Consider the following 70806-nt stretch of genomic DNA (forward strand, 5'->3'; position numbering starts at 1 on the left):
TCATATTTTTATTCTCTCAGTTAAACCCTAATGAAAGCTTATGATTGTTAAAATATTTTATTGTGTAATGTCTAAATTACTCCTGCTAAATTTTAACATCCTAAAAATTTTCTTTACGTATTTTGAGTTTTAAATGATAAAAATTCTTAGAAAATTAGAATGATGATATTCGATGACACATGCCTTTTGTTATCTTTTTTTTTTTAATTTCTTAGCAAAACTCAATTGTTTATTGTTGGAAAATGAAGATATTCATTATCATTCTTAGAAGTTTTTAGAAAATAGATATATTGTCTTTAGCAAGTAAGTACTAAAAAACTATTATTGTTAATAAATATTTATATGTTAAATAGCTACCCTAACTTTGTGGTTGATCAAAATTATTAAACGAATGAGATTAACTTTTTGCGACATAATTATCAAAATTCTTAAAATTAATGTCTCTTTTGATTAATGTAAATCTCTATATACTTTAAAAATTAAATGATTCATATCTTTGTTTTGCAATACAAATAAAATCTAGAATTGACCTTAATTACTAAAGTACTTTTTTTCCATGGCAAGTACCATACCTAACCACTTATCAATTTGTATAAAGCAACTCCCATGCCATTGTGGTCTAAACCATATTACCACCCTAACATATTTCCCTGCATCAAAATCTCACTCATTTTTATGTTAAATTAAAATAATATATTGCTACAAAACAAACTAGAGGAAAAACAAAGTTATGGTAACCAGTTGTTTTGTTTTTGAAAGGTAATATAAAGTTTTAAAGGGGTGTTTACATATGAGTGAGAGAGCATTTTGATATAGAAAATTTTAAAGATACTATGATTTTAATTTCATAAAACTTAGAAAATGATTCTGTAAAGAATATGATTGGTAACATATTAGTTTGTAAGCTTAATGTAGTAAAATTTGTAGTACTTATAGCACTACTATTTTGATATATGAAAGTTGAAAACTATTGGAGGGTGTAAAAAAGGTTGTTAATACTAGGTCCTTATCAAATTTAAACTAAGTTGCAATTTGCTTCTTTGAAGTTTGAGGTAATTTTGATTTTGTCACATTATGTTCCAATTTGGAATGGTACCCCTAATGTTACATATCGTTGGAATTTAAGTCATTTTGTTGTGATGATATATCCATTAAGTACTAACTAAGCTCACACTGATTTTTTTTTAATTTTTTTATTTCAATTAAAACTATGTTGTTTTGGACCTTATTATAGCCATGTCATAATTTATTTTGACTAAATTACTATTTGCACCCTTAAAGTTTGGAGTAATTTTGATTTTGCCTACTAAATTTTCAAATTTTGGATTTATAAAACTATGTCACTTTGAGTTGAAGTGACACTTAACACATATCTCATTACGACGCATCAACACTTGGACTTAAACGCAAACAATATGTAACATTAAGGGTAAGGATTTGAGTTTTGAAATTGAAAGAGGAAAAATCAAAATTATCCTAAACGTTAAGGGTTTATAAGGAAAGAATTGAAACTCCAAGGTGTTTTTGTAAATAGCCAAACCCTAAACCCAAGGGTGTTTTTGCAAATAACAAAAAAAAAAAAACCCTAAATTCTAAGGGGTACCGAAACCCTTAGCATTGGTAGCAGGTTCCATATTTTAGGATAAGGGGTCAATATAGGTAAGCAAAACCAAAAATCACCCAAAAAAAAAAAAAAAAACCACATCAGCCTTCCTATCCCTTCCCTATTTTAGGATTTTGCTATAGGAATAGGTAGGGAAGCACAGTAACAAAATTCTATAATAGGGGAGGGGTAGGGAGGCTGATGTGGGTTTTTTTTGGGGGTGATTTTTTGTTTTACTTACCTATATTGATCCCTTAAGTTAGAATAGGGACAATTATACATGCTCTTAAACACCTCATCCATATGGGATCTTCCACTTGGATCACACTTTTTTTTAGTCCTTCTGGGCTTGGTATTAATCTATCCAGAATCTTTTGATATTATCAATTACTTTAAGCGGTGAAGGTTATTAGGGTCGTGCTTAGATAAGATTCTCATGATTAGTCGTCCCATCTAATCTATTTTGCTAAAGAAATAAAACCCTCATTACCAAATGGTCATTATAGTTTGACTAATTACCTTATTATAATGTTGCTTTAACTAACATGCTCTTAAGACACGTAATCATGGTTTTAAAAACAGGATTGGACCGGCCAATTCAACTGAGAACCGAACACCAATCTTGTTCGATTATCATTAAAAACCGAAAATTGATAAAGAAAAGCAAGAAAAACAAAAAAATACTAGTTCAACTGAGAAAACTAGGAATCGTAATGGTTAAACTAGTTCTTGTATTTGAAGAAGAATAAGAAGAAAAACTAGAATAAAATGGTACAAACTTCTTAGATTTGCACTGAAATGAGATTGTAGAAAATCTCAGATTTGTGGGTGAAAATTAAATACAAGAGATACTTCCATTGGATGATATGTATGAGAAATATGTACTTTGAGATTTCACTAGAATAATTGTTGAGGAAGACAATCAAGAAAAAAAATAAAAATAAAAACAAGAGTAAGCGCGTGTGAGTGTGACTACAGACTATGAAAGTATGACTGGAAATGAATGAATTGTCCAGTCATTTTGACATTTAGGACTTTGGTTTTAGTTTTTTTTTTTTTAATAAATAGTTAAAAGTTGAAGTTAAAATATTAAACTAATATATATATATATATAAACTTAAATAGCAAATTATACTTTGTCAACAATTATTAATTAGAAAAAAAAGGAAGAAGAAAGAAAATCTTTCAATTTTTTATATTTTCTTAATATAATTTAGCGCGATAGTCACTCCACAGTACTACAAGTATAAGTGTTTGTAGAGTCCACAGTACTACAAGTATAAGTGCTTGTGAAGTGTGGGTGCAAAGGTCGGGATTTAAGTCTCTAGGAATGAGTTTCACACACATATACATTTATATTAGAATATAGTAGAATTTCTATCTTGTATAAAAAGAAATATAGATATATATATATAATTTATGGAAAAAAAATTCACATAAAATTTATTTAAACATTTTAAATTAAATTATTTATGATATCATCAGTTCGACCATTGATTCGACTTTGGTCGAACCATAAAATCAGTAACTAGTCTTTTTATCGATTCTTTAACCGTACCGGTTTTTAAAACCATGCACATAATTAAATTGATGTCATAGTTTGATGATGATAAAAAAAATTAAAAAAATCGTCATATGGTAAGCACCTTAAATTAAATTCTCATCAACTTTTTTTAAAAAAATTGTCGCAAAACCACGCTTATCTATAATAATAATTGTGGGGGGTGAACTCTGACTTAACTCTAGGGGCAAAGCCCAAGAGGTAATCCCGTGGAACGTGCCAGACCCAAGGTATGATTGCAGATGGAATATCAGACTAATCAAGAGATACCAATTAGATTCACAACCATAGAAATCCGGGATGGTAACCCTCCTGGGGATCATAAACGAGATAACCCCCTTAAACCTTCTTCCCAAGGTCATCAAGATACCTCGAATAACAACTCTTTTCCTCAGATATGAACATCCTCCTTCCACTTTTTTCCCGAAAAGACACGGTGAAGAAAATGCAGAACTCAATGAAACAGTCACCACCGCATTAATGAGACCCCTTACCTAATTTTAGCCATATTGAATGCTGAATGACTGGCCTAAATAGTGAGAACACCCCCCAAAAGCCTTCCTTCATGATCAAGAAATGGCAGAGTAGAATCTTGATGGGACAAGTATCCCAAAATCCAACTGGGAGCCAAACAAACAACTGGAGGATGAGAGAAAGTGGCTATAAAAGGAGGAGGAGGGCAATAGGGGAGGGGGTTTAGAAAAAAATGGGAGAGAAAGTTAAAGCTAGAACTGGAGAGAGCTAAGAGAGTTTTTCTTCCTAATTTTGTTCTTTGAATCTTCCTTATATACCTTGGGAACCTTGTTCCTCCGTATATAAAAGCTTGTTTAGGTCTATTTCTATCTTTTAATTTACTACCCGATCTTCCCTTCATGGATCTTTTTCCCATCTCTTAGAAATTAGTTGTATAGTTCAAGTCCATTCATCATTGTTCTCTTTTTGGGTGTTTTTGACCCCCACAATAATAATAATAATAATAATAAGTGTTTTATAAGTTCGTATCCCACTCTTATCTACCACAACAACAATAATGTATTTTATTAGTTTGTTTGCCATTACTGCTATTATGGATTTCTCCCCATCAAATTTTGTGGGCATAGGCATGACTTTGGCTATCTTTGACCTCGTTGGATGTTATAAACATTCCTATCAAATGTGCTAAAATAGGATTAGGTCCAAAATTTACCCAGTGGACCCAAGAAAAACCTTCACCAACTTATGTATCCATGAAGCAAAATAGAATTTAGCCACACTGATTGTGCAAATTTTTACAAGCCACTGTAACTTATGCAAAACAATTTTTTATTATTATTTTGCATTTCCCAAGGGTGAAGGAAAAAAGTGAATTGTGATTGTTGTGACTAAAGAGAATATAAAAAAAATTAAGAAAATTGATATTTTAATAAAATGAAGTATCATAATAGATAATCTAAGGTGGTTGTGTTAAGAAATAATTACGTAAAATAAAAAAAAATAAAAAGTAGGTTCTTATGCTAAAAATATATAAGAATTTTTGCACAAGGTTCATGTAAAAAAAACCTCACCAGATTTTCATACTAGATGATGTGAAAGCTAAATTATCAAGACAAAAAAAAAAAAAAAAAAAATCTTGGGAGCGTGCTGCCACATCATTTTCTATGAAAATTCGTACAGATCATTAGCATGTATAGTAGTCTTTGAAAGCACATCAGGATGTTAGATCAGATGATTTTGTTCTTTTTGTCTATTGGGATTGTACAGTTTCTCACATCATCCATGAAATACAATTTACAGCCACATAACAAAAGATACAAGTTGGAATACAGGACTGCTTGCAGTTATTCCATATCTATTTGTGTACAACAAGGAGAGACTTTTGGATTGAGAAACTTCACGCACAAAACCAGAACTGTACTGGCCTGCACAAACCCTTTCACGTGAACTCTAAAGTCAGGCAAATGGGACATGATTATCCTTGCTAAATGCCAACAACAAAGCTCATGCTTTGTATGAATATCAACCTGAAATCTTCTCAAACCCCACTGCCAATTTTAAAATTTGGAAAGGAGGTTGCTTCTCGGGCTTCCGCTGCTGATGATGATTCTTTCTTGTCTAACCCAAAAAAAGAGCAATTTTGAAATGCATCCAGACTGCTGGCTATTAGACGGTTCAAACCACTAAGGCTATCACTTAGAATCAAATCTTCACTATGGTATTTTGAAGACGGTATATCCAAATCTAGCGGTCCTAAAGACTCCGGCTGCAATATGGAAACCGTGAAATCAAGTCAACTATCCATTAAAGCCTACCGAATGTGTAATATAGCAGTTCATATTTCTATGATACACAAATTTATGTCAGTAGTTCTTTTTACATCATCTTGAAACAGGGTACAAAGAAATGCATTAGTTTTGCCAAAATGGCCTTGCTTCTCAGGTGTAATTACGGTGGCTTTCAGAATATGAAACAGCAAACTCTAAGGGGTTCTTGAGCTTAAAATAACAGGAGAGAGAGAGAGAGAGAGAGAGAGAGAGAGAGAGAAAACGCTCTAAAGGAAACGTACCCAATATATGTCTGCTAGTGTGTTAAAATCCTTTGCTGAATTTTCCAGGATATGTGGATTGCACTGAGATTCATCCATAGGGTCTCCTTGCACAGGGTTTTCAACAGGCTTCTCAACTTCAGCTAATTCCTGCAGGAAAATCTAAAGATATTACAGCTATTTAAATCTACAAGAGAATTTTCTTATTCCCAGGCAGTAAGCTAGCTTGATGATAGGAGGACCATGTAAACAATACCTCAACTAAACAGCCAGTAACCTCCAAGCTTGTTGGGGAAGTCTGTTTGCAGGAGCCTGGAGGAGCAACACTGGATAAATTTGGATCACCCTGCCGAAGAACAAGGGTTTTTTTAAATGAGAAGGCATCACAAGTTTCTTCAGCATCCCAGATGGAAGATGCATGGGATGGCATAGTTGGTTGATATCCCATCTTGTCCTGATGTTTAGATATGTGAGCAGCAATGGCAGCATCAAATGAATCACAACTGAATGGAATCTGCTGAAGGCATTGAGAGCTTTCGGCAACAGGTTGGTCAATGCAATTAGCATCAATATCATGAGAAACTCCTGAAAGTAGATCTCCGATGCTAATGTTTGTAAGGCTATCAGCCCACTCCCCAGCTGATATTGCAGTACTAGCACCTAATCTCAGGTCATCCTAAACAAAGTACAACAACCATCAAATTTTAGTCCCAAAATATTGGGGTCATCCTAAACATAATACAGACCAAATTACAAGATTAAAAAAAAGACCCCATATTCACAGATACTTGTCATAACAGCACTTTTAGACTTCAAAAATAGGTGCTGCCATTCAACTATCAACAAGACACTAATAGAATGACAGTAGAAAATCTTTATACAAGTAAGGCACCATCCAGTACCCATGGCAATTTTTTTACTCTTTCTAGTTACATAAGGATAAGCATTTCAGTGGTCACCATTCTCTGAAGTCTGAATGCGTCAAATTTCAAACACTAGTGTCTGAATCCAGTTAATAGCTGACACTATGTTATGCAAACTAGATAGAAGAGGGAGAGTAACTTAAGATGGTTTAGCCATTTTCAGAGGAGAACAATTAATGCACAAGTGAGAAAAAGAGAGTTGATTCATGTTGAGAAAAAGAAAAAAGGTAGAGGAAGAAAAAAATTAACATTAATAATAGTAAAAAAGAACATATCAATTAAGGAAGTAACAGAGATTATGACTTCTGATAAGATAGAATGACAAAAAATATTACTTGTGGCTGACCTTGACTAATTTGTTGAGGATCCATAACTAACCCCCAAAAAATTTGAGACTTAGGCTTGGTTTTTGTTGTTGGGGGACGCGAGGGGAGGGGGATTAGAATGTTGAACAAGTATGCCACTTTCATGGGGTTATATTCCACAAAGCAGTAGCAAAACAATAACAATGATTGTTGAGACTTGAGACTATATATTATCACATATAGAAAAGAAGTATCTTCTATCACTAGTCCTTTTTTAGTATATGCACATGAGGCCAATTCTTAAAATCTGTTATTGTGTCCCCTACAAGATTTATTTCTGTGCTTATCATTATCACTCATACTTTTGAAGATATTGAGAGACCTTTAGATCTTTTGAAGTCTCTGCTAGTTGGGACTTTGTTTGAGTGGTCTCATGTTTGGAATTTTATGCAATGTATTTCCATTTCAACTTTCCTACAATCTGTTAGTATTTCTTATTGATTTGTTTGTAATTGTTTCAAGTATAGTGTGTTCATCATCGTGAACACGACATACTTTTTTATTCAATAAAACTTCTATAACCTATAGAAAAAAAATTTAAAAAAAATAATAATAATAAAAATAAAAAGATTATTTCTAACCAGTGTTTTTCACACTCTCAAAATGTGAAGCAAGACTAAAATCATGAACGTGCATAAGAAAGGTGGACCATATTTCTAACTTTTAAGATAAGGCTGCATGAATAGAATACTTAGTATATTATATAGGGTCGCAAGGCCCTCAAGGGTGCACAGGTTGGAAAACTGCAATCACACCAGTGAGCTGACACACAACAGCGATTAATGGAAGAAATATAAGCATGGGAAAGGGGAAGGAAAATCACCAAATCTTCTAATTGTCTCGTGACAGTCCCATCACCAGCCTCCTTTCTGTTCCATGATATATTTCCTGCAGGATCAGCAGACTCTGCAAGGTTACTGTTTGGACCCATGCAATTGTAATTATTCATCTCACTGGGCACATCGATCGAGGGAGGAAGATCATTGTTCTCATTCACTGATGTTAGTTGATCCTCATAGAGATCCACAGACCGATCATTAGCCAATGCTGCAGAGATGGGTGCTGAACCTATGTTGTTTCCCTTTATATTGTCCTTATTCACATTTTTTTCACCCAGAAAGCTGCAGGATGCTGTAGGTGATTGCGACACTGCTGATGCAAGCTCAGCATTGGAAAACCAACCATACCTTCAAGGAGAATTTATGTCATTTATATTGCTCAATGATGTAATCTGAAAGAAATGCATTTAATTGGACAAGAAATAAGCAGGAACCTTAAACGGAAAACAGGAGGCCTTCCTAGAACTGCATATACATCTGCAGCACTAACAACTGAGTCCTGTGTCCACCTCTGATAACCCAGCAGGTTTTCCCTTTGAACACCATAAGGGAAAAGCATTAGCTCTCCAGCTGCAATACTTGAATTTCCCCATTTGCGATTTAGATGTTCCAATACTGATGATATCTTCTTCCGGGTACTAAGAGTGAGCTCCAGGTGAGGATTATGCTTATCCTAAAAGATGAACAAATGAAAAGCAATAAATTTACTTTTATGAATTGAAAATAATTCTGCCACTAAAACCTCATACTATACTCATAAGATTTTTTTTTTTTTTTTTTGAATGCTCACCATTTCCAAGGATCTCCGAGTGCCATCATCAATTGGAAACAATTGGAGCTTGAGCTTCATAGAAGTAAGTATATTGTTCTCAACAAAATTTTGCGAAAAGGTAGGCAAAGGAGGCAGAACATTGCCAACATGATCAGAATCCTTTTGGCCTGGAAATTAGATTGGAAACAAATTATGCTGTCAAAACCTTCACATGCCTAGAATTTAAATCCTTTCTAGCATAAAGAAAGAACAATTTGGCACCCACCTGGAGCACCTGGGTCATGTTCAACCTCTTTATCGGTAGCTGCCCGCTCCAAATGCTCCGCAGCATCTGCAACCAAAGAAACCCCAGCAATTGCAGCTTTTTCCCATTTCTTATACGCAGCTGATGAGGCAACACCTGCTAATCATCCAGTAGTGACAAGACAAGAAAATTTATTGTTATAGCACTTTTTGAATGTCAAAATATGGGAATCTGCATTTTATTATTTACTGGAATATGTAAGAATAATACAAAGCAAGCTTTACTATGGGGGTGGAGCATCTGTACTAATACAGGAATTTACAATTTATCAGTGCAACAGCTCCTTAACCAAACCCCATCCACATCTTATTTACATGACAGTAACAACATTGACATGACGTCACCTCTAGGCAGAAATTTCACAGTACCATTATCAGAGAATAACATGATAATAACTTGTATTGAACAAAGTACCAATGCATACAATCAGATTGCCTGAAGGATGTCATATTCTAATTGAAAAGATCATCAAGCAGATAACTATCAAAATTGTGCAATAAAGAGATTATGCATTCTACCTTTTAATTTTCTTTTCTACAAAAACATAGTAACAAATAATTATATTTCAAAAATTTGGTGCACACCCAGGGGGGAGGAGATTACCTGGTTTCCGTCGTTGCCTTGCAGGTTTCATGTTAGTAGAGTCTCCTTTGTTGTTACTACGGTTAACACCTACATTAACATTGCGCTTAAATGAAGTTTTTCCAGATCCTAATTTTTGAATGTTTTGACTATCAACAAGAACCAGTTTAATTGTGCGAGCATCCTGTCCTGATCCTCTACTCTGGTTTGATACAGTGCTTGAAGTAGCAGGAGGAGAGTTTTCCCCCTGGGAAGGTCTCTTCTTTACATTCTTCCTCCTATCTTTCAAGAGTTGATGTTCCTTCATGGGAAAGAAAATCAGTCAACCAGGCAATTCAGAAATTATAAACTTCATTTATAGCAAAGCAATCCAGGATGGAAAATAGACAGTCTTGACTAACCAAGGCTTCTATAAATATCTTAAATCTTCGAGGCTTCAAGTGAAGCTTTGAGGCTTTGCAGCTGTACTTCTCCAGTAAGGACCACCTATTACACAAATCTCAGTTTCAGAAAATAAGCAGATCTTGATCATGCCAGACAAAATTTTCAAGGAAAATAGAAAATAATATGTTTATTAAATAGAATACTGAATAAATAGCATTTTTACAAAACAAAACATTAAGAAAAGTAATCAAGCTCTAAGAGATAGAGAGAGACCAGATATATTCAACAACAAATTGAATTTGTAGGACCTAACATAATTGTGTCCCTAATATATATATTGGAGACCCCGAATAGTAAAAGGAAACCCCATTCACTTAATGCAATAAAAGCTATCCAATGCAAATAATAGATGTATCCAAAGAAAAACAATCCCTTTAGGGTTTAGCATTACCATCGAAGCATTGCTGCATTAGTATCTTTAGAGTTCTTGGCATCTAGACACAATGCTGGACCGAGCAGCTTGTTCATACGTCTTACAAGTCGGTAGTAATAATGTCTAACCTGAAAGTTACATATGTATTATGTCAACAAGGGAACACATTCAAGACTTACAGAGCAACACATGAGAATAATCAGAAGAAAAATGTAAGGGCAAATACCTGATCTTTGTTTTTACTTTGGACGCGGCGAGTGATCTTCTCAAAATTCTGAAGTGAATTCATATTGTATTTAGTGAATATCATAAAGTGAAAAATTCAAATGCCAAAATACAAATGGACAAAAACATGCCTTGCCGACTTGTCGTAGTGCAGTGAAGAAACTTTCCTCCTCTTGACGTGTCCAAGCAGCCCATTGCCGTGTGGGTCTTTTTGCTGCATTAGGCAGTAATATAACAATCAAATGTGGGGCTTTCTACATCCCAAGGTAGCACATTCTCTAATTCACCTATAATAAGTAAGTGAATGTATTTAAATAATAACATACCAGGCTTCTTTGGCTGGACATAATTTGCAGTGGATGAGGTTACATCAAGATCCCCATTCTGAACTGATATATTTTCTGGATGAAGGTGTGACTCAGAGGGCAAAGAGACCTGTAACTCTGTCTGCATGTTATAGACATTACAAGAAACTATATACTCATGTTCGTTGGATTCAAACAACTCCAAGCAGTGATCCGTTTTGATCTCCAACGTGGTCCAAAGTCCAAATGAAGCAACCTAGTAGTAGCAAAAAGACAACTGCTTAGCATCCAAAAAATATTCAATTTAAGAAGAAAGCAAGCTATCTTGAATTATTAGGAGCATCCATTGTAATCATACATATAAATGTTCACAAGCAATGGAGGACATGTACTCAAACCCAAAAGTGCCCCTCCTCTCCCATGCAATAAAATTGATGGGGGAAATATAAGCACTCCCATTATTAAGTGGGTGCATGAAATTTCATGAACCTTTAAAATTCATAGATGTAACTTATAGTCATTAAGCTTGTGATCTGACTTTTACCCAAAAGAAGAAAAAGAAAAATTGTAATCTGACCGGTCAGCTACCTGTAATCAATTACGTACTCCTAGTACACAGAAATTGAAGAAAAACTCAAGTGCACAGCAAAACTCAATTACCCATGGCATAACAAGTCAACAACAACTAAAAACATCTATTAATCACTCTGTGAGGAACAATACTTTCTGCAAGATAAATATAGTAAATGAAAATTGCCCCCAAATTTCCATCGGGAAGGTGCAGGCATTGTAATAGATCGACTTTCTAATCTTAAATTTCCATTCCTAAGAACCAGCGTAAACAATTAACTCATTCTACCAAGTCTAATGCAGATATTCCATTCCTAGGGTATCGTCCTATGTGATTAAAACAGCCATTACAAGCATTCAGATGAATCAGCTATAAGTACATTGATTCAATCTCCAAAACCATGAATCTAATTCACCACATAAACAATCACAACAATAACAATTTCAGGTTTAGTAATTATTCTTTCAAAAGAAACCTAATTGCTAAATTACCCAAATTTTAAGCAAAGAATACATAACATAATAGCATTGCTTTCAACCTAGAAAACCTAAAAAAAAAAAAAAAAACGAAATTCAATCAAGTAACTTAGAATTAAACTCCGTTTGGTAGCAGAGAAAATGTAGGAAGTTTAAAACACATTAGAATTCTGAACCTTCAACAATTCGTAATACCCGATCCAAACAACAAAATTTTCAGCTCGAACTGTGCATTGTACAACAACTTGATTAAGTTGAGTTTAATCGTTTTAATCAAACACAACACACAAAAAAATTCAAAAAAAATAACCTAGTTTCATTATTTCTACCACTATTTTCTCAGCAACCAAACAAAGGCTAGGGTTTCAAATTACACAGTTTGACTTCAAATACAAGCTTCCAAATTACGTGAAAATAAAATTTGAATCTGAGAAAAAAAAATCGAATTGAAAAAAATACCTGAGAGAAAATTTCGAAGAATACAGAAAACCCTAGAACCGTACGCTGAAAGCTTTGAGTATCGAACAAAAGCAATGGAAACCGGAGAGAATCTTCCGACAAACCTCTACAGTTAGAGAGAGGGAAAGAGAAAAGAGCGAATTTTACTTTGGAGAAAAGAAAAAGAAAAAAAGAAAAGCAATTAATTATTTTTCTTTTTTTTTAAAAAAAAAGGACTAGAGTTTTATTTATTTTTTAGTTAATTTTCTTCAAAGGATTAAAAAAGAAAAAAGTATATTACAAAAGGGTTTTTGTTTTTGATTTTTCAAACTTTGTTTTTGGTGGCTATGAAGGGCAAAGGGAAAGAGGGTAATACTAACACACAACGACCTATTCTTTTGCCCTTTTTATATTGTGACCTATTCTTTTTTTTAGTATTGTGACCTAATTGCTTTAAAAGTGGTAAGTGGTATATGAATCCTAGGTATTAAATTTTGTTATCTTTGGAGGTTTTGTGCATTTATTATACATGGTTTACTTGTAAATAAAGCATCTTGGACGTTTGTTGTAGAAACAACGGTAATTAACAATAAAAGCAATGATCGGGAAGACGACAATAATCTTTAATAAAATCGTGATCGTGGTAGTATAAAATAAAAATTGTAAACAATGATCGTGATCACCTGAAAAGAAGAAAGAAAGTTAAATATTTTATTATAAAATATCATGGAAGTAATACAAAAAAAAAAAAAATAATCTAGATGAGAACATACTAAGTGGTATGAATTTTAGATTTATATGAGAATTTTTCCATATTTTGTGATGAAAAAAAGTATTCCCCCCCCCCCTCCCTTTTTGCAAGCCTTAGAATAACACATGATTTAACGTAAATTAAATTTGTTACTAAATTGTTCGTGATAATTACAAATAAACTAATAAACACACATCTCCTATGTGAATTGATGTCGAAGTTCATTGATATCAAATTTAATGGTCTGTTTGGATTGAGAGAATGAGAGGGAAAGTAGAGTAGATTTAACACATAATTAGTCTATTTTTATCCAACTCTACTCTACTTCCCTTCACTCCCCCTCCTTCTACCCTCCGTCCAAACAGGCCCTAATAGTTGGTCAAGTGAAGGAGAGGAATCAAGACTTTGATTTGATTGGTAAGCAATTTATGACTTGTATTAAGATAAAAATTTGGAGTTAGGAATGTAAAGGGACACAATCCAAGGGGACATAAATTTTTCATGGGATTAAATTATAATTAATTATTTGTGACCGTAAATTAACCAAATTATTATTTTTTCCAGAAAACAATTTGTTTGTATGTTACTTTATTTTGCATAGGAGCCAAGTTTAAGGCAAAGTTCATGATTGGTTATTAATCAAGTTGAGTTCAAATATAAGAATGTATTGGGAAATAAGCTTATAAGACTCAATTTAAGTGTGGGTTTAATGCTCAAGAAACAAAGGATAAAAAATGCTCAAAAAAAGAAAAATTAAGTGTGGGTTGACAACAACTTATTTAACTTTTTATTTAAAAAAATAAGAAAAAAGTGAGGTTTTAAAAATACTATACATAAAAGCTAAAAACTAAACGAAAAAACTGATGTGAAACACACACTAAATATATAGAATATTATATATATATATATATATATATATATATATATATATACACATGTATATAATATAATTATATAAACATTAGATTGAAATTATTGTTTGTATATTAGGGGGTGGCAATGTAATAATTTTCCCAATTCTGTCTAATTTGCAAAAGCTAAAATGAAAAATTATCAAATCATTGTGAGAGCACAGCCTGTGCAACCTATTAATCAAGGTTTGTTTGGACTTTGAAGTAGAAGTGGAAGCCGAATCCCATAGGTTGCTCTAGTCAGGTACATCTATTAGTCTATTAATTAACCTTGTCAAATAGGAATAATTTCCACAAATGCATAATTAAGGAAGTGATCCCTACTACTAGATTAAACAAAAAATAAAGATTAAACAAAGAACAAAAATGCTCATATTGGACTACCACATCATGCTTAAAGATAGAAGCACATTTTCCCTTTTCAAAGCACTTCAATATAAAGTATATTAGTAGAAATTAAGCACTTCTTTTATTAGATACATGAGCCAGAGAAGGATAAAGCACTTCTTTTATTAGAAATTAACACCAAAGGCATTATTCTTTCAAAAAAGAGAGAGAAAAACAGAAAGAAAAAAAGAAAAGTAGAATAAAAAAGAAGGATAAAGCAATACCAATGGAATCCCTACATGCAAGTTGTAAGTGCACAATTGCACCTGGACCTAAAAACAATCACGGGCTCAGGCCCAATGAGCCTTAAACAATAAAATTTGTAGAGTGTGGGCTTGAAACCTAGGTTAGAAGTACTGGGAGCTCGATAACAGGCTTCTATAAACAAATACAGGTAAATAACGAACAATAATTGCAATGGGTCTCCTCGGACTTGAGCCGAGGACTACTTCTTTAGTATTTCTCTTTCTTCCTTAAAGATTACAATTTCTCAATTTCTTTTTCTTAGCTACCGTCCCCCTTTCTTTGGCCTTTACCCTCCTTTTATACTTCCTTCCTTCATACTTTTTGAACAATGACTAGAAGTTTCCACCTCACTGTTCAGGGGTCACCTCCCCATTAATGCGGCCAGGGAGGTAGGTGCAGAGCCTTTAATGCGGAGGTGGCAGTCTTTACTCTTGATATTTTCTTTAATACTGGTGCATCTAGAAGATTCAGGATGTCCCCTTTTATCCATTAGTCTTTCCAGAGTTGTGTCTTGACCTTTATAATAAAATCTTGAGTTCTCTTGGATCTGTCCGAGGTGAAACTCTCCCTCGGCTGTATCCTCGGACCCTCGGCGTATGAGCCAACTCATAGAGTTTAATCCTGGAACAGGTCGGCCCTCAATGTTACAGCCCAAAGGCCCATAGGCCCACTTGGGTCCTTTTACTCCCCACACAAGTTACAACTACAGAAAAGTCAAGCTCAGAAGAACAATTTCAACTATGTACAAATTAAAATTGAAAATGAAAAACCTCAATAAGAGAAGCCTGAATTTTGAAAACATTAATGGCTATTTTTTAAAAAAAACATAAAACTGTGTTTTTTATATATATTTATTTTTTTATGGAACTATACTTTTTGTTAAGTGGAAGAGTACACGGAATTAATTCGAGATTACAACAACAACAGCAACAACAACAACAACAACAACAACAACAACAATAATAATTAAGGTATCAATGCATTGAAATAAATAGTGGCCATCACAAGAAAGCTTCAACAATAAAAATCCAATAAATATTTTAAAGGTAGCTGTTGAAGTGCCCTTTTCAATTGTTATGGAGCAAATAGCACAGGAATATTTTAGTATACCTCTGTGTCTTTGAAGGGTATAGTACCGATTATTTTATTTTCAGTTGTTTAATCTCCACAAGTCCTTTATGAATATAAATAAAAGGCTAAAAGTAAAGTATAATTTAAAAAAATATATATATTTTATAGATATGATAGGATTTGACTCTATGACATTGTCTCATGATGATAGTTCTTTACCATCAATGTTCATATAATTTCAAAAGATTAAACACCTTATTATTTGAAAACTTCATAGCATAAATCCCAAAAGGAGAGTGAACCAAAGGGTGCTGCATCATACTCTAAACTAGCATAGGACAGGAACCCATCCATTTTTCCTTTTGATTGAAAGGATCATATATAAAAACCAAAGCAAAAAAGAAATCTTTAATTTTCATTTGGATGACAAAGGAGAAATGGATGCACAGCAGTATCCAGAAAGTCTAAGCAGTTGCAAATTCAGATATAACACTGATGGAATGAAAAATTGATCCTACAACTTCCAAAAAAACTCAGGAGGTAGAAAGAAACATACATTTGGAAAACATTATCAAAATTTAAAAAAGAAAAAATAAATTTAAGGAAACAGCAAGTTTTTGTGGAAGGAATGAAGCCCTTCCCTACTGCTTTCTTTTTACATGTAGACATCCTTGACAACTGCTGACAACCATTGGTAACTGCCCCTGTCCTTTTTCATCCCTGCAAGTATGGACAGTTACCCAACATCTTCCTCCAAAGTTCATTTTCTAAGTTGCTCCAATCCATGAAGTAACAATTATACTGAAAAAGAGTCGCTGCTTCATCCACCAGTTTACTTCAGGCTATCCATCATATATAAATTCCATGGTAAATCACCCGGTGGAAAGCAACCCACACAACTAGAAGCTCAACTGCCCCAGTCCTTTGTTGAAATAATCGAAATTCTGGGTGGATGGCAATAAGTTGCTGGTCGAACAACAGGCATAATTCTACCCAATTATGAATTGATAAATGTACTCAGATGCAGCATCTCACTACTAGATAACAATTTCAAGATGAAATTGTTCGGAGAAAATTTTCCTTTAGAAAGGATGGAGCCTTAATTCAGTGGCATTTGCTCACTTTCACATGCTTTTGAAAGGCATGAGACATCCCAATTAGCTCTCCCGTTATATAATACAGCCATATTTCCAGCAACTTCATTCAACACCGGTTGATTTTGAAAGCATTAATCTGTACATAGGGGCCCCACGATCTATAACATGTTGTTCCCAATCTGACCTAACTCCAAATGGGTTCTCCTCAAGCCACCCTCTATTAATTTCAGCATCTTGATCATGTGCAACAGAAAGTTTACCCTTGCTATATTTTAAAAATTGTTCTCTCATTCTCACAGCTACTGCTTCTATGTCAGATTGCAGAAAGACCTAATAAATACAAGAAAAAAGATGGTCAAATAATCTATCTAGCTTTTGGACTTACAAACTGATCATGACCTTTACTGATTGTCTGATCTTAAGCAAACCACAGCACAGTATGACAATGTGTCACTTAAGAGAAAAAAAAAAAGAAGATGAAATTCTAATATACCCCTGATTTCCCAAGGGAATGCTGATTAGAGTACCCCCCAAAAAATAAATTCAGCATTAGGATACATGGAAACACTGTTACCTTTCCATCAGATGTAAGAAGATCTGCTACTGCTTCAACTAATGCCCTTTGCAGCATTCTCCATCTATATTCTGGTTTGTTAAAATCAGGATTGGGACACTATATGGTAAAAAAAAAAAAAATTTAAATTACACATGCATTTGAATTTAGCAGTTGATGTTAAAGAAGGAACGAAATTACAAGAAAAAACAAGCCACTGTCATCAAATTTGCAACTCAATTGTACAGTACTGGCCTACTTTCAGTTTCATTTTCAAGGAGAAAGATTAAAGTGAATTGAGAACCTCATAAAAGACCCTCCCCTACCCCCTCTCCTTTGCAAAAAGCTCACAGGCACCTTTTCTCATAAGAAAAAATGGTATACCTTGGTGAGGTTCCACATCATATAATAAAAACGGCATACATTTTTTCCCAATAGTGAGAATCTACCCAATTGGCTTACGATAAGAAATCTGAAAATGAATATCTACCTCATTGGCTCATTCTGACACGAAAAATAAGAATTGGTTTTAAAAAATTCTTCTCAATTTCTGGCATGGGCAGAGAAATTGGGGAAAGGATTCAGGGGGAGATGGAATGTCAAAGGTGCAGTTCTCAGTCCCACCCAACTGTGATCTGAACTGGACAATAAGGAAAATGGCATCTGAACAATTCTAACCCCATGTTTCTACAAACTGCAGAAAGGGAAAGGGAGAGTCCTTTCCTTCCCTTCCAAAATCCTCATGCCAAAACAGTAAGGAAGAGAGCAAAAACTATATGCACCAGATAATTAGCTCCCAGACTATTACAAGTCAAAGTAACATTAGGGAGAAAGAAGTCAACATGTCCGGTCAAGATAAGTGAAAACCCATTATAAGCTACTACTACCACACCTAATAAATGGTGGTCATGGTGAGGAATAACAAAACAGGCAGTGGACACCATTTTATAGACCTGGAGATAGCAAAGGGCAATAGCAACTACATTAGAGGCAGCAGTTGTGGCAGGATTGCAGTGAAGTGTTGTTTTTATTAGCATGGTGGCATTATAGCTCATGATTTGATGGTGGTGGCAGTGTTGGTGGTGTTTGCTGTAGAAGTAGTTGTTTGGAAGAAGCAACAATGCTGTTAGCAGTGGCATACTCCTGATGTTCCTGGTGGTGGCAAAAGTTCCCAGAACAGCGGTTGTGAGATGGCAGTGGGGTGGCAAGGGTGTTTGGTTGTGGATTGATGATGCCTTGGAGGGGCCAAGGGGACTATAGTGGAGGCAGCAGTGATGATGACAGGAACTATGGTGCTGGTAGCAGGCTACATAAATATCGGTGCAGTATTGACAGCGGCAGGTTTTTTTCTTGGTTTTTGGGGGGGGGGGGGGGGGGTGTTCAGTGGCAAGGGTGGTGTGGTGACCCAGTGGGGGAGGTGCCATCTAATGGCCATTACCGCAGGATCTGTGGGGAGCAGGTTAGGGGCATTAGTGGAGGTGGAATTGGATTTTCTACTCTTTAGGTCCAAATTTCTCACTTTAATGAATTGCATAAGTCATAATGTAAAACATGTAATATCAAATCCAATACAAAATGTTAAAGATTATTCTTCAAGAAGTCAGCTTGACTAACTAACAGTTGATTTTTCTGAGAAATCATAGTCAATAACATCAGATCCATTATGCGTAAAAGGACATGATCTAAACAGCTCCATCATGCATAAAATCACTCTCTACACTTTAGTCTGTAATTCTAACCTGTATTGAAACAAGAACCAACTTTCCAGGGTAACTAGACACTATGGAACGAAATGTTGACGTTGCATTTGTCGCAATGAAGTACCTAACACAGAAAAACCAAGAAGACATAGATAAGATGATCGAATAAAAACTTGAAGCCCATAGATTTGACACAGACAATCATATATATTTTAAACCAGCTATGAAAAATTAAAATCAATAAAACCCCAAAATATGCTTGCTGCCAGATTTTCCATCTTCAACCTATAATATTTGGGACAAGAACAGTTATCAATGAAAAAAATCTTCCTATAACAACTCATAATCAATCAACTACATGATCTACTTTTCTAAATATAAAAGACACCAATGGTGTCATTCTCCCCATCGAACTTGAAACAAGAACTTATAACTTTGGAAGATACAGATAACGAAAGCATAAGTTTCACACAAAACACAAAAATGCTGGTAGGATCAATATGCAAAACTGAACCCAAAGGTTCAGTTAGACTGAAAAATTAATTTTTGTCACAGGTGCCATAAATGTAATGCAGCATTACAAGTCAACAACCCTTACCCATTCTTAATGGTAGATTGTTGAACGGAATCTAGACAACGCCTTACAAGCTGAAAAAAATTGTAAAAAATAATTATCAACTATGATGAGTCTATGATTAAAGCAACAAGGGGAAAATAAAAAAAAGCAAAAACCTTTTCATTAATCTCTAAACCAAGAAAATTCAAATCCTTCCTCTTTCTAGCCATCCCCAAAATAAAAAGTCCATTACCTGTCATTCATAATCCAAATGTCAGGAAAGAACCAGTAATTGCAGACTTTGCTGCTTTTAAAAAAAATAAAAAATTAAATGTTTAGGAGCTTCCGAAGAAGTACCACTTCCAATATCAACTACCAAAGGTTGCATTGGATCACAATAAGTAGCGTTCCAATTGATCTCAAACGGGTATGCCTGCACAAAGCAACTGCATATAAGAAATTTGAACAGTAATCTATTATTATATGATGGAGTGCTGAACTGGTAAGCCCTTTGCTCATTTGGTACAACTTATTTTTCAGCTTTTTGAAAATGAGGTTGTTTGGAAAAGCTGTACCTAGGCAAAAGTGAAGTTTAAAATAGTTGTGCTTTGAAAAAGTGCATTACCAAACGTGCACTCCCTTAAGTGAGAATAGATGAGTCAGATCTCTTAGCTATCTTGCTTTTGACTGGTTATTGCATATTCATAATCACGTATGGCCCTTGACATGAAAAGTAACGCCTTTATCCTCAGATATGAAGCAAGAATCCCAAGAAAGGCACATGGAGTATGAGAATAGGTCAAAGAGATTGAACCTTTAGGCATGGAGTTATTAAAATTTAACATGATCTTTATCTGCTAAAGCCAATTTGTGTGGGCACAAAACAATAAAGAGTTGTAAAATCCCTTTGGGGCTGTTTAGAAATACCAGGTAAAATGATTTAATCAATCCATTAAATTACATAGCCTAGGTATGCGTTCAATAACTTCCCACCAGCAAGGACTAATGTTCCAGATTTTACAATACAAGTATTAACATGACCTAACAATACTAACCAACAATAAATGTTGTTTGATGAAATTGTTTTTCACCACATCAAATGGCAATCATTCAATTACCTCCAAAATTGAGGGTAAGGTTGCCTAGTAATCACCTCTCCCATACTCTGTAGAAGTGAGAGCCTTGTGCAATGGATATGACATTTCTAAGAATTTGATGGCAAGTCCCATCAAATGGTAAATCCAACCACAAGGGATAAAAGTGACACATGCAGAAGTGACAAATTGTTGATTTTTTTTTTTCCATTCTATAATCCTGGTTCAACAAAATGCTCTTTTAAGTTTTTTCTTGCAGCAGCAGTACTGATAAAAAAAATTATGGAACATACCCTATCTAAGGCTGTCACTCCTGGAAGCTTTCTTCCTTTGAGAAATTCCCATACAACCGAAGCATTCTCAAGCATATTAATTTCAGAAATGGAACTTGATTCCTGCATTATCACTTTGCATGCCATATTCCCGACAACGGTTAAATCACAGTTGCTTTGACTTAGAAGATCAAGCATTTGAGCCAATTTAGATGCTCCATTTGTATGTTGACTTGAGTTACTGAATTTCACTGGACCAATCCACATAACCTTCTGTAATAATAAAGAGTAAAGATGTCAGGTAGGTCTGAACATAATGAAAGCAGCAACAACATCAAATTATTCCCAAGAACATAAATTCATCATCAAATAAAATAAGAATTTACTTAAGAATGAACTTTACTGTATATTATCCATTAAAAAAAAAAAGATTAAATATTTATGAATCCATTTTTTAAAATCAAACAGCAATAATAGGCTACACAATGGAAGGTAGCCTTCTCCTTCCCAAATACCTTCCCTACCACAGATGAACCCAAGACCTTCCCCTTTTAAATCATATCAAGCTTGTGAAATTTTTGATATCTTTCTCTCCAGGACTAAGTTCAGCATGCTATATATAGAAAGAGATTAAAGTATAACCATGTGTTCTAACAGTATCTTATATGCATTAAAATTTTAAAAATTCAAAAAAGCTATTTGCAGTGACAATGGATGTAATTCTCACAAATGAAAATTTGGATTCATTTGGTTCTATTCATATTTTACCTTGCATTCTGTAAGCAAGGAGTTTATCTCGTCCAATGACATAGGCCCAAGATCCACAGGTACCCAACCTAAAACAAAAGGAATTTTGGATAAATCATTGAAAAGTAAAAAATTATTTCCAATCTACCAATTATAGATATTCTTTCATTCTTTTGGCAGTTTGAAATTTCGCTTATTTGAAAACGCATGGTACTTGATGAATCTAGGAAAATAAAGATGGTAGTTATCTAGCATTCTATTAGTCATTGATACAAAATAGCACCAAGTGCTACACAGGCTGTGGTAACAAAATATTGGACTTTTAGCTTGGCATATAATAAATTCTAGATCCTCACTTGCTTCCTTCAGATCACTTCTTATATGATTGCTGGTGCACAACTTGCACTTAGACCCATTTATTATTAACAGGAGAGAGAGTTATCCTTTTGAAGGGTTACGGGACCACAAATATTTTGACCAAAACCAATTAGAAACTAGTCAAGAAGTAGAAAGAATCAGCACATATTTGGTAAACTTAAGATAGCCCTGATAGGTTATGACATTCATGAAACTTGAATGATTGCACCAATGAGAAAGGTGATGGATAATGAAATGAATCTCTAAAAAGAAGAGAGGGGATCTGGGAAGGAGAACTATGTATTATTAACAGGTCTCAGGTTATACAACAAATTTTAATTTCTTCAGTAACTACATATGCAAGAGGAAATCCATTAATTAATTAGTCAGCATTCATGAGAATTACATGACCCAACACGGCAAATGTTTATTAAGTGAGAGATATACATATAAGCTGTTGTTTAACCCACACCCTAACTTCAAATCAACCACCCTTTGCATTTTAAAAAAACTATCAAAGCAATACCAAATATAGCAGCCATTTTTATTTCCGATTGGTAAGATACACGTGAACACAATGGGGTTTGAACACACAACATCACCCTTCACCTTGCTCTTATAAGGGGAGAAGGTGCCATTTGAGCTAGAGGTTATTGGGAAAAAATATAGCTGCAAATGGATTGTTATCAATAATCAATGGGCTCATATTAAACTGGCCTCTCATACTCATTGGGTTAATAGATAAGAAGATTGTGAAATCTGCATAATCTAGTCAAATAGACGAAGCAGACAGGGACATCTAAACTACAATTTTCCTAATTGTTACAACTATGGGTATATAAATATATAGAAAACCAAGAAAAATCAACATTAAATGATATATATTTCCTATATGTTGATTTTGTGGAGTATACCACAAAGAACTTGCAAGTGAACAATGAAACCCCAAAGGGCTGGTCTAGTGGTTCTTTGGCCTCATGTGATCCATGAGGTCCTGGTTCAAGTTTCCTAACCAAACCTTAGAGCCAACCCAAGGATTCTTCCTAGTAATCACCCCAAGTGTGTGGAGCTGGGGATTGCACACATACCTGAGGGATTAGTCAAGTGCTCTAAAAGGCCTACACACCCACTTAGCAAAAAATAGCGAACAACAAAACTCTTCTCATGTACTATGTGCTCACAGCAAAAATCCTAAAAAGCAGTGAAAAATAATGGGAGTTAAGACAATAAAGAAACTAGATAGTTCAGGTATGTCAATCAACTCCTACCCTCTAAACCAAATAGATAAGTTCTGGTCTTAGACAACCCCCACCCCCTGGAACCTTTCTATTATTAAAAAGGCTATCTTTTTTAAATAGATAGCCTTTTAATAATTGACCGTGTGTGTGTGTTGTGGGAGGGAAGGGGGGGGGGGGGGGGGGTTGTTTCCTAACCATCACATTTCCTACAAAACTTTTAAGCAAAAGTGCTTCATTAAATTGACTTGTTATGAGGGTTACTCATTCATAAAAAGTCCAATCATTAAAAAGTAAATGCAGAGTTTAATGTTCCAGGCTGAATTAAAAGCAATCTCACCATCCAAAATGCTATGAGCAGGAAACAATTCCAATTTCCCAGGAAGACAATCATTCTTGCACCAAAAATCTTTTGGATAGAGGATTTGAATATCTCTATTGTGTGCAAACTGGACTATATCTAAAGCTTCTTTGAGTGCCCCATGTTCCACAAAATTCAAAGGAACAGACACTCCCAATGCATGCATTATTTGAAATGACATCTTTCCAACAAAGACCAACCCATCACATCTAGAAGCCAAAAAATGCAAGGCAGCTGCTTTGTCAAAGAAATTACCCCCTCCAATCTGCATTGCATACATACCAAGTCTAATACAAGAATTAATATAGAAAACATCCAAGGCTTCTAGAATTATACAGAAAACTTTCGGTATTAAGAAAAAAAAAATTAACTTGTAAGCAGCAGCAGTAGAGACATACAACTGCAACATAGGGATTTCTGCTGGTTTCCGCAACCTTCTTTAGTTGACATAAGCTCTCCTCAAAGTAAAAACCAGCTACACACGAATGACAAAAGCGAGTAACACCAACGGTTGATGCAAGAATTTTATGAGACCGGGAAAAGGAGTCATTAACAAAAATATCAACTCCTGATGATAATATTTGAGCAAACTTTGAACAATTGGCAACTTCCCCTTTAAATTCAGAAAGATTCTCAAGAAGAAAGATATCTGCTTTCTCAAGGCCTTCCATCTTTGGTGGTATGTTACAAGAAATGCAGCTTACTGAAGCAACTTTGCATTGAAGTATTGATGACAAGAGATCTGAAATGTAGAACTTCAAGCATTAATTCCAAAGCAACTCCTTAAATTAATGAAGGACGTAGAAATTTCAATTTTGTGTTAAGTCAGTTAACATCCATCATAAATGAACCAGAATTGAAGGGTCCTAAATGTAAAACTAAATCAGAGGCAGGAACTGATTTAGATATTACCTGCAACAGACTCTACAAGAAAAAGTTTCGGGTTACTTGTTATGCTCCAGTCACTTGCTAGAATTACTTTGGCCCCAGCTTCATATAAATATTTAATGGTGAAAAGGGCACTGGAGACTGGTCGGGACTGCTGGTCCAGTTCTTCCTGAAGCAATATGGTAGAATCAAATCTGACCATGACGACTTTTGAAGCAAGCCTCTCCTTGGGAAACTTTCTAAGAGTTTGTATGTGTGGAATAGCATCCAATTCTCCTCCATTAAAAAGATAAGCTGAAGGAAAAAACCCTGTTTTCACAGTAATGCCACTGCTGACCTACAACAATAATTTTCAAAGACCTCAAATGATGTAGTGGAAGCCAATACAACTACAATAACTGGAGGACACATTTCCTAATCTTCTTCCACTAAAAATTACCAATATGAAATTTTGTATATTTGAGTATAACACACACTATCAACTAGTGAACAGCAATCTCTTAGGGGGGGTTCTTTTTGTATGCTTCTGTTGTACTCTAGTTTCAAAAAAGGTAATTATTTTACAAAGGAAAAATGGGATATACCGCCAAACAAAAATCAGATGAACAAACTGCCCAGAAAATAAGAGATAAGCTTCTTTTCCATTCCAATGTTACATAGCATGGAAGTAATTATTCTCACAAATAGGCACTAGGCAACTAACTATATATAGTGAGAATAAGAATTAAACAGTTTACAATTGTTAACACCCATAGGACTAACTTTGAATAAGCACAAAAACGAAGTGGGACATTATTATAGTACCTTACATTTGAAAAGGCTTTCAACATGACCAACTACCTCACCTGTCAAAATTAAGCTCCACAGTCTCAACAAATTAACATGAAAAAAAAAAAAGACAAAAACACAAATGTTGAAGCTGTTTTTAAGTTGTATAACCTGGGAAAGACAATTGAAGACCATGGTAATGGTGTTTCTGAAGAGCACAGTTTCCTACATATGAACACGGTTTTTGATGAAACAACGTTGTGGGTCTATCTTTGTAGAAACTGAATTTGTTTAAGAAGAAAGTTGGTTGTACTAGATTAAGAAGCTGACCCATTAAACTAAAGCTGTAACTGTAAGTGGCATTGATTAAATAAAATAAGAAATACCACAGAAGAATAGCAAGAATCTCAAAGAATGCAACTGGGTATCCAAAACTTTAATTTTTATCTTCTTATTTCTTGTTCTTAAGCGCAGGGGATGACGTAGCGTTTGGGTTTCACCGAAAGATGTCGAAACGTTGCGTTTTGCTAAATAAGAACCAGTTTGTAAATTGACAAAACAATGTATATCGTTGTAAATGTAACATTTTTCTTTTCTTTTACCAAACCTAACATAATTGTATCGAGTTCCAAACCATTGTTTCAGTTTGTCCCACCTGAACTTGAAAAATAAGTAATAAAAAGTATCTTGTATTTCATATATATGTAACAAGCGTCTCATTGGCCATTATGACATAGGAATCATCCTCTGTGAACAGGGGGATAGACTTGTGAAAAATTGGCTAACACAAATTTGAGAAATTGTTTTAGTGGATTAGCATAGGCCATGGATCAAACATTTTTGTTTTTTTTTTTAATGAAAAAAAAAAATTTCCTCACGCTGTATTTTTTTTTTTTTTTTTTGGTAGAAAGGGAATTTCATTAAAAACTAAATAGCAAACAAAGGTTCAGGACAAAACCTATTAACATACAACCCATTGGCATCAGCCTCCAAAATACTAGCTAAGTCCACAGGCGGACTGGAAAACACAATAAAATCACTGTCAAGCAAAATGCTTATTCTAGCCAAAAAGTCAACGCACTTGTTTGCCTCCCTGTAGATATGCCTAAACCTCTTGTGTGGAATCCAGGTAGCCATATGCCTACAGTCATCCATGATAGAGGATACAATAGAATTAGAAGAGGTGGGTGAGTTAAAAGCATCCACAATGACTTTAGCATTTAACTCAATAAAAACAGAGTAAGCATGAATTTGTAGACACAGTTGCAATCCATCATAAAGAGCCCATAATTTCGCCATGAAACTATTTGTATTTCCAATCCTCCCTGCAAAACCTGTCACCCAATCACCATTTTCATCTCTGATTAGTCCCCCTCCACCAACTGGATCGGAGTTGCTTTGATGCTGAACCCTTAGTGTTCAAGGTGAGCCAACCAGCCCTCGGTTTCTCCCATCTGATGCTCTTCAGAATTGTCCTTTTGGTGACCAGGGCATTGTTCGCATAGAAAAAGAACTCCGAAGCACAATCCACAATGTCTTTGCCCAGATTGGGGTTTGGATTTTTTTATTTGAAAATGCATAGGTTCCTATCTTCCCAAAGCAGCCAAATATCAAATAAGAAAACATGACTCCAAGGCAAAGGACCTGATTGGTAATATAAATTAGATGTGGCATTGGTGATTAGCCAATCCTGAAGGCTCAAAGAAAAGAAGTTGGAATTATCTACCTGCCCTCCTAGTTGCTGCCACACATTTTTGCTTAAGGGGCAGTCACGCAGCACGTGTAATATGGATTCAACCTCAGCATGACATCGAGGGCAGTAGGCATCAACTTGCAGACCTCTAGCCACTAAGCACAGCTTGACCCCGATACTAGGGTGCACACACTTCCAGACAAAAAATTGGATTTTAGACAGTGTTTTCAACTTCTAAATCCACTTTCCTTTGAAAGAAGCATCCCTCAAAGAATCTGTGGCAAGCATGTATGCACCGTTAAGATCAAAATCACCCTTGGCTGAGTACTTCCAGGCCAACTTGTCCTCTAATTTGACAGAAAAAGGAATTGGAGTGGCCTTAATATCTCTGAAAATTTCCTCCAGAAAGGTCATTTGAATTGAAGACCAATCCCATCTGCCAATATAATCCACCGCATCTTTAATCTTTAGATTGGCAACCTCTCTAGACAAATGCCCCTAAATGATATTTCTTAAGGGACCAAAATTAGTCCAATTATTATGCCAAAATTCCAGATTACTTTCAAAGCCCGAAAGCCACTCAGATCCTTTTTTAAAGGTTTCTTCACCTCGCAACATTCCCTTCCAAATTCTAGAACTAGGAAGCTTACTAGCATTTCTTGAATTAAGTCTCTGAGGGTTGCAATATTTCATTCTAAGAACCTTAGCCCACAGGACCTTGTCTTCAACATGGAACCTCCAATTCAGCTTTGCTAAAAGTGCTCCTTCCCTTTGCTGTTTGAAGCCCCAATCCACCTTTCTTTAGGTCTTGTGACCTTCTTTTAGCTCACCCAATGCATTTTCCCCTTATCTTCAGTTGATTCTCACAAGAAATTCTTGTTTACTCTATCAATACCCTCCAACACCTTACCAAGCAGCAAGTTGCTTTGCATAATGTATGTCAGAATTGCTAAAGATGAGGCTTGAATCAGGACAACTTTTCCAGCTAGAGAAAGAAGGTTAGCCTTCCAACCCGCAAGCTTACACTTCACTCTATCCAAAACAAATCTGAAGTCCTGATTATTATTTCCTTGATATTTAATAGGAAAGCCTAAGTATTTCCCCAAGCACTTTGTTTGATGGAAGCCAAGGATATCATTGAAAGTCTCCCTATCATCATGCTTGGTATTCGGAGAAAAATAAACCCTGGACTTAGAATCACTCACCGTTTGCCCGGAACACCTACAAAAGGTGTCAAGAACCTCTTTGATGGCATTGCAGTTATCTGCATTCACCTTAGCGAAAAGCACAAGATCATCAGTAAAGAAAAGACGAGAGAAGAAAGGACCACACCTAGACGCCTTGATTGGACACCACACTTTAGCCTCGCACTTTTCTCGAATGAACTGACCTAAAAATTTCATACATAGGATAAAAATGTACGAGGACAGCGGATCTCCCTGCCTTATGCCTTTAGAAGGCCTGAAAGGTTCGAAGCTCTCTCCATTAAAAAGAAGCGATGTAGAAACAGATTATATGCAACTCATTATTATCTCAATAAGATTGTCGGGAAAATTGTATCTGATCAACATACCCCTTATGAAGCTTCATTTGAGTTTGTCGTAAGCCTTCTCTAAGTCAATTTTTAAAACCATATAGCCACTTTTTCCTTTAGCTCTCCCCATAGTATGAATAATCTCTTGCACAACAATCGCATTATCAACTCCCCTCCGACCTAGAACAAACACTGCTTGACATGGGGAAATAATGATCCAACAAGGACCTAATTCTTCCAACCAAAATCTTGGACACTATCTTATACACTGAGTTGCACAGGCTTATGGGGCGGTAACTGCCCATGGATTCAGGTCCTTGAGTCTTCAAAATGAGTACAATATTAGTACTATTTAGGTACTCTGGAATTTTTTTTCTCTCTCTAAAAACAGCATGCACCTCCTCACTCTTCGACCTTCCCACAACAAGCCAAAATCTTTGAAAGAATCTAGCATGCAGCCCGTCAAGGCTGGGGGCTTTAAAAGCTTTTAAAGACCAAAGAGCAGCTTTAATTTCCTCATTCGTCACCATGTGGCTAATGCTATTCTTCTCTTCACTTGAGAGCTTAGGCTGCCACTGCAAATTATAACTAAAGTCATGGGTTGCTGCCTCCTGAGATGTAGTATAGATTTTAATAAAACCTTCTCTGAAGTGATTTGCAACCCCTCTTTCCTTAGTCAACCATTCCCTCGCATCATTCTTAATTGCAGTGATAAAATTACACTTCCTGCGAGCCAAAGTTGAAACGTGATAAAAGCATGTGTTCCTATCTCCCAAGATCATCAAATTAATTCTAAATTTAAGTGCCCAAAGGTCCCTCTCTTGCTTTAACACAACATCCAGCTCCTTGATAAGATGGTTCTCCAATGCTACTAGAGAGGAAGATGGTTGGTTGGCCAAAGCCCTTTGCACCCCATCAAGCTGGGCCAAAACTCTTTTCTATTTTTGGAAGATATTACACAGAACTGGTTTTTATTCCATAAACTGGCCTGCTTGGAAAAAAACTTCAATTGCTTCCATAAGCTTCCTTGGGTGCTGCCATGCCTGGTTAACCACACTCGGAAAGGAGGGATCAGACAGTAAAAAAGATTGGAATCTAAATGGCCTTATGAGATGCAGCTGCCTTCTGGGATTGGTTTCCATCAACACGGGGCAATGATCCGAGTGACACTTGGTTAAGTGCGACACTTTAGCATCTGGATAGAGCAAACACTATCTTGGATTCATAAAAAATCTATCAATTCTCTCTTGGATAAGGCTATGAATTCCCCTTCTATTCGTCCACGTATATCTTGGCCCACTAAAACCTATATCCACCATGTTACATTTATCAAGGTAGTCCTTAAACATCAGAGATCTGTTTATGCTAACCGGCCTACCCCCAAACTTATCATCCCTTGCAAGGGGCTCATTACAATCACCCGCAATAATCCAAGGTTTACTATGGAGATCAACAACTTTAGACAGATTTTCCCACAACACTTGCCTCTCCACAATTCTAGGACTAGCATACACAACAGTAAAAATCCAAGAAAGGTTAGAAGGTAATACCTTGACTTCGACATGTATTTCTTGAGCCAAGAAAGTAATCCAAGAAAGGTTAGAAGGTAATACCTTGACTTAGAAGGTAATCCAAGAAAGTACCTCCACTCTATTTGAGTTCCACAATAGCCAAATGTCACCCGCGTATCCAATCGTGTCCACATGAATATCACCATCAAATGGGAGACGATTTGTAATCTCCTTTGCTCTGTCTCCCCCAACCCGCGTTTCCATTACAACCAAAATGGCAGGGTTATGATTCCTAGCCAACTCCCTAACATGACCCTGAAAATTGGGCTTCAAAGCACCCCTACAATTCTACACTATAATATTCATAGTTAAATGATGAAAAGCATTCATCCAAAGGAGGTAAAATCTCTACTTCCCTCCTCAAATTCCATCTTATCAATGCCATCATCTCCTTTGTCCTTCCCTTCCTTGAACACAGAGTCATTAGATATTCCAACACTCCCAAATTCCTCTCCCTCGCCATGGCATGGATGCTGAATACTAGCGTTGGCTTAGGCACTTGAATAATCTTTGTAAAATGTCGATTCCCCAATATGGAGGTGGACACGGGTTGAGCATCTAACATCCTTCACTCCAACAAGGCCTCCGTTGGATTTTCTTTGCACAACACTGGTGTCTACGACACTTGGGGGAGCACTCTCCCCGCACTCCTTCGTTCCTCCTCCGTGAGTGGCAGAAAGCCTAATCTTGCACTGACCTCCGTCAACGGGAAGGTGTTCCTCCACGCTAGAGCTAGCTTTCTGCCGAGCCATCCCGTCACGTGCGTTGGCTTCACCTTGGTCTCCACAGTACCCGCCTCCGGAAACTCCACAGTCTTGCCGAAGAGATTGATTGCCCATCTCAATTCTTCCGCTTGCTGAAAATTGGAAGGGATCAACGAAGCACTCACCATTGCCATTTTTACCCCGAGAATTCCAAATAGTCGTCGCGCTTGGAAAGTGTTTACCCACTCCCCTTGTATCTGTCTTAGACATCCACTTAGTTGCCCTACTCCTCGCTAAGTCTCTTTTGCCCTTAACTGAAGAGCTGGATCAGAACTCCAATTCCTTGTCCACCATTTTAAAACCAAGGCTTGGTTCTCAGCCCACCTTTAAAGGCCCAAAAGTCTCAGCTCTTGTACCACTAATGGTCCAATCCCTTGTATCACCATTCGGCTCTTACCTAAGCCCATGAATTGCTTGGCCCAATTCGTGAAATGAATGGTCCCCAAAGATAATGGAAATATTTGTTTTCTTCTGCCCAGGCTTTCTACGTGTCACAAGCATCCAAGGATTGTACCTGTCCTCTTCCATGTCAGCACACTTGTCCTTCGTCATTCCATTGACTGTGCTAGTACAAGATGAGTCATGCAAACCATGTGGCAACGCTCCTTGGTACGTACTCCTATCCTCTCCACAACTCATTGGACCACCCTCCATAGGTGGCTCTGGTTTTTTAATGGTGAGTGGACAAGAGTCCTTCCTATGCCCTATCCTCCTACAAGAGAAACATAGCTTGTGAAGTCCTTCATAGACCACAGGCTGTTCAAACCATCCTATGATAACAGTGTTGATAAGTGGCTTGGTCATATCTAACTGAATATAAAGTCTTGCATACCTTCCTCTGGCCTTCATGGTAGTATGGGAATCAATTCGAAGAACTTTCCCTATAGCTTCACCAATTGGCTTGAGTACTTCCGTCTCATACAACTCCATAGGTAGTTCATGCAACCTAACCCAGATTGCTATAGACGAAACAGTAGCACTAGCCGACTTGAAGAATGGCTCCCATGGCCTAATGGATAAAAAGTGCCCCCTAATGAACCACAACCCATTTTTAAGAACTACATCCATGTCTTCTTTCAACGAGAACCTGACTGAATAGAAATCTTTTCCAAGATCAACACAGTCCAAGGACCCAGGTGGCTTCCATAGTAGGTTAAGTTTGCTCTAAAGAAAACTAAGTCCTATCGCTCTGCCATAAAGCTTAATAATCAGCGCATTGGACCACGGTTTCCTGATTCAGGGTTTTGGTTTCTCTCGTGAACTTTACCGCTGCTAACCCTTCCTGGAGCTCTTCCACCTCATCATCTAAATCCGCCTCCATGTCCAAGAGGTCCGAGAAGTCAAATGCCTTAGCATAGGCTCCTAGAATCTCACCCACCAACTTGTCTTTGAATGTTTTCTTAGCAACCCCCTAAGGGCTTTGGCCTCCCTGTGAATGCCCACTCTCACTTAAGCCATCATTAAACTCAGCATGATGTCCTTCCTTGACCTTTTTCTTGCTTCTGAAGAGCTCAGCTTCCTCCTCTCTTGATAGCTCTCGGTTTTTAGTCATAGAGGCTCCAAAACTTAATCTCTCAAAATAACGATTACCCCCCACGCAGTATGTTTACTTTTGTAAGGACTTTTCTTATGGTGGATTTGTGGAAATAATAATAATAGTAATAATAATAATAATAGATGAAACTGAGAGAAACTCAAATTATAATTCCAAATTAGAGTTCCAATTTTACGCCATATGTCATTAATTATTTATTCTTAAAGAATTTTATTTCTTAATTTTAGAATCAAATGTGGGACCACATCATAAATATTCATCCAAGTGAGTTATTAAGTACAAAAACTAAAGAATTTAGAATAAATGATTCGTAAAAAAAAATAAGTGTTTTACAATAAAAAAAAAAGGACAATTTACATTTTATACCTAATAATATCCTTACAAATTTTTTTTAAGAGTTAACAAAATATAAAAATGACTATCAATAGTATTTAAATTATATATATAGGAATTATATTATGTATCTTATTGTATATTTTTAAGTGTATTTATATATATGCATAGATTACAAGCTAGTGTTAAATATAATAATAAGTGAAACTGAGAGAAACTCAAATTAGAATTCCAAATTAGAGTTTCAATTTAGCACCATGTGTCCTAAATTATTTATTCTTAAAGAGTTTTATTTCTTAATTTTAGAATTAATGTGAGATCACATCATAAATATTCATCCAAGTGAGTTATACCAAATAATATCCTCACAATTTTTTTAAAGAGTTAACAAAATATAAAAATGACTATCAATAGTGTTTAAATTATATATATAAGAATTATATTATGTATTTTATTGTATATTTTTAAATGTATCCATGCATAAGATTAGGATTCGGTGCAGGTGCAATTCACCATTTTCACTCACAATTTTTTTTTTTCACTTTTCACTTTTTTAACTTTCACTTTTTACTTCAAATTTTTTTCTTAACTTTTTTGAATCAATGGTTGAGATTGAAAGTTGCTTTTTACAACTATCAATCTCAACCATTCAAAGAAATTGCATCAGGTACAATACCCTAGATATTGCACCTAATCTCCATGCATATGCATGAGGTTACAAGCTAGTGTTAAATAGAAAGGGAAATTGGCTCAATTATCTCTCACGTTCAATAAATGTTAAGGAATAAGAATAGTCAAGCTCAAAATTTGTAATATTCATTGAAAACTCAAAAATGCTAGACAACAAAAGGATGAGAAAGCATAAATAATGCCTTTATTTTTTAATGATTTGTATAACTGGTAAAATCTTTGATAGTTGAATAAGAGATTTGTAGTTCAATTCTTGTCTACACCAAAAACTAATTGGTGTTTTAGTTTGATAATAAAGAAATATCATTAGAAACGGACACTATAGGATAAAATTCTCTAAAAAAAAACATAATGAAGAATTTAAGAGAGAGAGAGAGGACACTATTATGCAATCACGAATGCAAAACATTCTTAGTGATAGGGAGCTTTTTAACATGTTTCGTTTGACACCCTTCGCTCGTTAGACATGGCACTCGTTCAACTTGGTACTCGTCCGACATGGCTTCCTCATTCGACACATGCACCAGTTGAATGATTAAATTGTCACCTTGCCATATGAGTTGTCTGTCTTAGGTTGCTCATCTGTCACCTACATGGACGAACAAGTGAGGACATAGCTCCTTAAACAAACATTTTACATCTATACACGTGAAAACTACTACGCATCCCACTAGAAGGTCCTCTTACAATTCTGTACCCACCAAGTATGGGACGTTGAACCCAATGATCTTGGTGCCACTAGCCCACTCTCTCCATTATGTTGGTGCCTACATTCCAGAGTGAACGTAGTCACTCTCTAAGTTTCTTCACTCAACTCTTAAACCTTTCTTTCTCTCATTCTCACTTTCTTAAATACCCTAGCACTCAAATATTTTTATTATATATATGCATATATATGCATGCATGTATGTATGTATGTATGTATGTATGTGTGGGGGTGTCCAAGGACCGAGAGGAATAAAAAGGCAGGGTGTCATGCATCAAATCATTTATAAAAACACATCTGACATGAGGAGTTGGTCTACTCGGGAAGAGGATGGGGAGGAGATTTAGCATCTTATGAGCGCCCGACTGGGAGGAATGGAGCTGTAGGAGAGGATCCGTACGGTGGGAGAAAACTTCCTGAAAAGGTATACTTCCCACCCCGCATTGAATGCTCTGTAACAACCTTATCAGCTGTATTAATAAGGAAATGACCATTGAACAGTGTTTTCATAGCTAGCAAACCCCTTCTACCACCTTCAGCAGAACCCTGATGGGACAAGTATCTAGGGAAGAGCTATGGGACATACAAGTGAATGGCTAGGATGTCAAGAAGGATAATATATAAAAGGAATGAAGTTCTACATCGAGGGGAGAGGTTTTTTGGAGGGGGAAAAAAGGAGAGAGTAAGAATTAGAAAGGTAAATGGTGAATAACTTAATAAAAATCAGAGTAAGACATATAAAAGAACTCATCCTCGGAAGTGACCGAGGAGAACTTTTTTTCTTGACAACTACTTGTTTTGTTCTTCCTTATTTGAGAACCACTTCATTAGCTCTAGGCTTAACTTGCAACTATATCATAATTGCCTTCTCACCTCCACATAAAACAATTCTATTGTTTGGGTTTGGGTTGAAGAACAAGGTACTACTATTCTAAGTGGGCTTGGGCTTCCAAATTTAGTTTTTACCGTATGTATATATTAAAAAAATATTTTGTAAAAATTACTATTTATAAAAAATATATATTAATTATGATAAAAATTTTATAAATACAAGATATTACCTTCTTTCTTGAAACACTCCTAAAAATTTTAAAAATTATTTGATATCCTACGCAACTCTTACTTGATCCTACAATGATATATATTTTAGGGGTAAATTTTGAAATATTGGAAATTTCAATCATTGAAATGTTTTGAATTTCTTAGAATTGTATTTGAGTTGTATCAACTTTTTTTTTTTCAAAAAAAAAATTCAAACTTTCAATTCCAAATGCCAACAAGGAATGTTATATTATTGAACTTTTATTTTTCTCTTATTTGTAATGCAAGGAAGATTTTAAAAAAATGCTTAGGTTATGTATTTATTTATGTAAAAAAATTACAGGTGATTTCAATTTTCAAGTTGATTTGACCCACCAAAGAATGACCCATTGCCCATTGGCCAGGTACTAAAAGTGAAACCAAACGACATCGTCGGGTTAGATTTCGTGGTGTACTCCAAGTGAGACGGAGGAAAGGAGAGAGAGAGAGAGAGAGTGTTTTGCACAGACGAACTTTGCCTTGAGTGCTCTGCTTTCTCCGAAGGTCTACGCTTTGCGATCCGTGCAACCTTCGTCGGAACCGATCCCGGAGCTATCTCCTGCCGGAGATCGGAAAAGGGTCTCAGTTGAAATGGCTTTAGGCTTCGCAGTTGGCTTGTTTGGGGTCCTAATTCTCTTCCATGCCGCCTATTCAACCATCCAGTGTTAGCCCCCAACACACACTCATACATACATATATAGTTGTTTTATGCATCTGAAATTCACGAATTTGAGGTTTAGTTTTCTGGGTATTGAATGTTTTGCTTTGCTTTGCTGAAAGATTTGATTTTTGGTTGCAGATAGGGGTTTGTTGAAGATTATGGAGGAAGAGTTTTCAGGACCTCCAATGAATGTGAGTACAATAATTATTACAATTGTGCTTTTTCTTTCAATATTGAATTCTGGGTTTGATTTATTTTGGCGTGTTTGTGGTGTTTTGATATGAATCTGGGGGGGTTTTTTGGGAGTGCAGGTTGTGGCTGAGTTGCTTTTAGGGCTAGTGTTCTGTATCTGGGCAGCTCTGACTGTGCCGGGGAAGTTTCTTTCGATTCAACCCTATTCTGAAGAGAATAGGTATGGTTTCTCTCTGTGTGTTCTTCATTAAAATTTATGAGATTTTGTTTAATTTTAATGGATGGTTTTATTATTCATAGTTAGATTTAATCCTGAGACCACTGACATTAGAGTAGTTGAGGATTAGGCAATGTCTGTAGCATTAATCTTATGCCTTACAAAAGCTATGGTAAATGTTAGAATTGAAAAGGACCGCTTTTCATTCTATCTGGTAATATGGGTGTCTGATGTTGCCATATAAGGAGCTACTTACATGATTATTTTGTGATATTGACACTTTTATATAAGCTTGGAGCTGGATGCATCAGCAATCAGCAATCAGCATTCAATAGTCTTCTATGGCTGATCAGCTGTACTTCAAATTGCACCTCCTTCCGCTCTAAAGATAGGGTGGAGGCTGGAGAGTGAAGTCTTGGGTTCTAGACCCGCTGGTAACTGCCAATAAAAATAATAGCTATGTTGAATTGTCTTCTTAGAGGCAAAGTATCAGCGGCAGCCCCATGCTTCTTGCAAATTGATCCAATGAGATGCATGCTGTAGTCCAGCATTCATTTCCACATCAAACAATCATGGATGCCTCTCCTAGGGATATTAGATTACAACATATCCAAGACAAATCAACTTACTCTAATTCCTAATTGTTGAAATCTCTAACGAACTGAACGTTCCATCCGCACATAATTCCTTCATTTTGATGCTGAAGATAAGAGTTAATTGCGGCATCTCAATTTTGGGTACATGTACATCTCCTTCAAAGATTGATTTCCATTCCATTTATCATGCCAAAACATCACAGTTACCCTTCCCTGCCTCAAAGTGCAGATGATCCATGAATCTCTCCCATCCTGTCTACTTCTCCATAAGCCACAGCCATGGGTACTCCAGACCCCCTTCGTGGACCATTCTCCCCACTCCTATCCATATTTCAAAGCAGTAACCTGTCTCCACAAATACACGACTTCTTGCCCAATTCACCAAAGCTATTTCCCCAATAATACTTGATTGAAAGTGTCCAATTTCCTCAGCCCCAACCCACTATTCTGTTATTGGTAAATAAATTGTATTCCATTCTACAAGATGGATTTATCATCAACACCATAGATAAAACTCCCTCCATCCTGTTAGCCTTTTCTCATCTTCTCAATAATAGGATTCTATATTGCCAATGAGCCATAGCTCAACTGGTACCTCCTCCCCTAAGTTCTAGGTGGAGGGTGAGGTTGTGGATTCAAGACCCATTAGATGTATGTGTAACTTATCAATTTAAAAAATAATTAAAAATAATAGGATTCTAAACAGATCTTGCCTTAAAGGATGATCCCAGAGAAATACCTAGATAATTTATTGGAAGACTATCACCTTTACACTAAGAAGCACGGACACGGTATTGGTACAAGTACGGGTATGGGTGCACGAGCAATTTTTGAAAAAATTATAACATGACATTACCGGTATGAGACCAATATGACATGGGTACGGAACACCAAATGAAGTGTCTATGCTTTCTAGCTTTTACAGCACATAATTTCTGCCATGTCTTCTAATCATTCAACTTCCCCAATCGGAAGTATCTCACTCTTACCCAATTTCAGTTTCAAACCAAAAATCATGTGAAAGCACATACCTATGAGATAAAGATGTTCTATGTTTGCTTTACAAAACAATATGGTGTCATCTGCAAACAAGAGGTGGGAGATCAACAACCTATTAGCAAAATCCATATGAAAACAAGCCAGTAGCAAAATCGTTTCTCATTATAAATCTTGATGGGTAACCACCCTCCATAGTTCTCACTAGCATTCTACTTAGAATTTCCATTACATGAATGAAAAGCAAAGGTAAAAAGGGAACACCTTGCCTCAAATCTCTAGAACTACTAAAGAAACCTGATGGAGACCATTGACCAATACTGAGAAATGCATTGTGCTTATACATGTCTAAATCCAAGATCACTTTCCCCCCAAACCCAGTCTGCTTAACAAGTATAGTAAGTAATCCAGATCCTTGCATTAATTGAGTTAGTTCACAGTAAATCTTGTTCATTTTACACAGTAAATTTCCCAGTTGAAGTACCTACTTCTATGAATTTTTTTAGCTCTTTTCATCAACGAGACTGATGTAAACACTCATGCTATTTCTTGCATGGTTAAAGAGTTACTTTGTATCTTTTGTTTTGTAATGCTCTAAGGAAGCCTGCTGCTTCGAGCTCTCCTTTCTTTTAATAAAATATGTTGGTTGCAACTTGTTAAGATTGAATGTGTACATTCTTGAGGTGTGGTTCATGATTCAATTTGTTGTCCACATAGCCACTATAGGAGATTTTCAAATAAAGGTCCCTAGTGAGTGAAAAAAGAGTAATTTCCCATGGATTTTTTTGGGTTCCATGACACAGTTTCCAATTCATACTTAATAAAGTTGAAAAACTAAACCATGAAGTTTTTTTGGGTTCCATGACACAGTTTTTTGCATTGTCACCTTTTTCATACACCAACCACCCCAAATGTTCCCATATTTTGCCTCTATAACCCTCCTCCATAAAGCATCAGTCTCCATGGCATACCTCCACAACCATTTTCCTAGCAAGGCAGAATTAAAGTTCCCCAACTGTCTTATACCCAACCCCCCAACCTACAAAGGCCTACATACCTTGGCCCTATTAACTAAGTGTATTTTAGGTTCACCCCCAATCCCATTCCACATAAAATCTCTTTGTAATTTCTCCATACACTTTACCACCTTTCTCAGTAAAGGAAGAAGGGAAAGAAAGTATGTAGGTAAAGATGAGAGTGAGCTTTTAATGAGTATCACCTTACCCCCGTTGGATAAATACATTCTCTTCCAACCTGCTAATCTCCTCTCCATTCTCTCTAGGATAGGATTCCAAACAAATAAATCCTTAAATTTTGCACCTAATGGAAGGCCCAAATATCTCAAGGGCAAAGAAGACTACCCACACCCCAACAGACCCACTAAAGCCTCCAAATTGTGTACTCCACCAACAGGTACTAGCTCAAATTTCCCCAAATTAATATGAAGCCCTAACACCTCCTCAAATCTAGCAAGAATTGCCCTCAAATTAACAATCTGAGAAGGTTCAACATCACAAAAAATCAGAGTGTCATTTGCAAATAAAAGGCGAGACGCCATCATTGATGGACCAGCTGTACTACCCACAAAAAAGCTTGAGAATTGCCCGGCAGAGGCAGCCACATCCAACATGCAACTTCATGCCTCCATCACAATATCAAACAACAAAGGAGATAAAGGATCCTCTTGCCGAAGCCCCCTAGAACTTCCAAAGAAATCAGATGGGGTACCATTGATCAGAATGGAAAACTTTACAGTTGAAATGCAATACCTTATCCATTTTCTCCATTTCTCTGAGAAATCACAACGCTGAAGCATATACATTGAAAAATCCCAGCTCACATGATCATACGCTTTCTCCACATCCAATTTACACAACACACTTGGAACTCTTGACTTCAATCTACCATCAATACATTCAGAAGCAATCAAGAAGAAATCCAAAATTTGTCTGCCCTTCACAAAAGCATTTTGTGAATCCGAAATAAGCCCATGCGCCACCCTACAAAGCCGATTAGCCAACACCTTAGAAATAATCTTATAAATCCCACCAACTAAGCTAATAGGCCGAAAGTCCTTGACCTCCACCACGTCCACTTTCTTGGGAATAAGGGCAAGGAACGAAGCATTAAGACTCTTCTTAAACACCGCATGAGTATGGAAATTGTGGAATACAACCATAATTTCTGTTTTCAAAACACCCCAACAAGACTGGAAGAATGCCATTGAAAAGCCATCCTGACCAGGTGCCTTGTCACCATTAAAGTCATTCATCACCCCAAACACCTCTTCTTCCTCAAAAGGCCTATCTAGCCAACTTGCATCTTCCACCGAGATACAAGAAAAATTCACATCATCTAAGACAGGTCTATGAGCCACATCCTCCAAATAAAGCTGCCTATAAAACTGAGATATACAATCTGCTACAGCAACCGGGTCCGAAGACAACACCCCATCTACCATAAGCCTATCAATAGAATCAACCCTCCTGGGAGAGTTAGCTATGCGGTGAAAAAATTTAGTATTCCTGTCTCCTTCCCTAACACAAAGAACTCTAGATTTTTGCCTCCAACTTATTTCTTCCAACAGAGTAGCTTTTTCCAACTCATCATGAATTCTTCTCATTTCTACCCTTTCCTTCGCTTATAAACCCCGACTCTCCTCCATATTCTCTAGAGCACTTAAGTCCTTCCACAATTTTTTAATTCGAACTTCAACATGACCAAACACCTCCACATTCCATCTTTTCAAATCATTTTTTTAAGTGCTTTAATTTATTGGCTAGAATGAAACTCGGATCACCATGAACCTGATAGGAATCCCACCAAGACCGAACCCTATCCACAAATCCTTCATCCTTAAGCCACATATTCTCAAATCTAAACGGCATACTTTCTCTTTGAAAGGATCCACCTTCAAGGACAATTGGAAAATGATGCGAGCAGATATACTTTTGAGTCAGAAGTGTTTATGATGCCAATAGCTTTGTAGCTCAATAGGCACTTTCTAAGAGATATCTAGGGTTCAAATCTCCATTTTTCCCAACTATCAAATTATTATTATTGTTGTTGTTGTTGTTGTTGTTGTTGTAGTATTATTCTTATTATTTTTATTTTTAAAAGTGTTGAATGATGGCTAATGTGCCTCACCTTCTAATATTGACTTTAGGATTATTATCTAGATCATTGACGTCAAGATTTGTGTATTTTGGATGCAGGATAGTTTCTTTACCAGCCAATTCAGACTTCATGATTTTCAACCATCGGGGCAAAGTCTTTCCTTTGGAAATGGATGTGAAGCTGAAACATTGAGTTTCTATGAAGTAAAAGGATCTCCCTTCATGAGAATTATTTTCCAGTCTCTTTAGAACTTGGAAATAGAAAAATGGTGGCATGTAGCCTATCACTATGCTGTTCTGTGTTTTTGCTGTTTAGATGATGTTAGTGGATCATCATTTTTCAACTTATTACAAGAATTTCATGTCTCCATTGGCTACCTTGGTCTAGCAATTTAAACTTCGAAATTTTTAATGTATTTATTGATAATCTAAATGAGGTTTGTTAGCATTACCCATGACAGCTAGGCCGGCTTGTGGACAACGAATGAACGTTGGCAAATAGACAACTCAAATCTTACTTTTTCCACTTTTTCTTGGGAAGTTTTTGAGATGCACTCTGAAATGAAAAATGCTGGTGTTTACTGGTTTTTCTAGGTTTATGACTATGTCCATATTAGTTAACATGAGTGGACAAAAATAATCAATATTAGTTTTCCATACGGTCATACATAGTATTTGGTTGAGGACGAAACATCCATATTTTCCTGAAAAGATACCAATATACTCGTTTGCACATCCAACTAAGACTTGGCAACAAGCACAACAATCTTGTAAAGCTGCCTTTGGTTGTACCGTTGTACTGAGAAAACATCAAGGAATGGTAAAAGAGTTAGTTCAATCCTCCAATTTTCATTTAGACATAAGACACGAATATATGACATTTAAAGATCAAATAAGAGTCGCATGTTCGCCGTTCAACAAAAAATGGGAGGGAATTTGATGATTGAATTAGAGGGGATCCTTTCCCAAAGAGTTATCTTATTGGTGCTGCACGGAAATTTTAATCACTCTTGTTTCATCGTGTTACCAGCAATGGTCTTAGCCAGGCCCTGCTTGGTAATCAAGTAATTATTTATTTGAAGGTCTCTTAAAATTGCTGCTTTGCAAGGCCAAACTCAGTGGATGTCATGTTTCCCATTCTGTTGCTATATTTTCCTGGGGTCTGGCAGAGAGTTGTAATTGTAAAGCAGGTAATGACGTTGAAATTGCAGATTGTGATTTGTGATTCTGTTTTGGGAAGCAACTTGCTTATATGCCAAATAAATGAAGACAAAACTTAGGTACAATTCCGTGCAGTACCCTAGGTTCTCCATCACCTTTGTACCTTAAATTTTGTTGCCATTAATAATTTCCAATGAGGAAAAGAGTTGATAAGAGAATCACTAGTGTGAGTCTGGCCAATCTGCAATCCGAGGTAGTTTTATGAAAACAACAATGTATTGACAATTAGAGGCATTCAATGTTGCACATGGCTTTTTCCTGCATGTAGACACATATGTCTATTAGGCCTTTAGTACTAGCCAACATCCAACATAACTAATCATTAGTCCATTTCCTCTTCATACAGCAGCCAGCTTTCTATATTTGGCTTTGGACAGGCAGATAGCTAAATAGCAAAATTGTCAACTACTAACGGTAAAAAGACAAAGAGGCCACATTTCTTCTAACACTACCACTAGAAACCAAATAGGAGGAAGAAAAGGGAATTCAAAGACGTACTGAATTATCTCCAAAAAGCCATTTCCATCCCTCTTTCTCTCTCTCCTTTTATTTTCCTCCTCCTTTTCTTTTTCTGCAGCACTATTTTTGTTTAGTTTTGGTGAAATCTACACGTGCAGCATTCATTGAGAAGTGTTAAAATTAAAATCTCCCTGATTCTCTATTTCTAAAAAATAAAAAATTCCAAAGGGGATTTCCCATTACAGACAAATGGAACCAAGCATTTAGATTTGGTGAATGAACAACCATGCAATTGAGAAGCCTAAAGTACTTAGATCTTCTCTAAAATCAACTCGAGGAAAAACAACTCCCTTCTCAGCTCAGAAACTAGAGACTGCAATCCAGTCAATATAGCCGATAACATAATATATATATGAAGAGAGGGCAGTTTCCAGTCTTGCACTCGGCAAGAGAGTGCCGTGGTTGCATTAAAATTTCTTGCATATACACCACACATCAAGGTAGTCAAAGGCAAAAGGCAACCATAAGGCGCCAAGCCCTTGTATCGCCCGGGCGCCTAGGCGAGCGCCTGGCTCGCCTTTGACTACACTGCCACACATAATGCTACTAGATACATATACATAATGCCAGTCATAACCTGTATTTACCAATATGATTTTCTTTTAGAATGCAATTAATGTCATTTTTCCAATGAAGTTTATAAGACTGAAGTTGCAAGAAAACTTCTCAAATACTACTAAATAAATTTCCAAAATTTTCACATTGCATCACAAATTCCTAAAGCAAGGAGATCATTTAGCCAGAATGACAGCAAGAGAATAAATATAATAATAAAATGCAATAGGGGGAAAAACTCTATTCTAGACAAATAAGCATTTCACTTCAAAGAAATATGAAGATAGCAAGAAGCAGGACATACCTTGGACGCATGCTTCTTCGCCTAAGATGATGTTACAAGGACCAAATGGCATGCAACATCAGCAAGCAAGCCCACAAGGTATTATTTCATGACATATAATTTTAAGCATAACACTACAAACTAGAAATAATTGTGTTCAGAAAATTAAAATAGCTTTACTGATAAAAGACACATTAGTTGTTGCCAACTCATATGGCCCTTAGAGTGGCCACTTGCCCACCCTTAAAATTTAAAAGAAAAAAAAAAAAAAAAAAAAAAGAGTACAGCACAACCACATTACACGGGAATTATACAGGGGCTGTTAAGAAACCAACTGAAAGTACATAAATCCAAAAATTCTAGCATATCAGAGAAAGAATAACGACTTAAGACTGCATCCAATCATAGAGTGGAGAAAGAACATCTTCATATTTGGGGGCGAGCCTTCTATCCCTTCAAATATGCGATTATTACACTCTTTCCAAATAAATTACATAAGGCATATTAGAATAGCACCCCAAACATCCACCATACTCTGCCAATGGGGCAATGTAGTAGCATTACCACTACATTGCCCACTCTTAAATATTACCTCTCCTTTTCCTCTCTCAAACAAATTGAAATGAATGAAGTTTTTCTATTTGCTATTGTCTTGGGTCTAATTCCTATTACTGGAGCAATGAGCCTTGTAGCTCAACCGGCATCTCCTGGAGTTTTCAATGGAGACGTTTAGGGTTCAAATATTCCTCCCCCATTGTCACTACTGAATTATGGGGAAAAAAATCCTATTACTGGATTATTTGTAACTACATATACGTGGTGATCAGTCAGATCTTAAACTATCTGTTTTTTTTTTGTTTTTTTTTTTTTATTGACCCCTACTGCTTAGAGTGGAGATGAAATAAATGGGATTCTGCCTTTGGGTTCTTATTCTGGATACCCCTCCAAAAAAATAAATATAATTTAATTGCATTTGATGCTCCAAATTTTTTATAAATCAATCAATTTGACATTTGAAGTAGAAAACACATAGTTACAAATAAACAAGGAGCAGAATAATACTTATTAGTATCTATAGGTCCTAAGTGCACATGAGAAACCATCTTACTCAATTAACTCTTCACTGTACTTCCATCCTTGTCTTATATGCTAGCTAGTGCCACTCAAGCAGCAGCTTTGAGGCTCAGCTCAAAGGTCTATTTGTGTGATTAATAGTTGAAAAAGACTAAAGCTAAAATCTTTGTTAAAGTAAAGAAAAGAATAAGTTTGCTGCAAATCAATTATTTATCCAAAGAAAGTTTTTTTATAAAAGGGGCACTACACCTTAATTCTTTTTTTCCTTTTTTTTGGGGGGGGGGGGACCTTATGACAATAACATAACTAGTGATGCTACATACATTGTCTGTGAAATCTATTATATAGTTCCACATTATTGCACCAGAAGGCGAAGGAAGTTCACGACCCCAGGAGAAGAGAATTCAGTATATCAATTCAAACATTAGAACTCAGTGTATCAATACAAATATGAGATGGTGCAAGATGAAGAAAGAACATCATTTTCAAAGAATCATAAGCAGATGTCAGAGTAACAAAGAAACATACATTGACATGCCTCTAAAAAAATGTCAAGTGGACCATAAGAATCTCACAACTAGATTCTAACAATATCCATACCGGTACAAGAGCATGCCCTCAATTTTTGAGCACCCATAGCCCACTGCTAATGCCGACTTCTAAACTAACTAGTTTACAACTGATTGAGTTCCTGTGGGTATTCTGTAGATTGTCTAAGAATAAACTCAGCTCTCCTCTTCTTGTCATCCCTCTCATCATCCCGTGCAACCCAAGATGCTGCCCTCTCAATACCCTTCTTCTGAATGCTCAAATCTAATGATTCGCCTAGAAATTTCTTGCCACTTCTGAACTTTAATTGAACAGCAGGCCTCACATTAGGAAGAACCCTATTCCCATCTTCACCATCATCAGAAAACCTATCTTTCACTGCTTCAATGGCAGGAGCAAATGCCTCTAGCACAGACATATGGTTCCTTCCCCCAGTTTCATCTGAAGGCATACACGGTATGACAACTGGGGAAACATCTTTCTCCCCTGGTTTCAACGGAGGCTGAAGAAATGGGTTTGTTTCAAACCCGTCCGTTTCCTTTACATCACTACTAGAGGCTGAAGTTCCCACCGAACCATTGACCAACAACCGTTGCTGCAAACTTAACAAAGACCTCTCTGCCTTTCTTCGTTGCCGTGCTTGCTCAATCTTATCAGCACGTGGATCCGACACCCTCTCATTCCAGACAGGTGTGTGGATATACGTATGTGGATCAGGAAAAGCTGGCAACCAATCCGGTATATGCTTGCCAGGCGGTGTTTCACCCATTTGTACAAAGCTCGGAATCAATTTCCGATTTTTAATCACAGGAAACCGTGGCAACGGCTGAGCAAACTGAATCTCCTCTACAGAATCCACATACTCAACAATCCCTCTCACTGTACCCGAACCAGCAAGACAATTCTTAACCTCAGCAGCACCCGAAAAACCTTGTGAAGCTTCCAAATCCTCCAACCCTCTAACAATATCAAACACATTACATTCTGTCCTACCAGCTAAGTTAGCATAGTAACTCCCAGTCTTCCCTAAGTCACAGAGGTATCGAATGGCAACATCGGTGAGAGCTTCCAAAGCAGAGTCTTTAACGCCCTGAAACCCCACACTCTCACATATCTGCGCCACCGCAACCTTTGAAACCGCTCGCCCATATCCATTGGCTCCAGCTCCAGCTCCTCTCGGCGCATCACGCTCTTCTTGTTGTGGCGGTGGTGGTGGTTCATTCCCTCTCGTATCTCTTACACCTCCATGGCTCATATTCAAACCCTCATAATCAATTTAGGGTTTTCACCAACCCCGCATTATTCACCCCATAAAATCTCCACCACCTACAATTATTCCCCCAAACATTCAGTACCACCCATCTCCAAAACCAAACCTCTTATTTCCCCGTTTGTTTCCCAAGAAAACAGAGGAATCCAAAAAGAAAAAACCCGAAATTCAACTCTGGCTAACCACCCTTCAAAATTTGGGTGGGAAAATTCCAAACTTTAAAAAACCCAAATTCCCTTTCTTTTTTTAATTTCCCTGAAGTTTCTCGGGAAACAAACAAGACCCAGAAACCCTAAAAATCAGGAAACGACGAAAAGAACAAGAATTGGTGAGAAAGGAAGAATCTTTCGGAGTCTTGCAAGTAAATCAGAGACTTTCAGAAACGAATCGCAGCCTCAATCGACCAGAGATTCGGATCTATGAACTAAGAGAGAGTAAAAAATTGAGGAAATTAGGGTTTTGGAAGAAAGTGAAGAACGTTAGGGACAGAGAGGGAATTATAGGAATTCAAAAAAAAAAAAAAAAGTTAGGATTTTTAAGATAAACCCTGGTAAGACCCTAAGAGATGGGATCTAAAGGAAGGAGCTATGTGTGTGTTTTTTTCTTTTTTTTGAATTGAGGCAAAGATCGATGTGAGCGAAAATGGGTGAGATTTGTGTCTATATTTATAGGCCCTGTTTATTTTGTTTTGGCCAATAAGAAAGAGCTTGAGAGCTGAGAGAGCGTGAAGCGTGTCTACTACGCCCACTCTCACGAGTGTGTTGTGAGATTGTACTCGCTCTAGGCCCTATGGTATGTGTCTGTCTCGGTGGGTGTGGTGTGGTGTGGTTGTGGAACTTGTGTTGGGCTTGAGAGCCAGGCATTTTGGTTGGTGGGCCTATTCATTGCCTTTAGGCCTTTTTCTCTCAATTTTTTTTGACAACTTTAAAATACTGATGATGCTGACTTGCTGAGTCTAAAAGTGTTATTTAAAAAAAAAAGAAATAAAAAAAGAAATATAGTGCATTTTAGTATATTTTATAAATAATATAACGTGTGGTCGGAATTTATTTTTAGTACTCTTTGTAAACGGTTCAAAGTAGATTAAAGTAGATCAAAATAGACTACATTGATAATGTAGATTGCAATACTATGCTGACTAGGTTTAATCGTAGCATAATAATAATAAGGGTCTATTTAGATACTGCTTATTTTGCTAAAATTGAAAACTTATTGTTGAAAGTACTATAAATAAAGGTAAAAATTAGTTAAAATAGTATAGTGGACCCATGAATAGTAACAAAAATAAGTTAAATAGTGAAATAATTTATAATTTTAATCCAATCCAAGTGCACATTAAAGCTGTGTTTGGATAAGCTGCGTTTGCGTTTTGCTGAGAATTTTCTGCGTTTTTTTTTTTTTTTTTTTTTTCAACGTGCATGAACAGTAACCGGTACTGTTCATGCACGGTATTTTACTGTGCGGGAGACCAATTTTACTGTTCACGCACTGTTTACGCATTGTTCATGGGACCCACAAGCACTTTATTCAGAAAAAAAATATTAAAAATGGGTCCTACAATACTATTCACACATTTAAAAATTATTTTGCTACAGTATTTTCAGTTTTTAGTTTTCAGTTTTCAGCAATAAGCTCTATCCAAATGGACCCTAAATATTACATTTTGATATAGGTTTTCTAATTAAATTCAAATGAATTATTGTGTAATTGTGTGCATAAATTTAAGTAGAGAACATGATAATATATTACTAGTGTTGAATTTTGCACCCCAGTTATTATTGTTTATTTGTTGAAAAATGGTTAAAACTTAGAATAGTGTTGTTTCTAACTTTCAAATACAAGTCTAATGAAGTTTTCATGTTGTTGCATCTTTAAGGAATATTCCTGTTCCTACCTCTTTTGTCTTAAGTGAATTTTGCCCCATCTAAATTTGACTGTAAGGGTCCGTTTGGATACAACTGAAAACTAAAAATTAAAAACTGAAAATACTATAGCAAAATAATTTTTAAATGTGTGAATAGTATTGTAGGACCCATTTTTAATGAAAAAGTTGCTGAAAAGTGATATTTGTGAATCTCGTGAACAGTGCACGGGTGCACTATTCACACAAAAAGTCAACATTCACGGCTTAAAAAAAAAAAAGGTGTGAAACGCTAGCGAATGCACTGTTCATAAGCCTCTTGCACTGTTCATGGACAATGAACAATGCAAGAGGCGCTATCCAGGGGGGAAAAAAAAGGTTGAAATGCAATGTCGTAAAACATGGACGACGTTCAGCCTTATCCAAACAATCACTAAATTTAATGTGGAGTTCCTTACTATCACAGACGGACCCAGATGGGCCCAAGGGAGCCAAGCCCCCTTGGGTCCAAAATATATATATTTTTAGTAGTAATTTTATATTTCATTTCTGTACTTCTCGTGAGTGTAATTAGCCTAATTTAAATAACAATTATTCAACCTAAATACTTAACAAAAACAATAAAAATATTCATAATGATGATTGTATTTTAAGAAAAAAAAAGCTATTTTACCACCACATAACAAAAAAATCATGTGTTATTAAAGAAGTTAAAGCTAAATTTTTTGCAATTACAGTAAATTGGTATAAATACCAGTTGACTGTAGCAATTTGTTAAAAATAAAATAAAATATTTTATTAAGATTATATATCTTCATTCAATTAAAAAATTCAAATTCTCTTTCTTCCTTATTACTTTAATGAGTTATTTATATTATTTTAAATGAAATGATAAAAAAAAAACATATGATATTGGATGTATTGTAAAGTGAGGTGATAAAATAGCTTTTTGAGGTACTAAAAGTTAAAAATTTTTAGCACCACTATTGTGAATGCTCTAACTTCAACAACAACAAAAATAAAAAATCCTAGCCAGCCTAGTATTAAAAAAACTTTTTTTTTTTTTGTCTTTGTTGGTAAATGATTGCATTTTAATGTATTTAGAAACAACGATTTTGTGTATTTATAATTTTTTAATACTATATGGATATCTATTTAGAGTTTTTTTTCTTTTCTTTATATTCTGGCCCTTGCTAGCTTAAAATTCTGAGTCCGTTCCTACTTATTATAATGGAGTGGTATTCAAATGCTTACTTCAGTATCGTCTCTATGATCTTCCCATCTTTACCAAAGTGAATTTTGATGCGGTTTTGTCAAGAACCCATAGGAGTGGCAACATGCCAACATCAACATGTTCTAGGTTACTAGGAGGTGGTTTCTTGTACATATAATCCCTTTACGATGAGTTTATTTAATTTTATGTCTAGAATGTAAAACACTTCTTAAGGTTTCAATTCTTTTTTATAACTCTATGTAGAGAGGCTAGAGACAGAGGGAGACTTTGTTCCCAATTTTTTTTTTATTTTTAAATTAGTATAAACATAAGTACCAATTTTAACAATTTTGTTCTCTAAATTACACTATGCTCCATTTACAAATATCATTCATTTTTTAAGAGTAATGTTATAACCACAAACTTTTCTACAATATTTTCACAAACTGTCGAGATAGTAAATTCTTATTAGTTTGCATCTGGGTCCAACACTTTTTTACTTGCTAATATCTACAAAATTTTCTACAACATTCTTACATGCTACTAAGGTATAAATTTTTATTGGTTTGTATATGAGCCCATCACTTACATCGATTTTTTACTTACAAATAATCACTCACAATAGTAATTTGAAAAAAACTTTGTAACTCTAGCATTTTTCCCTTTTCAAAGATCATAAAAAATATAGATCTAAAATTTAAAACAAAATATACAAGCCAAAAAAATTAACTCGACAACAAAAATTATCAATGGTAAAACTAAAATAAATTAAGCTCAATCAACTACTTTTACTCAAAACAAACAACCCAGTCCTTTAAAAAGTTTAAATAAAATAATTTTGTCCTTATTCAGCAACAAGCGTACACATAAACAACACAAATAAATAAAACTCTTATCGATTAAGCAACAGAGTCGGAGGCTGGGGCCGCCGCATGCAATCAGTGGCAAAGCTGCCCCTAACTTCAATTTTTGACTTCGTCCTTGGCTCCATGAGGTTTCTATATCCACCAAATTGTTCCATGGGTCCATGGGACTAACTTTATTAACATTTATTGGGCAAAAAAAAATCATGTGACCACATTAAAAATACTCAATATTGGTATGTGTCATTGCTCACGTGATAGCAACATAATTTTTTTTGTCTAAAATAGCTAACAAAAGTTAGTTGCAAGAGTTAATTTGATGAATATGGAAACTTCACGAATTATAAGAAAGAATTGAAGCCTCAAGAGAGTGTTTTTGCAATTGACCTAAATCCAAGGGGTGCTTTTGCATTTAGGCCTAATTTAATTTTAAAAAATGAGCTAAGCCTGACCACATCACTGAATCTAGATTATATTTTTAAATTTGATATCTAATGAACTTATTTACAAGTTTAAACAATCATTTTAAGTCAATATAAATATATTTTATTATTTAAAAGCATATAATATATGCTTAATTTTGAATCTCATTCTTGAATTTCTTTATGAATGCACTATTTTATGTTCACAAATATATTATTTTATCGAGAAATCACTTGTTTAATAGTGGAATTTACACCGATGTATAATCCAATAGTTGCAATAAGGGAGGGTTATTTTGATTCATTTGCTCAATAAACAGTTACCAAATTTGTTATTCGTGTCCATATTGGCCAATGGATTAAAGCTTTCTCTTTGAATTTGGACATCATAACAAATACTGTAGTCTAGTTGGAAGCAGTTAGATATAGTTTAATGTTAGCTTGGAATTTGGGCTTTAATTTTTTTTTTTTTGAATTTCGATTCTACTTTATTTATACAACGGCTAACAAAAGACGGTCAATTGATTGTAGAAGTCAATTAAATGAGACAAATTCACTAAATTAAATGTGTATTTTCATTGACTTTTAAAAATTAGAAATTGAAATCAACTTTTTGCATGTTTTCAGTTTCCTTCACAAATTGAGTTTTTAGAATAGTTTTTGTTTTCTATCCATTTTGAATTGCTAAACAAGTTTTTAGTTTCAAAAATAGAAAATTTGTTTTTAAAAAAAGAAAATAAGAAGAAAAAACAGTTACCAAACATACTTTTATTGGGCGAGATTGGATTGTCCATTTTCTTAAGCTTGAAGTCAACATGGTAGCAGACGGACTAACAAAAAAAAGGAGGTTCATAAGAAGACATAGTTTTTATTTATTAAACCTGCCCAATATTTTCAAATATGAACTCATAGAGAAGTGTTTTCGTTTAAATAAAATTCCTCTTTCCACACCCAAAAACAGAAAAATAAAAAAAGAAATTAAATAGAGTGGGTTGTCTTTTGGGTACAAACCGACCCGATTGGCACACTTACAAATTACAGCGGATAACCCAGTACTCCAGCGGTGGATAAGTGTACTCCCACAACAACAAAGACAGACATAGGAAAAGCTCAGAGAGAGAGAGAGAGAGAGAGAGAGGAAAATGGAGAAGTATTTCGGAAACGCGTACAGAGGAGACCCAGGAGTTCCACACGCCGACCCGGACCGATTCGTTAACATCTGGATCGGCTCTGCTGCCTTCTCTGCTCTCACCTGGTTCAACCCTTACATGTGGCACCTCACCAATCAGTTCAAGTACTCTCTCTCTCTCTCTCTCTCTCTCTCAAAATTTGGGGTTTATCTTTCTTCTGTAACAAGAAATGATTTTGTTGCTTTCTTCAATATGGGTTTTGTGTTGTTGTTGTTGGGTTACTATCCATTCGGCTTGTTGGGTTGAAAAAGGAAGTAGTGGGTGAATTGGGTGCTTAGAATTGGAGTAAATTGGCTATTATCCTTTGTTTTAAATGCAACATTGGATGGATGTACAGGTAAAAATGCTTTTGTTAACCAAATGAAGTTTAAAGGCCAGTTCTTTGTGGATTTTTTGTGTGCTATTGGGCAAGTATTAAGAAACATGTGTGTTTCTGTGGCCCCTTTGTACCTTGTGATTCTGATATCATATGTTCATTGTCTTGTGTTTCCACAAGTGCTGACTGAGCTAAGATGCTTCTACTTAGGCCAAGATGCGATGTTGCAGCTGAAATGTGTATTGTGATACTGTGATTTGTGTACTTATTCGAACTCAGAACCCCAAATAACTTGGTTTTGTGGTGTGCAGACTTGTGATTGATTATTCCTTATGTTTTCCTTTTACATTGCGCAAGGGCCATTCAAGTATAGAACTTATCAACTCTGTGTGTGCGTGTGTGTTCAAACCAGAAAATTGCTGTCACACCCTGCCTCCCCACACAGTGGGGTCTCTTTGCCTCTGCCATTCTGCATGTACAATTAGCTTCTGCATGAATTTATTGAGTATTTGTGAAATTGACAGCTTACATATATCCTATCAGCATTTTTAGCCTCGAAAGATCTTTAGTTTTGAGATGAAAATATTGGTCTGATTTGTTTGATGTCCTTGTTCCTTTTTCTCTATACTACTTTATTTTAAAGCATCTCAAACTAAGAGGAATTTTGATGTTTCAACACATGCTATTCTTATACACACATGTGCGTGTGAGCTACTGATGTTCCTACTTGGCTCTGAATGTGTAGTCACTTATCAGGGGGGAAGTTTTTTACAGGTTAAGTGGTGACATTCTTAATAATCTAAGTTTCATTACTGTATGACACATTGTTAAAGCACAAGTTTTAATGCAGCAAGCATGTCTTAACCAATTGCCTTGATGATGCACTTTGACAGAGTTATTGCTTTTGACTTTCATGATATTGTGCATGAAATCCAGAATATCTCTATAATCAAAATCAAAAGGGGGGACCGGGGGAGGGGGGGGGGGGGGGCTGAATTCATTGCTAAGGATGCAATATGCATGATACAATTTCAATGGCAAATGGTTGAAGTTTTTTTGCTTGGTTGTCCTATTCCTCAGTCATAAAGGTAGTACACACATGTCCCTCTTGTGATCTCTGATCGGCTGCTTTGATGATTAGACCTATCACTTTCCGTGTTCGTGCAACTTTTTTGGCCCTTATTTATCCCATGTTCTCCTCACATTTTGAAATACTTGGATATGCAGTTGGCATGACAGAGCTATGTTATTTGAGCAGTACCACTGGAAAAAGGCAATGGAGAAGAAGCAGCCTTATGACTTCTTGGTATATTGTTTAACTTTTTGATATCTGGGATTTTACAAATTCTTTAGGCTAACTACTGATGATAATTTTTATTCTTATGCTTGTTATGCTGTGACCAATTGAAAAATGTTTTTTTGAAACTTTACATTGCTGCAGTGGAATCGGCGCATGGACAAGGACCACCGTGATTCATATTATTTTAATTGGCCTGTTTACTTCCCTTAGGCTCTTCTTTTACATAAGCATACTTGTGCTCTTTTGTAATAAATGTTGAGAACAGGACTCGTGTAGCCTGGATTGCTCCACCCTTTTCTTCCCATGGATTCAAAGACTCAAACTAATAGCAGTATTTCTGGTTTTTAATTTTATTGCTTTATTTGATTCGTTGACCTTTGCAGCCATTATTATGTGTTAGTGTTGGTTGTTTTTATATTGTTTGAAGGATGATTTGGAACTTGGTAATGAGCTTTAGCTCAAATAGCACTTCATCCTTCCACACGAATGGGTAAAGGGTGAGGTTGTGAGCTCAAAAGCTACTGGGTGTGTATGAGTTCTAGCACCAATAGCACTTCTTTTAGAGGTCAGATGGTGGCTGAACATTTTAAGAGCAGCTCTATACTTCTATTACATGATCCCTATAGTATAGTTAAATTGAATGTCTGAGTTGAAGACTTGCATCTATAGCAGATATTTCTTATTCGGTTGCTCATTGGATCACGATTTCAAAATGCCTGGATCGCTCTTCCGGGCCGGGTCGAGCCTTTCAATAGTGCATCGTATGTAGTAGTAGCGAGCAGTTCCTTCCCAGATCGAGAAGCTTGAGCAAGAAATTCCAACTCAGACGTTCAATATTATTCTTTCTATGGCTCATGTGCCTATTTTATAAAAATTGCATATATAATATATTTACATTAAGGGGTGTGAATGGGCTTAGCCAGAAGGCTCCTTTGCTGGACTAATTTTGGCAATCAAAATCAGCTTGATCTTATTTTTAGAATCCTTTTTAAGTCAATCATGTAGTATTTCTTAACTAAATGCAAATTTGTTTTAGGGGCCAACAGACCCCTTGTTGCAACTTGGAAGTCAGTTTTGATCTTATAATCTCCATTTTTTTTATTCTGCTTCGCCAGTGAATGGATAAAATTTTGCAGCATTCTAGGAATTATTGAGAAATAAAATGTCAAAACATGGCTTAATTGCCGTCCTCTAGGCCTTTTTATTCAGTCATGGGCTTTTAAAGAATTACGTTTGTTGTTGAGGTGTTTTCTTGGTAGTATTGTCATTTGTGTTTGGATTTAGAATATTTGGGGCATCTTCTCGGTCCCAGAACTCTGCCTACATTTGTTGAGCCATCAAAGGCTTCGAAGCTAAAAAAGACTGTAGCTTCCTCACTTAGATAGTGCTTGAGTCAATGTTAAGCCACATCAGTGTAGCATTTGAATTCACTTTGGTCCAATTTGGGTCTAAAGACCCAAAAAAGAACAAACATTTTAAGAGCAGCTCTAAAATATAAATATCACTTGTAGATTTTTCAGAAGCAGCCAAATATGGCAGGTTACCCAATGTTTAGCTGGTAATAATGCATTAATGTGGCAATGTTCATGAAAGGGCTCATAAAATTGTTTAAGAGTAATAATGTGTTGGATGCAGTTCAGTAGTTCAGCAAAGAGAGTGGGAAAAGTAAAAAGGAAAAAAAAGCTCTGAGCCTCTGAACCTGAAGCAGCCAGCTAAACAAGATAAAGCAAGCAATAAGATCAAGTGATCAACAGACAACACTCATACTTGCTAACGTGGGTTGATTTTGGACATGGGAATAGACTTCAGAATTCAGATGAGGTGGAACATTATCAGCCATTTAGCTCCTACTTCTCTCAAACCTTGAAAAAAAAAAAGAAATAGAGGGAAGTTTGGAATAGTACTGGTCTTTAACAAATCCCCAAATTATATAACACTTCCAAAATTCATTACAAAAATTATTACCGGGGATAAAAACACAATAGGAAAATGCCAACAATATTATTGCTATAAACCCAAAAAGATTTTATCATTTTTTTTTTATGGTGATAAATTAAGGTTGATGAATATCACTTTTATTTATGTAGACTTGTTTCTGATAATATTTTTATTATATATTAAAAAATCCTCAAAGTTGTAAACAAAAAATTGTTAGTGGAAAATTTTAATTTCATTAAAAATCAATTGAATACTCGCAATATATTTTTAAGAATTGGAATGAATTAGACAAAAGTACTCTGAAAAACACTGCTATATAAAATAAAATAAAATTAACATTTTCAAACTTTAGTCTACTAGTCTTATCCAGAAAAAAGAAAATACCGTTTGGAAGTTTGCTGGGTGGGAACAGTGTTCGACAAGACAAGAGGAAGTGATGGCATTTCTTCGTCTTCCTATCACAGCACCACCATCGTCTCCAGTGTCTCTGCCATCCTTTGCGACTCCAATTCAAAACTCAACCAAATTCACCAACTGGGTTCGATCCAAGTCTTTCAATTTCGTGCTCTCTGGGGCTCTCACGCTCGGACTCTCTTTCTCTGGCAAGTTTCTTTCTTTGTCTACTTAAAGTAAAAGTAATCAGCAAAATGTAATCTTTTTGCTGGTCTTCATTGTATGTGATTTTGTTGGCCTCTTCAAATTCTAGCTTGTAAAAGTTAGGCAGTGTTAATTGCCAAAATGGTAAAATGTCATTCCAATATTCCGAAATGTGATGCTAGACATTATTTTGTTATGGGATATGATATCATAAGAGGGCAGACTTATAACAGAGAAAAAGAAAAAACTTTTACTTTGTAGGATTTGGAGTTGCTGAGGCAAAAGTTGGAGTCAACAAGCCAGAATTGCTCCCCAAAGAGTTTAGTCCTGTCATTGATGTAGGGGGGTTCCTCTCTGATGGCCAGGTGTAGTTTCCTTTCGTCTTGTCTTTGATTTAGCATTTAATATAGCCTTTTGTTAGTTAATGGTAACTCAGTTCATTCATTCTCTATATTAGAAAATATGAGACATGACTATGAATGCCATACTGGAAAAGATTGAACATAACTTTGATACCATGTAGAAAGAGAGTAAAACTAAATTGGTGTATGAGAGAGAGAGAGAGAGAGAGAGAGAGAGAGAGAGAGAGAGAGAGAGAGAGAGAGAGAGAGAGAGAGAGAGAGAGAGAGAGAGCAAAGAATTAACGTAGTTTGACCTTAGAGGCCTACATCCATAGCGGAAAGCCTTTGATGGCTACATTTTTCTTATTAGTCTCCGTTTATTACAATTAACTCATTGAATGATATTTATAGTAGGTTAAATCCTAAACTAACCATATATTAATCAAGGATTACAATACTTGAAAATAAGTCGGATTATGATTTTTCTTATTGCACTCCAACTAAGATTAGGGTGGCTTTGCTTGCACTCCAAGTAAGATTAGTGAGAATGAACATGGATAATAGACTTGGGCCTTGATTAGGGTTGGACCTTGATAGCTTTAAAACTCTTTTTGCCCTACCTTTTTTTTTTTTTTTGTGTGTGTGTGTGTGTTTACATTCATCTTTTTAGTTCTAAGATTGATACATGAGAATTTCTACATCTATATGAACCTCATAGATACGCAAATGGTGTTCTTTAAATTTAGACACGAGTAATGACGCGACTTTTGAACCATTTGGTGAAGGGAAGAAAATATATGATAAATTGATAATGTCATGAGGTTAATTTGCAGGAGAAAAGACTTGCACAAGAAATTGCTGATATTGAAAATGATACCGGGTTCAAGTTGAGAGTTCTAGCGCAGAATTATCCTGAAACACCAGGTATGCTTAATCTTCTTGATCTTTTGGTAGTTAGATGGTCTGCTTCTTTGATCCATTTGTAGACTCTTAATGTTCTTTTCTTTTAAATTGATGGCTTTCTTATCTAAATCTGAAGACATCCTTGCTAGCCGCACAAAAAATGACTAATCATTATCAAAACCAACATTTTCGTAGGGCTGGCGATTAAAGATTTTTGGCAAGTAGATGATAGAACTATTGTCTTTGTTGCTGACCCCACCTTTGGTAAAGGTTACAAACATATTATCTACTTTTGAATACCTCTGGCATAGGTAATTTATGCTTATGCATCTGTTTGACCAGGCAATATATTAAACTTCAATGTTGGGGCTACTGTTGATCTAGACATTCCACGTAGTTTCTGGAGCCGATTGGCAGGGAAATATGGAAATATTTTTTATTGGAAAGAGAAGGTAAAGTTTTTGTTGTTTCCTGAATCACTTTATTCTTTTGGGTTGATTATATTTTCCCGTGGTTGAGCTTGATTTTGTATGGGTTGTGCAAGGTTTTGTTGAAAATGAATGTTGTTATCTTCTTTTGGCTAATATAGGGGGAAGATGCATCAATTGAAGCAGCTGTAATGGCAATATCTAATTGCTTGAGAGAACCTGTAGGTCCAAATAATTGCTCTGAGGTAAAATAGTACAAAAATGGCTACAGTAACAATGTTCTCTCATCTGTAGTCTGCAAAAATTTTGCAACACACGATGTAAAGCTTTTATGATTTGTATATCTAGTGGGGTATATTATGTAAAAGGTGATAAAGAAATTTGGATTCATGTTCTTCTATGTCATGTTGAATCAGTCAATACATACTGTATTTACATAGTCATTTAATAACAAGAGGGCCACAGAGTGAGCAGCATATATTCTGTTCTGTAAAGATAACCACCACTGATTCTACACTTTTAAATTTCATTTTGTTATCAATATTCTGAAAAGGAAGGGTAGGATCTGAGCTTTAAGGATTGTCTGGAGGGAGGCTAGGGAGAAAGCTACAAGTTTCAGCTTTGCACACTCAATTTCTGCAGGGTTTTAAATACAAAAGGCACATCTTTGGTTTATTCGAACTTACATTTGTGCTAGGCCTAGTAACAAGAATGCTAATTAGTTCTTTTTAGAACAATACTTTGTTTGCTTGCTCACTTAAGCTACAACTATCTAATTCATTTGATATAGGCATCCTCCCTCTATGACTCAGTGGATCTCACAACCGTGCAAGTGTGAGAGTGATGATGTATATATTGAATATTTGAGATATCTTCTCCCACTTAAAATAGCATATTTAAGCTTTCAAATAATTCCGAGGCTATATTTCACATTTATTAAATTTCTGTATACAATAACAATATAATTTTTTTATTGACTTTTTCCAATCACCAATGATAAATTAGATAAGTAATAAACTTTATTATTTTTACCTTTATACATATGTATAATTGACAAATGCCATATATGTCACTTTAGACAGAATGAAATAATATGAAACCAGAAGTTCTACTCCTATACATGTGTGTAAATTTAAGTCAAAAGCCATGATTAGCATCCCAAATGCCACGTCTCCTTTTGTCTTACTTATCCGTACAGATATATAATCGATCATAAATTTAAGTCAGATATTTGTAGCTCCTAAATGTGCCATATGTTCTGCTTCATGCTAGACTTAAAACATTCATTTTTTTTTTGTTGAAAAGACTTAAAACATTCATTGATGCTATATAATGGTGAAGTGCAAATGTAGCAAGACCCTCTATTACTATTATAGATTTTTAGTGTAGCTGTCTGATAGTTGGACAACAGCTAAGATTCATGTGTAGAAGACCTGAGGTTGAGTCAATTACACATGTGTAGCATCTCAAAAGCAATGTGGCTCTTTTTTGTCATACTTATCCTCAATCATGTAATAAATCATAAATTCAAATCATATATATCATATCATATACGTACTCATCGTCCTGCTTCTTGCACTAGATATTTTGAGTGTGACAACTCATTGATTCTATATATTGGTGAACAGCCAATGAACGACAACCCTAACTATTTGGATTTTAGCAGTAGTTGTCTGATGGTTGGGTAGCAGCAAAATGATTGAATAAAAGAGCTGGGCCTGTCTGCTGGGGCTGGGGCTGGGGCCGGGGCCTGTTTTGGGCTCATAATCTTGATAATTAAAGAAGACAAGTAGGAATAATTGCTATTGAAAGTTTTTTGCATGGTCGACAATAGCTCAATTTCAGAGGCCCAGTGGAGACAAAATGAGCTAGCATGAATATAACTAGCAAAACATGCATGATAGCTTGGTTTACTGTGAGCATTTCAGATTGCCTAATTCAATAAGAATTTTCACATTCAAGCCTAAATTATCTTGAGTTTCTTGCCTCAAGATTTCAAGAGTAATCCTCTGAAACTCTCGGTTACAAATTTGAAGTACAGGGGGCTCAAATTAGGTTGTCAATCACCACAGATCTCAAAACACTTAAAAAAGATGAGTAAAAGCTTATCCTGATATAATTGATTTGTTGTACATTGTTAAAATAATTTAATAAGACGTCATGACACGAATAGGTATATGTCATATTTAGCATCCAAATTGGTGCTATTTTATGTGTAAAGGCACTTGATGTGGACGGTTTCATGTGGTGCTTTTTGTGTTTTATCTATTACTAGTCGCAGACCCGCGCGATGCGTGGAAAAATATGATATGACTATTTTTTTAGTAGATAATTATTGAATTAATATATTAGATTATATATTTTTAAAAATTCAATATGTGTTATTTGAAATTATGTTTTAAATTAGAAGTTTTTTGTAGTCAGGTATTGTATATAGTGAAATATGTATGAAAACACAATGCAATAAATATATATATATATATATATATATATATATATATATATATATTTAAATTGATAGTGTGGTAGGAACTATTAAACCAAGGTGTAACTATGTATACTTTGTTTATTACTATACAAATGTATGCAATTCAACTCTTATAGATATATTTTTCTCCAAAACATAGATCCACATTTCTTTTTTCCTCACAATTGAAACCAAGTGAAAAAGTAAATAAAGATAACTATGCAATAGATCATTATCAATAAATCATATATCATAATGTGGAAATATAAAGAAAAATAAAATGCAAAAAGAAAAAGTTCCTTAAGTATCTATGTATAAAAACATTAATAGTATAATGATGCTCTAAAGTAAATTATATTTTATCTTATTCTCTTTCTGGCATTTTCAGTGAAGATGATCAACTAAGCAAAGTAAAAGCTTACTAAGAAAGTTCAAATTAACTAAAAATTTGATGGTGGAGATGCTAATTATTTGTAATAAAATGACCAAAATAAAAATAACAAATAAATTTGAGAAAAAAATATAAGATTTCTAAAAGAAATTTAACCAAATAGATGGGATGCAACAATACAAAATTACTACACTGAATATTTTTTTGACTTTTTTGATACTCTACAAATAAAACAACTTTATTAATTTTTTTTTTCTTCACATTATAAACTATAAAGCGATTACAATGTTTATTATACTTCCTCCCCCCCCCCCCTTGAGGTTATAAGCACTTTGATTGAAATCAAAATATGGTTTTTATTTCTTTTTTTATTTTTTGCCCAAAGGCAAGTCAGCCTACCAGATAATCCAAATGATTATCATAAGGACCTGCTACCATAGAGCAATTTTTGGTAAATTTATGTTATATCAAACATTTGATGATATTTTAGGCTTAGATATCGTAAATCCGGCTTCTCAACATAAGCTAAATGTCTCTCCACAATAAGTCTAATCAGGGGATTCTCCACAACATCACCAACCTGAGTCTTGTAACGACAAACTGATCTTGTAACAACTACAACCTTGTCTTTGCAAGTTAAAAGCTCATTTGCCACAACAAGATGCATCTGTACTTTTAAAAAGCCATATCAGCCTTCTCCAAAAGTATTTGTATATCTGTCTCTAGTTGTTTAGTCAGGCAGATTCCAGTAGAAGAAAGACTAATAGGCCCTCCACTTTCTTCAAGACATAGAGAATTATGAAAGATCATACATCCTTTGCCTACCATTTTCTCTTTCTCAAATTCACATTACCAAAAAAGTATATGAAGCTAAAAATATTGTGAATACATCTCTGTTAAGTGGAAGTCCATTGGTAGGCACATTCAAATTCGTAGCCATGTATATTTTGTTTTGATATAAATTCAAATTTCTATTAAAAAAAACTACGTATTAACTCAAACCAAAATTCAACCAAAGCTATAGGAGTGATTTGTGATGGGAATTTAAAAAAATACAACACAAAAAAATTAAATAAAGAAACCATCAACCTAAATTAGAGTTTTAAGAAAGAACAAAAATCAAGCAAGAGAGAGAGAGTGAGAGAGAGTACTCATAGTTTTTGTGTGGAAAAAATATGGATTTGAATGGAATAAATGATATCAAATTTATACAAAATAAGATGGGGAGAATAAGAGTTAAAATATAAGAAAGATGAAATGATGAAGGAAGTTTAATGGTAAAGTAAAGAGTAGTAGGGAGATAAAGAAGCAAAGAGGGAGGAGACATATTGGAGGAAGAAAAAAGTTTTTTATTTTTATTATTATTATTTTTTTATAGAATAGGAAGATGAAAAGTTTAACTATTCAATTTTAACAATTACTTGAAATTAGAAAGAAGAAAACAAAAGGCTGAAATCAATTTAGATAGCTGAATATAGTTAAACATTTGCTTCTAATGAATAGTAATGTTTGTAATGAATAGTCAAATATGTGCATATATCTACTAAAATGATAATGAATTATTTAAGTTTAACAATTACTTGAAATTAGAAAGAAAAAAATAAAAAGTTGAAATCAAATTGGGTAGCTGAATAGTAAAATATTTGCATTTAAGAGAAATGAATAGTAATATGTTGAATAGTAATGGAGTGCATTAACAGGTTTGTCTATAAACTATATTTACTTATTTTATATAAAATAATATAAAAAAATCATAAAGGAATATTAAAAAAAAAGTGTGACGTGATTAATGTGGTGGCTCAACAGGAGTATAGTAACATTAAATTTTACGTTTTAGCATTTAGATATATATATATATATATATATATATATATATATATATATATAGATATGGATTATATATACTTTCTTATTAATAGTACATTATCCAGTATCATCATTGATAGCTCTGCTAATTACTTCATACGGATGACAAGATTAGAGCACCTTTTTGAATATGGTCTAGCTGCTATTCCTCTAGTCATTTCATATATCGCCTTATGTGTAGATTCCAGAAGTGGTAATGTAACATTGTAGGTGTTTTTTATTCGTTGATTCAGTGTTTTTCTGTTCTATGCTTTGGTTGGAATGCATCAGTGGACTTGGCTATTCGTTGTCAAGCAACATGAGTACATGACAGAGACAAGAAAAGTTAATCCCAATGAACTGATTCTTACGCCTACACCATTTTGTGTGCGTATATAGTGCGGATTCCTCCTTTTTCTTACACTGTAGCTCATTACAGTGAAGGATGTTATTGTTTGGAAGATTGAAGGCTTGAAAGGATATATAATAGTACAGCTCAGAAGGAATAGGAAAAAGGCTTAATAAAAAATGTTTCTATTATATAAACACATTTGAAACTCGAACAACTAAACAACCCTCCCAAAGTAGCCAGGGCCAAAGAAATTGCATAGATACTGACATTTTTTCCTGCCAAAAGTATTGTTACTACCCAATGCTATAATGAGAAACAAGTAGGAATTAGGTAAGTTACTTACATCTCAGCTGCATATGACAGTGTAACATAGGTTATTAACTTGGAAAAACTATCCTAGAAAAAGCAATTACTAATAACGGAAAACATTAACATCTGTTTACTCTCCTAACACTTTATACTGGTAAGACACAATCCAGCACCAGTGCTCTTCTCCATTTTGTCATCGATAATCTTCTGCAATTCCTCAGGTCGACAAGGGACTGAAAGAGCTCCTTTTTGATTGAAGCCATATTCTTCCTTAGCCTGCTCCAGTAATCTCAAGAATGCAGGGTTAGTTAAGTAGGCCAGTTCAACAACAAACCTCTTTGTTTCCTCACCCTTGATTGCGAAAACAGTAAAATGTCCTTCAGTTACATTATCTGGCACCACTGCTGCTGCTTCTAGTTCTTCTTTTAATTGATCAGGTTCTCTCGGTGCCAAGACTGAGATACTCTTCTGTAGTTTTTCAATGAGAACATTGAAGAGCCTGAGCATCACCAAGGCTTTATTTCTCTCATCCCTATTCTTCTTTAAAGACATTAAACCTCTATTTCTTTTCTTTTCTTTTCTTTTTCCCTTATTCTTCTTGGCAGAGAATAGTGAACTTTAAGAACTTCTTTGGAACTCACGAATCTTTCTTTGAGCTTGCATGGGAATTTATACGAGGCCATGAACAAGTTGAGGAGCATAAAGCATACACGCGGAAATTTCTCAACGGGTCATTGAGGAGCCACTACATGTGATTGCAGCATTATGTCATTTAAAACAACATTTGACAGGTCACCTGTAGTGAACGCGGTATTCCATAGGATTAGGATCCTTAAGGTAACTCTACAATGGAGTTCATGGTAAAATTTAGTTTTCCTTGTCTTGTTTGAAAGATTTGAGAAATTATCGTAACTTGCAACTCCACCATGAATAAATAACATTTTAGGAATTCCATAGTGGAATTATTTTCTAGAGTTCTGAAAAGGGAGAAAAATGTTTTCAAATTGCAATTCATGGAGCGCTTTCTTAAAATCATAGAAAATTGTGTTTTTGAATCATAATTTTTCTTTGGGTAGTGTTTGTTACGCACACTATTACATACTCATTTTTTGAGCTAAAATCGTTATTTATTTATTTCTACTATAACAATACTATTCACAGATTTTTCCAAATGCTCAATAGCATTTTTAAAAAAACTCATATTTTTAAAACAAAACTTTTAAAATTACTATTTTAACAAACATTTTCAAGTAGTTGACCCAAATTGATACTTAATTCTAACTTTATTTTTTTAAACTAGTTACAATATGTTGCTAACTCATGGCTCAAATTCTTTTCTCCCTGAACTTCCAAATACTTTGTACTGGTAGCGGAGCCAGAAAGTTTTCTTTAGAGGGGGGAGGGGGGGCACGATTAACCTAAACCATATAACTAAACAACACAAAACTCAAAATGAAGAAAAAAGTTCGTATCTTTGTCATTTATATTTAAAATGCTTTGAAGAATTCTTTTTATATTTTATGTTTCTATTTATTTATTTTTTTAGTTGTACAAGAATACTATATGTCATTATATATTATTTACTCTATAATTTATAAGTTATCTGAATATTAATAAAAACACAATTTTTTTTTAACAATTTGCTGGCAGCCAAAGATTATAATTAAATCAATTATAAATTAAAGATATGTGGTTAAAACGATTGAAAATTACATGAAATAAGAAAAAAAGCATTACACTTGGAAAGATATTATAACATTTTACGCACCAAAAAAATTAAAAAACACTAATGCTATTTACAATCTAATATATATATTGTCACTCTTGACATATATTATGAGAAGATTATTACTTAATTATTTGTTGATTATGCTTACACTAAAAAGTATTTAGACATTTAATAATAAATTGAGGGGGCCAAGTTGTATTTTCCCAAGGAGCTACTTGTAAATATAATTACGTCATATAGTAAAATAGATATTTTTCAAAATGTTTGGGGGGCCTTGGCCCCCTCTAGTCCCTTTGATCATCCTCCACTGCTTTATGAGTAGTGAATGAGTTCATTGATTCATTATTTTCACCCAATGATTGGGTTTGAATATCCCGCTATACTTGGTACCTAACTTTTGGGAGTCATTCAGATATATCCTTCCTAGGAATTTGTGGTTGGAAACGATTTCTCACAGCAAGATATTTCAGCATTGTCCAAATGATATTGAGTCAAATAGTGGCATACTAGCCTAAGAAGAGCCTGCCTTCTTTACCTTAAAATAGACTGTTCATTGATATGCATGAACCGGGTACAGTTTCAAGTTGGAAGTTTGAAGAGCAGAGCTGAGCAGCAAAATGGCCAAAATGAAACTCATCAAGCTAAAATATGCGTTGGTGGTTCACTTCAGACCATAATTAAAACAAGAAAAGCTGCTCAAGTGTTAAAACTTAAAACTAAATTGCATTATTCGTGGTTTAGGAGAATCAGTTATTGGTTGCCAACTTGCAGCGTTTGTTAAGGCCTTAAGGGGACAATGGTCAGAACTTCAAGTAGGCAAACCAAGGTCTCTTATAGTGTCGGCAAGAAGTAGACGGCTACGTGTTCAAATTCATGTTGTACTAGCAAGTACTTGTGTAGCAAGAAATATTGAAGAATCAGCCATGGTCTCTTATAGTGTCGGCAAGAAGTAGAAGTCTACGTGTTCAAATTCTTGTTGCACTAGCAAGTACTTGTGTAGCAAGAAATATTGAAGAATTAGTGGTACATATTTTTTCTCCTGTTTTAATACTGCATAAGCGGCCTTATCTGAACATTATAGAGATAAGGGTGAACACTGAACACCTGGTGGAGTTAGTCTGAGTGAAGTGATAAGTTTTTCCGAGGAGAACATTAATGTATGGGAGGCATGAATATACTCCTGAGATAGAGGTTGCTACTGGTTAATATTACTGAGATGGTGTCATGAAGATGCTCAGAAAAGATCTGGAATATGAGCTACACGATGCCTTAAAAATGCCATCCTCATAATATATTTTGATGAGACAAAATACTTGATGAGAGAAACTATATGTAAGTGATAGATATGAGTACATGACTGTGTTTGAAAATGAAGAAGCCGGTGAATTGAAATTGTTGAGTGTGCTCTTGGGTATGAGCATTAACTATTTAGCAAATGGTTTTGACAGTATGGTTAGTTGTCAATAGATTTTGCTAGGTAGAGAAGAGTCCAGGGCTCTTTTTTAAAAAGGTTCTCTACCTTATTAATATATATTTAAAATTTTTTAAAAAGGCGGTTAAAAAACTCTACTAATATTTGGATTAGAGATGTGCATGGGTCGGGTTGAAGAGATTTTTTGATCCAACCTACTATGGTGGGTAAAAAAAAAAAATTCAATCCAACCCAATCTATCACATAAGTCTAACCCAATCTAACCCAACCCACATGGATCGGGTTGAATCCATAGGTTGGACAAATTTATTATTATTATTAAATTGAGTAAAAAAATAAATATAAATATATTAAAAAAACCTAAAAATTAGTATCAATATAACTCCTTAAAGACAAACAACACTAATGACTAAACAACAATAGTAATTTACTAGAGTTTGTGTGAACTAATTAGTTTTTATATAGGATAGGGAGAGCTGGTTATTTTTAAAAATTTATTAATTATAAAATATATTTTTTAAAAATATATATATATATATATATATATTAAATATATGGGTGGGTCGGGTTGGGTTTGATGGATTTGAAATTTTATGACCCAAACCCAACCCGACTCACTATCAAAATTTTTTTGTAACCCAACCCAACCCACCAAGGCCTAAAAACCGACTGGATTGGGTTGGGTTGGGTCGGTTTTGGAGGGTTGACTGCACACCTCTAATTTGGATTAAGAGAAAGGAGGAGAGAGAAGAGAAGAAGAAGGCAGGAAGTTCATGTCAAGCTAATTGAATTCTATGTTGGAGAGATGAACTTGTTTGAGGTAGCTCATTTAATATTAAAAACCCCATTCGTGAACAAGGATTAATTTTATTTCCCTACCTGGTCATTCTAGATTAAGGATTAGGTCTTGTTGGGGGAAGATATAGATAACATTTTCCAAATATTGTGTCTGGATTTTCAATTTTGAAATATTTCACTTATTTTGCTCTGTAATATTGGGCTTTGATGGTGTTTATCATGCATTCATGGGACTCAAGACTTGATTTTTCCCCCTATTATTTCAATTCATTCTCAACGTCACTATTCATTCTATTAAGTGCAAACCCGAATACATAGCTGTGTACTATAACAACATCTATTGCTTTGACTGAAAATCTTTCAGACCATCTCCTATCAATGCACTTGAAGTATATATCAATAAGAGCAATCTTCAAGATTACATCTAAAGGCACATCCTATCTTACCATGACACAAAATTATCTAAACATATCTTTTATATTTTCCAATCTTATATTAGTTAATTCCTCGATTTAAATAGCAACAAACATCACATGCAGGATTCGGATGACTAACATTAGAGCATAATCTTCAAACATATTATTAAAAAAATATAACAATCGCACATAAGAAACGAAAAGAGATGCAAATTGGAAAAAAAATCCGTATCATAAATAGCTCAACTGGTTGGCATCTTTTGATGTGTCCATGACATCTAGAATTTAAATCATTCTTTCCATTGTAAGTATTAAATTATCAATAAAGTGGGATGTATCAAGAATAGAACTTTATATCTATATAGGTCCTAGCTAGTGGGGCAATGGGGTTGGACCAAAATACGTCATCACAAAAAAAAAAAGAACCAAATCGAGACCATACCTAGAGGGCATTGGTTAGAGACGAGACTTCATGCTTAAGAAAATCTACCGGACGCTAATGTCGTCACCTAAAAACAAGGGTCAGCCGTTTAGAGATGTGGTCACTTTTGCATTTATTGCGTCCCAACTACTTCACATCACATTAAATGTGATATGGTCTGTTTCCTATGGCTATGGGAGCCCTTTTGTACAATTGTACCCTATAGACCGATATGTTGGAATGACATGCATCATATCAACTCAAAAACTTGAATCTAGGAAAGACTTTTGGGCGGAAAAAAGGATGACTAGCAAGTATAAATAGGAGCTGAACCTTACAAAAAAGGTATGAAATATGATCTAAAACATACTATATACAAGAACTAAGGACTTAAAACTCCAATTCACTGAATTCACCATCAGAGTATCATTGGTAAACCCTCAGAGGAGAGCCAATCTCACCCATATATTTCTTAGTGTTTGTGCAGGAGACATTAATGCAAAGATCATCCTTGATTCGACGGTCTTCCCTTGTTTAAGAAATCCCACCTCCTACACTTACTATTTGACCATGAATTTTCTTGCCTTGTTGGTCACATGCTGATTTGGCAATTGACGAAAAGAAACTCGCAAAGTGAGATCAAGCCTAGTTTGACACCAACATCTCACCAAACAAATTAATGTGAAGCCTCACCCATGAAATCATTTTATACACATCCAGAAAGCATTCCATTCCAAGTCTCTAAATCAGTTTGAGGCATTGTATAAAACAACTTAACATTCATTAAACAGATATATGCATTGTGAACACAAAGCTAACAGAGATGTAACCAAACCTATGTATTTCCTAATTAATAATTTATAGAAAGTAATATTATATTTATACTATATATGCACATATTCACACACAAAACAATTCGCACAAATAATATTATAACCAAAATAAAAATAAAAATAAAAACGCACACAGTTAGTATGAGACATACACTCATACACACACACACACACATATATATATATATATATATATATATATATATATATATATAATAAAGAGAAAGACACTCACATATATGATAAATTTGATGATTATGTTAAAAACATTTTCTTATGAACAAAGTTTGGCTATTAACTTAGTTGTAGCCTTAGACTATAACTTCCACTAAAAAAAATTAACACGACTATATATTTTGAAAATCTAATTGTTGGATTTTATGTTCTTTATGTTCTTAATACACATCAAATTTTGTGTCAATTGAATGTTATTTATTATTCAATTCATAGATTTATTTTTTAAGTCTAATTTTATATTACAAAAATTTCAAATTTAAATATTTGATTTGTTAAAATTTACATCAAATAAAAATATAAGATGAAAATATAATCCAATAGTTAATTTGTTAAAATTTACATCAAATAAAAAGATATTGAGTGAAGTTGTAACATTACGCTACAACCAAGTTTGAAGTTAAACTTTGTCATGTTCTTATTTCAAGACATTAGGAGACCCATTGAGTAGTTAATACATATAAAGACTCCACTTGACCGGAAAGACTTTTAAGCCTTTGAGTTTGGGTTCAACTATGTTATATTTACCACTCTCTCTTATTATTCTTATTTAATATGGGACTTCATTTACATGTATGTTCCCAACGTTAATGCAACAAGAGACATAGAAAGATGAGGCTAAGTGGAAACTGTTGGTCAGCAAAGTAATAATTGCAAAGAATTCACTTTGGCCATTCTCGGGTTGACTTTTTTTAAAATTTTTTTTATGGCTTCTTATAATTAGACTTATTACACACGCTTCACACGTGCGATGAAACTTTTTATTTATTTATTTTGGGGTATAGTATCATAAATTTTTTTTTGTGGGTTTAAGTCTCTAGAAAGAAATTTTACATATACCACTAGATTAAGTTAGAGTAAACCCTTAAATGCAAAAATGCAAAAATGTCCCTTAAACTTTACTATGCCTTTATATCAATTAAATGCAAAAATGACCCTTAAATTGCTCTAATTTTTTTTACCAATGATTTCCATTTACTGATTTGTCTAATTACTGATTTTTTAACCCTTAATCATGGATGCTTGGGTCAATTTACCTAAATTATCGACCTTCAAACTTCTTATAGGTGTCACAAATGACATTGTTTTAATGTTATATATGTTTTCTCAAAAAAAAAAAAAAAAAACGTAAATAATCTCTCTTTCATTTTTATTCTTCAACTCAATATTATAGTGGGATAAGTCTCGAAAATACTCTCTTTCTCTCTCTAGATTTTAGCTTGCTCACTTCTTGATTTTCTTTTGTTTATATTAATTAATTGGGAGAGGAGTTTTCATCATGGAAAAACTGAGGTTTTAGATTAATCATTATTTTTCTATTCAAAACTAAGAACTAAACAAATTAAAACTTTAATGGTTACAAAAGGAAACTAAAAAGAAAACAGAGCAGTGAGAAAATTACAATATAGGAAAGCCAACTACATTCTTGCATTAAGAAAAGCCAACTAAAATAATTTATTTCTAATTAGAATTATCTTCTACGTTCAATCATAAGCTCAGAAAATCCAAAAAAAGAAAAAAAAAAAAAAAAAGCACATATAATCAGTAAACATTAGTCTGCCTAACAAAAGATCGGACTTAAGCACACAAAATAATACTCATTACCATACTAAAAAATCAATCACCACTATTATCAATTGATTTTAATCGTAGTAAAATTTCTAATGATATATATTCTAAGCTTAAAACCATAATGTTTTATATCAGACGTTACTTTTTTTTAAGAAAAATTATAC

General features: G+C 35.0%; 7 protein-coding genes across 10 annotated transcripts; 3 read left to right on the forward strand and 4 right to left on the reverse strand.

Annotated features, from left to right (window-relative positions):
• Positions 1–4795: 4795 nt before the first annotated feature.
• On the reverse strand, positions 4796–12495 carry LOC142609700 (TSL-kinase interacting protein 1-like). 2 transcript variants are annotated; one of them, XM_075781362.1, is made up of 14 exons: positions 12324–12495; positions 10839–11073; positions 10644–10726; positions 10514–10561; positions 10306–10415; positions 9872–9956; positions 9492–9771; positions 8850–8984; positions 8603–8751; positions 8247–8485; positions 7797–8160; positions 5942–6361; positions 5707–5835; positions 4796–5403 (listed from the first exon to the last, which is right to left on the reverse strand). In XM_075781362.1, exons 2-14 carry the CDS (start codon positions 10963–10965, stop codon positions 5176–5178), a joined length of 2397 nt encoding a protein of 798 aa, XP_075637477.1. In that variant the 5' UTR covers positions 10966–11073; positions 12324–12495; the 3' UTR covers positions 4796–5175. The 2 variants fall into 2 exon arrangements, with proteins under 2 accessions (XP_075637477.1, XP_075637476.1); XM_075781361.1 differs by having other exon boundaries at positions 8850–8987.
• A 3557-nt stretch (positions 12496–16052) lies between these two features.
• LOC142609658 (uncharacterized) lies at positions 16053–25716 on the reverse strand. 2 transcript variants are annotated; one of them, XM_075781306.1, is made up of 13 exons: positions 25468–25716; positions 25333–25373; positions 24553–24865; positions 24039–24382; positions 23620–23905; positions 21709–21776; positions 20962–21213; positions 19932–20007; positions 19751–19827; positions 19617–19666; positions 19058–19142; positions 17340–17438; positions 16053–17095 (listed from the first exon to the last, which is right to left on the reverse strand). In XM_075781306.1, exons 1-13 carry the CDS (start codon positions 25628–25630, stop codon positions 16868–16870), a joined length of 2082 nt encoding a protein of 693 aa, XP_075637421.1. In that variant the 5' UTR covers positions 25631–25716; the 3' UTR covers positions 16053–16867. The 2 variants fall into 2 exon arrangements, with proteins under 2 accessions (XP_075637421.1, XP_075637423.1); XM_075781308.1 differs by having other exon boundaries at positions 25338–25373; positions 25468–25605.
• Positions 25717–35581: 9865 nt separating this feature from the next.
• Positions 35582–41460, forward strand: LOC142610374 (membrane magnesium transporter). Its single transcript, XM_075782181.1, has 4 exons — positions 35582–35886; positions 36022–36074; positions 36195–36295; positions 41100–41460. The coding sequence occupies exons 1-4, from the start codon at positions 35814–35816 to the stop codon at positions 41191–41193; spliced, it is 321 nt and encodes a 106-aa protein (XP_075638296.1). The 5' UTR covers positions 35582–35813; the 3' UTR covers positions 41194–41460.
• A 3588-nt stretch (positions 41461–45048) lies between these two features.
• LOC142611075 (transcription initiation factor TFIID subunit 8) lies at positions 45049–47104 on the reverse strand. Its single transcript, XM_075783103.1, has one exon. It carries the CDS (start codon positions 46454–46456, stop codon positions 45326–45328), a length of 1131 nt encoding a protein of 376 aa, XP_075639218.1. The 5' UTR covers positions 46457–47104; the 3' UTR covers positions 45049–45325.
• A 4664-nt stretch (positions 47105–51768) lies between these two features.
• LOC142610314 (uncharacterized) lies at positions 51769–54005 on the forward strand. Its single transcript, XM_075782112.1, has 3 exons — positions 51769–52124; positions 53564–53642; positions 53778–54005. The coding sequence occupies exons 1-3, from the start codon at positions 51973–51975 to the stop codon at positions 53844–53846; spliced, it is 300 nt and encodes a 99-aa protein (XP_075638227.1). The 5' UTR covers positions 51769–51972; the 3' UTR covers positions 53847–54005.
• Positions 54006–55678: 1673 nt separating this feature from the next.
• On the forward strand, positions 55679–58337 carry LOC142610313 (thylakoid lumenal 15.0 kDa protein 2, chloroplastic). 2 transcript variants are annotated; one of them, XM_075782110.1, is made up of 6 exons: positions 55679–56176; positions 56433–56536; positions 57346–57436; positions 57611–57679; positions 57758–57867; positions 58005–58337. In XM_075782110.1, the coding sequence occupies exons 1-6, from the start codon at positions 56011–56013 to the stop codon at positions 58095–58097; spliced, it is 633 nt and encodes a 210-aa protein (XP_075638225.1). In that variant the 5' UTR covers positions 55679–56010; the 3' UTR covers positions 58098–58337. The 2 variants fall into 2 exon arrangements, with proteins under 2 accessions (XP_075638225.1, XP_075638226.1); XM_075782111.1 differs by lacking the exon at positions 57611–57679 and having other exon boundaries at positions 55905–56176.
• Positions 58338–63064: 4727 nt separating this feature from the next.
• Positions 63065–63825, reverse strand: LOC142609558 (auxin-responsive protein SAUR23). Its single transcript, XM_075781165.1, has one exon. It carries the CDS (start codon positions 63757–63759, stop codon positions 63346–63348), a length of 414 nt encoding a protein of 137 aa, XP_075637280.1. The 5' UTR covers positions 63760–63825; the 3' UTR covers positions 63065–63345.
• Between the last annotated feature and the right edge of the window lie 6981 nt (positions 63826–70806).

Source organism: Castanea sativa, chromosome 9 (assembly GCF_040712315.1).
Source record: "Castanea sativa cultivar Marrone di Chiusa Pesio chromosome 9, ASM4071231v1".
Taxonomy (NCBI): domain Eukaryota; kingdom Viridiplantae; phylum Streptophyta; class Magnoliopsida; order Fagales; family Fagaceae; genus Castanea; species Castanea sativa.

Coding starts and splice junctions, on each gene's coding strand:
- LOC142609700 (XM_075781361.1), bottom strand. CDS start 10,965: ATGCAGACAGAGTTACAGGTCTCTTTGCCCTCTGAGTCACACCTTCAT. Junction 10,562..10,643: donor CACTACGACAAGTCGGCAAG/GCATGTTTTTGT, acceptor AATTCACTTCAG/AATTTTGAGAAGATCACTCG. Junction 8,988..9,491: donor AAGGCAACGACGGAAACCAG/GTAATCTCCTCC, acceptor CTGGATGATTAG/CAGGTGTTGCCTCATCAGCT.
- LOC142611075 (XM_075783103.1), bottom strand. CDS start 46,456: ATGAGCCATGGAGGTGTAAGAGATACGAGAGGGAATGAACCACCACCA.
- LOC142610314 (XM_075782112.1), top strand. CDS start 51,973: ATGGAGAAGTATTTCGGAAACGCGTACAGAGGAGACCCAGGAGTTCCA. Junction 52,125..53,563: donor CACCTCACCAATCAGTTCAA/GTACTCTCTCTC, acceptor TTGGATATGCAG/TTGGCATGACAGAGCTATGT. Junction 53,643..53,777: donor AGCAGCCTTATGACTTCTTG/GTATATTGTTTA, acceptor ACATTGCTGCAG/TGGAATCGGCGCATGGACAA.
- LOC142609558 (XM_075781165.1), bottom strand. CDS start 63,759: ATGTCTTTAAAGAAGAATAGGGATGAGAGAAATAAAGCCTTGGTGATG.
- LOC142609658 (XM_075781306.1), bottom strand. CDS start 25,630: ATGGGTCAGCTTCTTAATCTAGTACAACCAACTTTCTTCTTAAACAAA. Junction 24,866..25,332: donor AAAGCCTTTTCAAATGTAAG/GTACTATAATAA, acceptor TTATTGTTGTAG/GTCAGCAGTGGCATTACTGT. Junction 19,143..19,616: donor CAATCTACCATTAAGAATGG/GTAAGGGTTGTT, acceptor TTTCTGTGTTAG/GTACTTCATTGCGACAAATG.
- LOC142610313 (XM_075782110.1), top strand. CDS start 56,011: ATGGCATTTCTTCGTCTTCCTATCACAGCACCACCATCGTCTCCAGTG. Junction 56,537..57,345: donor GGTTCCTCTCTGATGGCCAG/GTGTAGTTTCCT, acceptor GTTAATTTGCAG/GAGAAAAGACTTGCACAAGA. Junction 57,437..57,610: donor GAATTATCCTGAAACACCAG/GTATGCTTAATC, acceptor ACATTTTCGTAG/GGCTGGCGATTAAAGATTTT.
- LOC142610374 (XM_075782181.1), top strand. CDS start 35,814: ATGGCTTTAGGCTTCGCAGTTGGCTTGTTTGGGGTCCTAATTCTCTTC. Junction 35,887..36,021: donor CGCCTATTCAACCATCCAGT/GTTAGCCCCCAA, acceptor TTTTGGTTGCAG/ATAGGGGTTTGTTGAAGATT. Junction 36,075..36,194: donor TTTCAGGACCTCCAATGAAT/GTGAGTACAATA, acceptor TTGGGAGTGCAG/GTTGTGGCTGAGTTGCTTTT.